General features: G+C 38.2%; 3 protein-coding genes across 6 annotated transcripts in view; 1 reads left to right on the forward strand and 2 right to left on the reverse strand.

The window, feature by feature from the left end:
- Window positions 1-28,689: 28,689 nt before the first annotated feature.
- On the reverse strand, window positions 28,690-45,214 carry LOC149146601 (putative carbohydrate esterase At4g34215). Of its 4 annotated transcripts, none has more exons than XM_089446675.1 (4): window positions 44,445-45,214; window positions 44,006-44,340; window positions 29,438-29,698; window positions 28,690-29,194 (listed from the first exon to the last, which is right to left on the reverse strand). In XM_089446675.1, exons 1-4 carry the CDS (start codon window positions 44,620-44,622, stop codon window positions 29,189-29,191), a joined length of 780 nt encoding a protein of 259 aa, XP_089302801.1. In that variant the 5' UTR covers window positions 44,623-45,214; the 3' UTR covers window positions 28,690-29,188. The 4 variants fall into 4 exon arrangements, with proteins under 4 accessions (XP_089302801.1, XP_089302802.1, XP_089302800.1 ...); XM_089446676.1 differs by having other exon boundaries at window positions 29,488-29,698; window positions 44,445-45,213; XM_089446674.1 differs by having other exon boundaries at window positions 28,690-29,698; window positions 44,445-44,693; window positions 44,825-45,204.
- A 5,711-nt stretch (window positions 45,215-50,925) lies between these two features.
- Window positions 50,926-51,839, forward strand: LOC149146602 (uncharacterized). Its single transcript, XM_089449988.1, has one exon. The coding sequence runs from the start codon at window positions 50,935-50,937 to the stop codon at window positions 51,292-51,294; it is 360 nt and encodes a 119-aa protein (XP_089306114.1). The 5' UTR covers window positions 50,926-50,934; the 3' UTR covers window positions 51,295-51,839.
- A 20,063-nt stretch (window positions 51,840-71,902) lies between these two features.
- Window positions 71,903-72,089, reverse strand: part of LOC149146603 (uncharacterized) — a 3,553-nt gene continuing 3,366 nt past the window's right edge. Inside the window, exon 2 of the mRNA XM_089447334.1 lies at window positions 71,903-72,089. This exon is cut by the window's right edge and continues 775 nt beyond it. The gene's annotated coding sequence lies outside the window, so the exon portion shown is untranslated.

Here is a 72,089-nt window from a genome sequence, read left to right on the forward strand (position 1 = left end):
ACTTTGATAGTACAAGAGGAAACCTTTAGTGTTACAGTGAAGGTGAAGGAAACGTAAAGGCATAAGCGGAAGTTAAGACTAGTGAGAAGACAGTTTGGAGAACTCCTAAACCACAGAAGGATAGAGCGAAGTCAAATACACAGGAAGGAAGCTAAAGTGTGAGTACACGAGAAGAAACCCGAGAAACAATGAAGAAATAGCATAAAACCGACGTAAAAATGAAGTAAAGAGAAGAACGACAAAGTGAGGTGTCAATGCATAGGAGCCGTTAGATCAAATAGATCAATGAATGAGATTGTTTGTGATAAGTGGCCAGGATTAAGTCGCGTAGAATGGAGTAAAAGAAATGAACGACGAAGATTAACTTAAAATTTAGTGAAAGAGGAATCCAGAGGAGCCATCGCAATCGTCGATGGTAGAAGATCTATGGTTATCGGGCGCTAATAAGCTTGGGCGTTAATCAAAGAAGAAATGCAGGTTTATAAGTGAAAACGGGTTATCAGACAGAGAAAAAGTGGTAAGTGGTAATAGGAGGGAGTCACCCGATTCCATTAAGCAATTGACACATAGCACATCAAATGAGAGAGGAAACCGCTTTATCGGGCGAGTAATCCTCATGCACGTGGGCTGGCCGGTATCGTTGTCAAGCGTTGGATCAAATGAGTTTTTGATCAATGGTGGAGTATCAACGATAAGTTTCATTGATCGGGTGTAATGTCAACCGTCGGATTAAATGGTAAGATCTACAGTGGAGGTTGAAGCCAATAAGGCTTGGGGAAATAGCTGACCCAAAATTTGATCAACACGAGTTAAAGTTATTTGAGTTCCAGAGGATGAGTGGAGATCACGCGACAGCCGTTGATTTGATGGAATGAAATCAACGGTGGAGAGTGAACCTAATAAAGGTAAACATCAAAAAATGTGCAAAGGACGAGGAAAGGTAAAAAGGTAAGTTTTACCTGTGTTTGTGGTGTATTTCTATTATATAGGAATTATAATAGAAATAAAGCGGATAAAGGTATTTTGGGTCTAAGTCGGGTTTTAACCAAATTCGGAGACCATGGTATGGGCTTGGTTATCATGCGTGGGATTAATGAATTAAAAAGTTAAAGAGCGAGGTATACATTAATCAAAGTTTAATGAGGGTAGAGTTATAAAGTCTCGATGGAAAGCTTATTGAAGGTTTAAACTTTGGGTTAGTCAAATGAAATGTTTCCGCATGAGATGAAACGAAGGGGCCTTAAAACTTAGTTAAGAACCTTAAACCTTTATTTGTTAAGGTTTTCACCATGGATCAGGTGATTAAGGCTTGGGACCAGTGACATGCAATGATAATTTTCATAATGTGGGTATTGTCGGCTTAGGCTGGCATCATTTTGGTATCATAGCAGAATTGTGGTTGAAACATTTGGTAGAAAAGCAGCACAAAGAAATTTTGTGTACAGAGTTATGTTTTAGCATGTGTATGTAGGCAAGAGGAGATCAGATTCTAGTCTGACAACAGTAGGCACACAGAGATAATGTGTAGCAGAATATTGAAAGAATTTCTAGATGCAAAAGAAACAGAGGACAATCCATTCAAAGTGCAGGTGAATGGTAGAACAATATCATGCAGAGGTCTTGAAGGTGAGATGATATGTTTTGTTATAATTTGATTTGAAGATTGGAGAGTTTGTGGTCTGTATATTGAAGCACAGGTAGCAGCATAAGAAGGTGATAAGGTTGCAGCAATCTAGAGCAAGGATTGTTCAATTAGTTCCAGAGGAAAGAACCAGAGAAATGCTCAAAGACTGAGCTCAGAGGAGAGAAGCTTAGTGAGGCATATGTAGCAAGAAGGAGACTTGTTACTACAGGGGTATTGTTGCAGCGCACAAAGGCAATTACACTGAGGATGTGGGTAGAATTGCTAAGTGATGAAAGAAGTTGGTAAGAGTTTCTAAGTGAAAGAAGAGGTGGTCAGAACCTAGTATTTCATTAGTGATTGACATACAAGAGGACAGTTTTGTTCTTAGAAGATGTAGATGAGTTGAATCCTAGAAGGACCAGAGAGAAGTGCTCAAAAGAGGTTCCTTTGTACTTTGTCTGCTTGCCAAAAGACAAAGTACAAAGGAAAGCTTGTTGAGGTAAGTGGTAGCAGGGAGGACTTGTTGTTGCAGAGGCTTTAATGCAGCTCATAGTAAGTGAGTGAGGAGTTCATGAAGATATAGAAGGAGAAAATGACTACTGATAGTCATAGCAGAGGTTTTGAGGAAAACCACAGTAGAAGGAAAGTGAAAAAAGAGGACGCCAAGGCAAATGGAAAGAGAATGAGTCAAGAGGAGCTTGACAAGGAAATTGCAGAGTTAAAAGAACAACTCGATGCATTAAGGAGGATACTTGAGGAAAACCAAAGACTAGGTTGGGTATTAAAGAAGAAGCCAGTGAAGTGGTCTAAGTTACAGAGAAGGCTACAACAGAGGCAAGTAAAGTGGTTGATGGAAAAACTCAGAGAAGATGAATTGGAAATGGAAGTGTCTATTTGTGAACCAGAGTAGGGTGAAGTTCTGGGTGAAGAAGAAGGAATTATTGATGATTTATTGAATTGTTGGACAAATGTAAATTAGCAAGAGAATGTAAAACCTTATATTGTTGAATCTAATAATTTTGATTTGATTACAGGTTTTTCAGAGGATGAGAAGTATTTTGAAGCTGTCAAAGGTATGGAAGTGTATATTTCAGAAGATAAAAACTCTTAAGTAAAGAATGATGGAGAATGTCTCTTGAATGAGAAAAGCAGTGAATTATTGCAGCAGAAAGAATTTAGTAATGCATTGAGGTTAGAAGCTGTGACAACACAGGAAAAGTTTCTTGTGAAAGGAGATGTAATTCAGTCTGAAGAACTGATATGTGAAGTAACAGTTGAGACTATTGAACCTTGTTTTCAAACTGATAATTTGTGTATAAATGCAGGAATCATAAGTAATGATGAAGTACTTATGAATTGTCATAGATAAATTGAATTTCTAGAGTATTTGCTGGGAAATTCAGAGTATGACAATGTGATTGTAGAGGAAGGAGTTCATTACAGTGGATAAGAGCAGAAGACATCATTAGAAGAGATGATATGGAGGGGAGACTAACTGATAGTCTTGAGAGTACATTAGAGGATTCATTAGAGAATTATTTAAAGAGGTTGAATCAACATATTGATGCGTTGATAGAAGAGGAGAAATCATAGCAACATACTGAAGTGTTGCCAAAGGAAAAAGAGGCACTGAGGCCTTATGTTTTTTATTTTAATAATTTTTTTGAGAGTACAGGCTTAGTTGCAGATGTTGGAGGAAATTTGGCACAGATGAGCAGTCAAATAAAGACGGTAGAAAAGGATTATGTGGAAGAATTTAATCTAGGGAACAAAGATGTTCAATTGCTAGAGAGAATGCTGGAAAGTCAGGATTCAATGCAAAAAAATAAAAACATGAAAGAAGGTAAGGATGAAAGAGAAGCAGAAAAAGTGAGAGTAAGAGTAAGAATTTGAAAACTTCAAAGAGAAGAACAACAATTTGAAGAGTCGGTGGACAACAGCAACAACCTGAGACAAAGAGAAAGAGGTAAAAGTAAGTGGAAGAGTATGGACCAGTCCAAGGATGTGCTAGAAACAGAGATTGAAGAATTATGGGAGTTCATGATAAAACAGTCCATATGGAGGCGAATGATAGCATAAAGGATGATAAATCAGAACTTGAACCTGATTGACAAGGAGAGGAAGATGAAACAAAAGACAAGAGACATACATCAACAACAAAGGTGCAGAGCTTTCAGACAACTACAAACTAAAGTTTGGGACCCTGGAGGTTTTCTATCAACATATGAAGACACATGATCAGGAGATCATGAATATTTTCTACTTTGGGAGTCAGATGTAGGAGCATTCAGCTCAAAAGAATCATTGTATTTTAGTAGACATAGGGGGTCTTGTGTTTTGAGAAAGTTGATTTCCTAAGTGTTAAAATTAATGAAATTATTAAGGTTTTGAGCGATTTTAATGAGAGAAGCTAGAATAGGGATTTAATTAAGTATTGTGAGGCATATTTGTAAATGTTATCGAATGTTGGAGAACATGAGAGATTTAGGATAGTTGAAAGATTTGATAATTAATTGTAAAACTTAGATTAGGAGTTAGTTCATGATTTTGTGGATTAGAGAGGATCCTAAGAGATAAGGAAGAGATTTTAGGATTTTGTTGAGAAGGTTATGGATCTAAACCAGGAATTGGTTATAGAATCCTTTTTCTATAAATGTAAGCCAAAAAGACAGAGAAAGAGTTAGTCAAGTTAGTCAAGTCAAGTCAAGTTAGTAGTTAGAGGTGTGGGTTAGAGGTTTGATTGTAAGCCTATGGGCAGGTAGGAAAATAGAGGCCACTGATACAGAAGATCATGCTACAGAGAGAGACTCTTATGTAAATATTTGTTTATTAATACAAACAACTCAATTTTAAGTTCATGTGTGTGTATTGAGTAATTGAGATATAGATTGTGTGTGATTTTGATTTATTCTACGTAACATAGGTTGCAGGTGCAGAATCAAAAGGTGAAATACAGAGAAGAGTAACAGAAAGGTGTTATGGCTTTACACACATTGATAGTATAGGAGGAATCCTTTAATGTTACAGTGAAGCTAAAGGAAACTTAAAGGCGCAAGTGGAATTTGAGATCAGTGAGAAGACATTTTGGAGAACTCCTAAATCACAGAAGGATAGAGCGAAGTCAAACACACAGGCAGGAAGCTAAAGTGTGAGTACATGAGAAGAAACCTGAAACCATAGAAACACTGAAGAAATAACATAAAACTGATGTAAAAACAAAGTAAAGGGAAGAACGACGAAGTGAGGTGTCGATGCATAGGAGTCGTTGGATCAATTAGATCAACAAACGAGATTGTTTGTGATAAGCGGCTAGTATTAAGTCGCGTTGAATGGAGTAAAAGAAATGAACGACGGAGATTAACTTAAGAGTTAGCAGAAGAGAAATCCAGAGGAGACGTCGCAGCCGTCGATGGTAGAAGATCTACGGTCATCGAGTGCTAATAAGCTCGTGCATTAATCAAAGAAGAAAGGCGGGTTTATAAGTGAAAGCAGGTTATCGGAAGGAGAAAAAGTGGTATGTGGTGATAGGAGGGAGTCACCCGATTCCATTAAGTAATTGACACGTAGCACGTCGGAGGAGAGAGGAAACCGCTTTATCAGGAGGGTAATCCTCATGCATGTGGTCCGACCAATATCATTGTCAAGTGTTGGATCAAATGAGTTTTTGATCAATGGTGGAGGATCAGTGATTAGTTTCATTGATTTGGTGTAATGTCACTCGTCGGATTAAACAGTAAGATATATGGCAAATGTTGAAGCCGATAAAGCTTGGGGAAAGAGCGGACCTGAAAGTTTATCAACACGAGTTAAAGTTATTTTAGTTACAGAGGATGAGTGGAGATCACACGACAACTGTTGATCTGATGGAATGAAATCAATGGTGGAGAGTGAACTCGATAAAGGTAAACATCGGAAAATGTACAAAGGCCGAGGAGAGGTGAAAAGGTAAGGTTTACATGTGTTTGTGGTGTATTTCTATTATATAGGAATTATAATAGAAATAAAGCGGATAAAGGTATTTTGGGTTTAAGTTGGGCTTTAACCAAATTTGGAGACCATGGTATGGGTTTGGTTATCATGCATGGGATTAATGAATTAAAAAGTTAAAGAGCGGGGTATATATTAATCAAAGTTTAATGAAGGTGGAGTTATAAAGTCCCGATGGAAAGGTTATTGAAGGTTTAAACTTTGGGTTAGTCAAATGAAATGTTTCTGCATGAGATGAAATGAAGGGGCCTTAAAACTTAGTTAAGAACCTTAAACCTTTATTTGTTAAGGTTTTCACCATGGATCAGGTGATTAAGGCTTGGGACCAGTGACATGCAATGATAATTTGCATAATGTGGGTATTGTTGGCTTAGGCTGGCATCATTGGGTATGACTTGGTTGCTATTTATTTTGACATGCAAGACTCACATTTTAGTCTTTGTCCCTGCTTTCCCATATTGACCTTACTTCCTGATTTCTTGTTGAAGAGTTTGTTTCCTCTTCTTTATTACCATATTGCTACTCTACCTTGGAAGGAGGTCCAAATCGCGTTATCACAACTTTACCTTTATAAATCCATGCTCTCTTGCCTTCGTCTCTTTCTTCCCTAACCTTTAACATTTTCTCCCTCCTTTCTTCTTGTTGTCTTACAGTTAAATATTCTTCAAGAAAAAATTGAGAACCCCTCAAGAGATGCTTCTCGCTTAGAATGATATATTTATCACACAAGCTATGCATGATGACTTTTATGGGCCTAGCTCTCTCACTATTAAACTTACCCACCCTCCATGCTTGGCATCGTTTTCCTTTCCATAACAACTTGTCTTTCAAGAAGTCTCTTGCAAGGTCAAGAGTACATTCATTTTTCTCATAGTCTTTCACCCCTTTAATAGTGATGTTTGCTGCTCTATTTTGTCTTTCCTTGCCTTCTCTATCTTACATGTTGTCAACCGAATGCTTGTTTCTCCTTCCTTATTAACAGAATTGATAATAACTTGAGCCCAAGTTTTGGAAAATTTGGTGGAATCCCTTTTCCTTTCTTCTCTCGCTTTCTCTTCATGGTTATCTATTTGGGCAATCGTTTTCCCTTTATCCTGGGATGATTTCGCATTCACCACCTTTGTATTTTCCACTACAGATTTCTTTATGTTTTTCACATCTGCCTTCATGCATTGCCATTTTGTCTTCCCTATCAAGAGAGCTTCCTGTAGCGATGGCACTTTTTCTTTCAAAAGTTTATTTCTTTCTTCTTAAGCCTTGTTCTCAATTGTTATTATATAAATTTTATGATCTCTTTCCTGCTCTTTAGCTTCTAAAACCTCAAACCTTTGTTTTGCATTTAACAATTCTTTCACATAAAGATCAGATGACCAGGTGAGAGGTGTGGATGTGGGACTATAGAAGGCAGAATATCAATGACTTTTCTTCTGTACTTCTTGTTGCCACATTCTTGTAGAGGAGACTTGTCGGAGTGCTTATTGTGAAGGGCCCGAGCACTTTTCCTTTGAGACCATTTTTTCCTTATCTTCTCCCATTTTAGACGAGCTAGTATTCATTTTAAAATGCCCTGATATTGTTTGGCATTGACCCAAACCCACTTCCCATCTTTGGCAAATGAGGAAATTTTCACTTGCCCTAATCATTTGTCTCCACAGGTTCTGAAACTTGTCTTGTTGTCATGTTTGAATGCATTTTCTGTCCCAAAATTCTCATACCTCATATCCTTTCCATCTTTTTCCCGTTCTACACTCAAAGTAAAAATTACAACTCAATCTTAAAATTCGGCACCTAACCGCTATTGGTAGAAACCAAACCAATATTACAGAACTTGCTTGCCATTTTACTGTCCTTCGAGCTACATATCAGTTCCAAAAATGTCGAAAGTTCAATGCTTGCCTGCTAAATTACGAAACCGTCGGTTCTCCCTTCCCGTTAGTGAATGTCCTTTGTTATTTTTCAAATGAGAGAGGGAACGTTGTAACCATGGTACACTGAATGTTCCCATCATAAAATTTGTTCACGGTTTTTCGGATACTTTTCTATCGAACAAGGGACCTTCAGCTCTGGGACATTAAGTTCTCTCAGATGATAGTGTTTGTGTCAGTCAGTTCAACCTGTCACCAGTGATCAAATATGCTCTTACAAGGTGTTGTTAGGGTGTCAATTCAAATTTTTGTCATTTCAGTGAATCTTCAAATTAAAATTTGGTCACTGGTTGTTGTGTCTAGGTCACTGCTACTCCCTTCACCTACTCATGGTCTTTATCACTCATCATGGCCATTGTCTTTTTTGAGGTATCATATCTTCATTTAAGTGTCTTGGGTCATGAAATGGTTAAATTCTTCATTTTAGGTCATGGTCTAGGGTTTCACTCCATGTGTCATCGTGATACCATATGTTGCCAAAAACATGTCCATAATGTGATTAAGTGGGTAAAGGGAGTTAGCAGCTTAGGGAGAGAAAAATAAAGGTAAAGGTAATGTTTTATTTCAAATAAGACAATCTTGCAGTACACTACCTCGCCTCACCATTTCTTATAGGGACATGTTTGCTTAAAAATATGTTTCCGACCAAATGGAGAATAATTTTACAAAAGTGAAAGAGGTTTGTGTCCAATATAGTCCAAGGAAAATAAACCTCCTTCATTTTATGCACAGGGTTTGTGATTGAAAAGAAAATCACAAAATGCATTTGCTACAGGAGACTTGTTGCACTTATGGACAGCTTGATTCCAAGGCTGATTTTCAAGGATGTGGAGCGGGTGTTGGAAGTTCTTAAGGACTCTATTGTGTAGCAGACATCCTAATCTTTCCAGTGGTACCTTCAGATCATGATTTGGATTAGTGGAAGTCATCAAAAAGTTCTTTGCAATTTGGAGATGCTCTTTTGTCAGAGACACCCTAGGTTTTGCAGTGACCTTGGGAAAATCAATGTTTCTCCCCGATGGACTGTCCAAATTGCATGTTTGAGTAGTCTATCTTATAGCAGACTTCAACAACTTTCCAACGCGCTATAAAGCTCTCAATTTGGAGTAGTTTAAGGCCTCCAAAAGCGGTTTGGAAGACTGATGATGCGCTGAGGAAGACTGTGTTGCGCTTGGAGGCCTAGCGCTGCGCTCAGGCACACTGCATTGTGCTTGGGCCAGAGTAACTAAAATTACCTGAAAATCACCCAAATTCTATTTTTAATCTTGCTCACTTGTTTTATTGAAATCCTAAGATTATCTACAAGTAATTACACCACCTCACTTACCTTTTTAATTTGCAAAATCAATTCATGCCAAATCTTTCTTCAATTAGGGGTTTTCTGTGAATTTCTCATGTAAAAATGATAGGGTTGACAATGACCATTTTCCTTGATTTTTAACATGTAAAATCTTACCCTACACCTTTATACATGTTTGATATGCCATGTAAACCACTCAATCAACCTTAGAACATAAATTTACCTCACTAAGATTGAAACCCTAGTTCATTCCTAGGGGTTTTGGGCACTTTCCCTAAAAACTCTGTTTTTTCCCTTTTACAAGCACATTGTTCCTTCATTTCTCTTCCACTCATTTTCATCAGCTCTCCAAATTTCATTTCCACCTCTTTCAAACCTCCTTTACCATTTTGTCAAACTCCACCTTCACATCACTTCATTTTCCACTCATACCTCACTGTTTTTTCTCTTTTCCTATCATCTAGGCTTTCAAAAATGAAATGAGATTGCTTCACTAAGCCATCACCAAGACACATCAGCACAGGCTATGGAAGTAGGGTTATCAAAAAATCAGAGGAGGTTCCCAAGGCACCTAGACCTGAGGTTACCAAAACATACGAGAGATCAAAAGGACTTGTGTTTGCTTCTCATGGTGAGAAAGGGACCAAGCCTTCTTCATCAACAAAACAGGGATCGAAAGCAAAGGATAAAAAGATAGTTGAGCATGAGTTTGAGCTTATTGATTTAGAGGCAGAAGATCATACTTCAATCAGGCAACAGACAATCAGAGATAATGACTATCATATCAAGGAGCTTACAGTAAACATATCGAGAGCTAGATACATTATATCATTCCTTCAACAGAAGAACAATCACCTCAAAGGAAAGGAATTGATCATGGAAAAACAACAAGCCAAGTTATTACAGCAGGTTTGCAAGGGTAAAGAGATCATGTAATCAAGTGAGCCTGAAGCATCAAAGGGGAAAGGAAAGAGGAAAAGACCAAGAACAAAGGGCCAAAAGAAGGCATTGCAAGAAGAGGAAGAACACATTCTCTTAAATGAATACCTAGACCTAGAGGATAGAATTGCTCTTAAGGTCAATGAAGGCAAGGAGTATTGGCTCAACAAGGTGAATCAACACTTGGAGAAGCTGCTTGAGAAGGAAAATAGGGATAATCAATTGCTCAAACATATGGCGCACCACTACCAAGCTCAAAACATGATCGCCAATGTCAAAGTAAAGCAACTTGAAAATAAGCTCAAGGAGGCCAAAAAAGACCCAAAGGATGAGGGGAACTTAGAGATGCTTTCTGAAGCATCAACGAAGCTATAAAAAACATGTTTTTACACCTTCCCTCCAATTTTGAGCAAATTTTATCGTTTTGAGTTTTTTGAGAAATTTTGCTCCAAATTCAGAAATTCTACTGCTCCAGAAGCGCAGTGCCTTGGCATTGTGCTTTTTCCTTAGGCCTCCATTTGAGGAAATGTCTACATTTTTAGAAAGCTCTTTCCATCCTCTAAAAACCCATTTGCTCATATTTTGTAGAGGTGGCTCAGTTTTGAAGAAAAAGGCAAAAAAGTGGCAAAAAACTAGCATTCTGGACCATTTTTTGATAGGCGTTATGCTTCTGGAGCGACCTTGGGAGAATGGATATTTGAAGGTTTTCCCTTGGTCCCAATTCAAAAATTCAAACTGTTATGGAAACTAGACTTGAAGGGCTAGTTGACCATTCTCTCATTTTTGCATTTTGACCCCTGGAAGGCACCTAAAAATCAGCTCAAAGTCAGTGTTACGCTTTTGCACTTTTTTGTGTTTCAAATTGTAAATTACACTGTGTAAATTTCTAGTTTTTATTTTGACTTGGTCAAAGTCAAGATTCTCTATGTAATGGCACTAATTTTGAGGTTAGGTGATGTACGCATGAATAAATGTACATCATAGGTTGTTTTTTTATGTTTATTAGGCCTCATAAAAGAAGCAAACTCCTAAACAAACTCTCCATGAAGTGTTTGAGTTTCACCTTCTCACTCTCACTTATTGGTTGAAAAAATCTTGGAGTCAATTCCTCCACCAAGGAATTCAACTCCTAAAGGTGGGCATGTGGTCTAGGAGAGTCTATATGTATTATTTCTCTTGAGGAGAAGGGGGTGGAACTTTTTGTGAAGGACGCTGGCATGTAATCATCTTTTAGCTAATACAGAGACAGGTTGCAGCTATTTTCAAGGAACTCTAGCCCAGTGAGTTCATGGTGCTTGTACTTCATTCTTTTTGTTTTCTAATGGTATAAACATATTTATCTACATTATATCTCTTCTTTCTATGGATACCTTACAGTAAAATACACATAATTCTTGTTTTTCAATCTCTGTTATATGGTTTTCATAGTTATGTGTATGTCTTCCTAAGCTAATGAAATCATGTTTATTTATGCTCATTAGTTTCTTCCATACTATATCCTCTATACTACACTGAAAATACTCAAATTACACCATGGCTTATGATATCTAGCTCCTTCTCATATGTTCTCCTGCACTCCTATAGCCTAGACCTATTTGTGGCTCCAAACCCTATGTTCAGCAAACCCTAAAACTTAAATTTTCACCAACAAACAAAAAATACACATATCTAGCCTAAAATTCATTTTATTTAAAGTCATATCACTAATAAGAGACTTAGATAGATCCCTTTCAAGCTTAGTAGAGCTAGCTACTGAGCTGAAGTGGTTTGAGGTTACCCTTCTTGATTTCCTTTTCAGCCTAGGAGATTGTAAGGACTAACATTTTTGGAGCTGCTGCCGCGGAACGAAAGATCATATCTTCCCTAGGAAGGAACGACAATGATTAGATCTGATTGTTGATCGTGAACAGTGATCAGACACAAGAAAGGTTGTGCATCTTTCACCTAGTGACTCCAATGTCGAAGAATCCAAAGGTTCAAAAATTTCATGGCGACTCCACTGATAAAAAATCGGTAGTTTGAAGAACTTCTTAGTGTCTTAATTGTTTTCAGGATGGATTCAACTTCTTGAAGGTATGCTCCTATGAATCGAGCTCATATTCCTGGTTTTCTGAATCGAATGCCTTGTATAGATTGGCAAACAAATTACTAGTGTAGGGGCCTAACATTTACAGCCAACACTCAGGTGGCAAAAAGTCAAATTTCCCTATGCCTTCGTGTGGATCAACAACAAAGTATTCTTTTAGATCAAAATAAAAGGAGTACTTGTATTTTTGTTGGATTTCAAAAAAGGTAACATTTCAAATTTTTAAGGATCCTTACACTAATTTGTGGCAGCCATCTGGGAAAATGAATTTTCTTGTATTTATGGAACATGAGTACATATTCAGTGGACAGTCGGAGTTGCCTAGCTTTTGTTTGTTCTACCTGCTCAAGGACAGTACAAGCAAAATTCAAGTAAGTAGCCATTTGCTGGATTGGTTACACTGGAGGGATCATTACACATGATTTTATATAAATCTTCAACAAAAGGGCGCTTATCATCAGGATTTGAAGCCTGAGGTAAAAGCCCTAAGATCCCGATGGTCTGCTCCCATAAGTAAGTTCATTCAATATGTTTTTTATAGTCAAGTCAGTTAGTAAGTAAGTTAGTTTTCAGTTTGAGTTCAGTCTTTGCATTCCGACTCCATGCCCAATGAATAAGGCTACCTAGTATACGGTGTTCTTGACACCTCCAAGGAGCTGCCATCTCCAATTGGAGCCAATGTTAGTGCGAGCCAGTTCAGCCTATCACCCACGATCAAATATGCTCTTACAAGGTGTTTTTAGGGTGTCAAGTCAAATTTTTGTCATTTCAATGAATCTTCAAATAAAAAATTAAATTCCTCATTTTAGGTCATGGTCTAGGGTTTCATTCCATGTGTCATCATGATACCATATGTTGCCAAAAACATGTCCATCATGTGATTAAGTAGGTAAAGGGAGTTAGCAGCTTAGGGAAAGCAAAATAAATGTAAATTTAATGTTTTATTTCAAATAAGACAATGTTGCAGTACACTACCTCGCCTCATCATTTCTCATAGGGACATGTTTGCTTCAAAATATGTTTTTGACCAAATGGAGAATAATTTTACAAAAGTGAAAGAGGTTTGTGTCCAATATAGTCCAAGGAACAAAAACATCCTTCATTTTATGCACAGGTGTTATGATTTGAAAGAAATTCCCAAAATACACTTGCTACACGAGATTTTCTATAACGAACATGTTTTTACAGCATCCCATCAATTTTGAGCAAATTTTGATCATTTTGAGTTTTTTGAGAAATTTTGGTCCAAATTCATAAATTCAGCTGCTCTAGAAGCGCATCACCTTAACACTACACTCTTTCGTGAGGCTTCCATTTGAGGAAAGATCTACAATTTTAGAAAGCTCTTGCCATCCTATAAAAACCCATTTGCTTAGATTTTGCAGAGGTGGCTTAGTTTTGAAGAAAAAGGCAAAAAAGTGGCAAAAAACTAGCATTCTTGACCATTTTTTGATAAGTGACGCGCTTCTGGAGCGACCTTAGGAGAATGGATTTTTGAAGGTCTTTCCATGGTCCAAATTCAAAAATTCAAACTGTTCGGGAAACTAGACTTGAAGGGCTAGTTGACTGTTCTCTCAGTTTTGCATTTTGACCCCTCGAATGCACCTAAAACTCAACTCAAATTCGGCACTGCGCTTCTGCACTTTTTGTGTTTCAAATTGTAAATTACACTGTGTAAATTTCTAGTTTCTAGTTTGACTTAGTCAAAGTCAAGATTCTCTATGTAAAGGCACTAGTTTCAAGGCTAGGTGATGTAGGCATGAATAAATTTACATCATAGGTTTCATTTTGATGTTTATTAGGCCTCATAAAAGAAGCAAACTCCTAAACAAACTCTCCATGAAGTGTTTGAGTTTCACCTTCTCACTCTCACCTGTTGGTTGAGAGAATCTTGGAGTCAGTTCCTCCACCAAGGAATTTGACTCCTGAAGGTGGGAAAGTGGTCTAGGAGATTCTATATGTATCATTTCTCTTGAGGAGAAGGGGGTTGAACCTTTCGTGAAGGAAGCTTACATATAATCATCTTTTCAGCGAATACAGAGACAGGTTGCAGCTATTTTCAAGGAACTCTAGCCCAGTGAGTTCATGGTGCTTGTACTTCATTCTTTTTGTCTTCTAATGGTCTAAACATATTTATCTACATTATATCTCTTCTTTCTATGGATGCCTTACAATAAAATACACATAATTCTTGTTTCTTAAGCTATGTTATCTGGTTTTCATAGTTATGTGTATGTCTTCCTAAGCTAATGAGATCATGTTTATTTATGCTCATTAGTTTCTTCCATACTATATCCTATATACTACACTAACAATACTCAAAATACACCATGGCTTCTGATATCTGTCTCCTTCTCATATTTGCTCCTGCACTCCTATCTAGTCTAGACCTATTTGTGGCTCCAAACCCTAAAACTTAAATTTTCTCCAACAAACAAAAAAATACACATTTCTAGTCTAAAATTCATTGAATTTAAAGTCATATAACTAATAAGAGACTCAGAGAGATCCTTCTCAAGCTTAGTAGGGCTAGCTACTAAGCTAAAGTGGTTTGAGGTTACCCTTCTCTGTTTTCTTTTTTTCCTAGGAGATTGTAAGGACTAATAGATAGCATGTTTTGATTGGTTTTATTCAAATATAAAACAATTTATTTAATTTTCCTCTTTTATATTAAAGCACTTCAAAATCAACCCAACATCGCGTCAATCCATTTTGCCTTGGTAAACTACAAACCAAACCAAGCCAATACTTCCTCGGAAAGATCTGCTATGAAACAATTTATTTAGTATTAAAATCGTTTAAACCCTTCAAAGTTTAGAGAAGGGAATAATGTGTATTTTTTTGCCCATAACCAATCATTGTGTTTAAACCCTTGAAAGTTGAGAAAGAAGAATAATGTGTATTTGTTTACCCATAACCAATAGCCGAGAAAAAGAAGTTAATTAACTTTGTCTTTATTTAATACTAAATTTATTTTGAACTCTTAAAAGCTAAGAAAATGGAGTAATGTGTACTAGTTTTCTTAGCAGTGATCGCTTGAGGACATGAGCCATGTTGTCTTTCATGTCTCTTGTCTCTGCTTGTCCCCATACACCAGAGTTGAGATGGCACACACAAGAGTTGACCATCCCAACTCGCCCTTTGAATGAATAATGGTCCATTTGGGGCAAGTAATAGGTGATAATTTCCTATTAAATGCACAAACAACCTTTAATCTACAAAATATGCAAGGATAGAATATAATAATAAATAGATTCATACAACGAGGGAAAATAATATTAATAAATGTACAAAAATAAAGAGACGATGGTTTGAGGCACGAGTCTAAGGAATATGGAAATATTTAGTGGAAATTTGACTATAAATTCGGATACCTCAAATGGAATCCACGAAGAATCGACATTTAGCAAATATGAGGAGTTAAATCACAACGAGGAACGGTGACTTAAATCACCTTTTCCACGCCAGGGGCTTAATAGTTTTTTCCACTGGTTCTTCGATTCTAACTGTTGTAACAAAACTTAAATATAAAAAGATTACAATTGCTTACAAACTCCAAGATAATAAAAATATTTAAAATGACATTTTTTTTACGAGTTATCACAATTTACAATTTCTTCCATTGGTTATTCGATTCCAACTATTGTAACAATATTTAAAAATAAAAAGATCACAAATTTTTACAAACTCCAAAATAATAAAAATATTTAAAATGACAGTTTTTCACAAGTTATCACAATTTACCTGTGTTAGGATTCATGTAGCTCGTGTTTTTTGTGCACACCAAGGTCTTGTGCAATTTGAGGTACGTTTGTGTTAAGTTTTTTTGAAATTTATGCGACACTTCTTTGTTCACAATGGTTCAGAAAAACTTGCCATTGGTAAAACTACCTTAAGATATTTTATTTTACAGGCCTAATTGATAAACAGGTTATAGCTGCAAGAAAAATCCAACATGAAAAATACCGTGTAGATATTTGGATAGGACAAGGAGGCTCCAACATAATTTTAGCTTGCACATACACAATTTTATTTAAAAACAGATGCACATGGTTATCTTAAAAACATATGGTTTCTAGTTTGAGTAGTCACCCAAAAAAATTTGAAGTGTCAATTTGAGGGCAACAAACAATAGAGGCTTCAACTATCGAAACCATTGCTTCCTTAATTGGATCCTCCATCCCTTACTTTAATTCAGGGCACTCGTTTATTCTTTTAACATGTTGGAATCCACGAGGAATCGACATTTAGCTAAGCTCCTAGAGTGAGTTGATTTCACTCCTTCTCAGCTCAATTTCTTCAATTATGCTACAAACTCTAGAAGATTCAAATCTAATTCATCCATATTCTTACTAAACTCATCTATTTGAAGTTCAAATACTCTCCAATGCTGATGAAAATATTGCAACTTGCAAGCTTCCTTTACATTATATTGATCATGTTTCAGTTCAATTCGACAAGCAAGTATTATTCGTACATCTGGTGACATATTCATTTTTCTGGCATGCTTTGACAACTCTAGCTTATCAAAAATGAAGACTCACAAAGAGAGATGATTTATTTCATTACTAAAGGTTGCAGTTTATACACTAGTTGAGCCACAGATTCAATAGTGAATCCTCTGACTAGAAACTACTTTGGTCATCATCATAAAATGCTTGTACTTTGCCAAAATATGAATAGCGTCATGATTATTTCTAACATCTCCCCTTCATAATGACCTAAATATTCACTTTCCTGTTGGTCTCAGTGTCAGCTAGGTTTACAACAGTACATAAAAAAACTTGATAACAAAGCTTTCATTTTTTCCTTCTTTCTAAAGGGTCCATGCTTGTTCATTTTCTGGTGCAGTTTCATCTTCACCTTTCTTGCCATAAGATAACTTGGTGGAGCTTCTCCTCTCTTTTTTTCTATGTTTATTGCGCCAAAAGTGGAACACTTGAACTCTTAATCTTCTCTTTATTGATCTTGATTGCAGGCTAACATTCTTTTGTATTCAACATTGTTGCAGGTTCTTGGGACTTATACTTGTCCTTAATGCTCGTAATTTCTTCAAGTTTTATTGTTTCTTCCTGATTGTCAATATTTTCACACTTAAGCAATGTTAGATTTATATAAAAGATCATAAAAAGAACCATGTTGATTCTTGTCATCCTACTCTTTTAAGAGAAATTTCATTTCTTCATCTTTATTTGCTATCATAGTTGGTAGTTTCATGTCTTCAAACTCTTTAATCAACTCTATTGTTGTAAACATGTTGTCCTGCATTTGATTTGTGTATGTAGGTAGGAATATCTTCTCATCAAACAAAAACTCATCAATAAAATGTTTTTCATGCCTCAGATTGAACCACTCTTAATGAGATACACAATTCTCATCAAATTTGACTTCATACATCTGTGCATCAAAGAAAATTTCTTCACAAAAATATTCAGATTCTACATCAATGGATGTTTCTTCATCATCACATGTTTCAATGTCAATTACAGGCACCCATTTATCATTCATCATTGCAGCCTCAATGTTTCCATCTTCAGTTTCACAATCAATTATGAGACTGAATGCACAATCATCATTTTCAAGAACAATACTTTCATCATATTCAGCCTCATTAAAACTGTACTTCATTTCTAAAATATCCCACAATACTTTCATCATATTCAGCCTCATTAAAACTGTACTTCATTTCTAAAATATCGCACAATACTTTTTCATTTTGAATCTCACCATATTCATGTAGTATACTAAATAAGATGTTTTCATCTAATGCAAATGTTACAAGATGTAATGTTGATGCATCTCTACTCATATTATGGTTTGAATTAACAAAATCATTTTCAACATAATTTAATAAATCTACCTTCCATAGTATTGTTTTTATTTCAATTGCCCATATTTCATAATTTATACCTAAGAAAGCATAGAGGTCTGGCATTAACCTTTTCAAAATTTCATCTATGTCATCAAATTATTCATTGTGTTTATCCACATTTGCATTTTGATCAGCATTTGATCCTTCAGCTTCCACTGGAAACACTCCATATTCAACTGAAAAATATACTGGTTCTTCCCTTTGCCTCTTCCTCATGTTCTATTTCAGTTCTCTCCGGACTTTTTGAAAAATATACCGGTTTTCCCTTTGCCTCTTCCTCATGTTCTATTTCAGTTCTCTCCGGACCTTTTTGAGTCTCCATTGTTTACCCATCACTTCTCTTGCATGCTCCTCACAAATTTCCTTGCATGTTGCTGAACAAATCTCGCCTCTACACCTTAGATGCACTGGCACTCCTTCTACTCATTGGTCGACTATGAAACATAGATTAAAATATAATTTTCTAAGACAGATCTCACCTAAGAAAATTACCACACTTATGTGTTGTCATCATCGTTTCTTGTCTGCTTAGCACGGGCTTCAACACATAGGCTTGGCAGCCAATGTTTAGACACAAATCACCAACGCTACCTCTTTTTGTTTATGCAACACCACACTCACCACTTCCACAATGGCACAGGTCCAAAATGCGAACTTGCGGTCTTAGCGATCTAACACTACTAGAACTTCCAAGCTCACAGCGAGAAACTGTACTCTTTCACACTATTAAATTTGCAGCTCCACAACACCTTCGACCTCCAACCCGGATCGGTCCTTCTACCACTTGCCTAAATGCATGACGACCATGACCACTGGATCTGCACTGCACGATGCTCAAACTGATGACCTAGAGATAACAATACACTGAGATGGAAAGTAAGTGCCCTTAGGCTCTATCTATCACAAAAGTAGCAGTTGCAACATCCTCCAAACACGCAAATTTATTGCAAAACTTGTAATGACTATGGTGAACTGAGAAATTTATTTAGAATTCATAAAAGTCACAGCTGGAAAGGATTGTTTCAATCCAAAATCGGACGTCATTTTGATGGGTTCTTGATCAATATTTTATATAATTTAAAAAACAAAATGTTTTTTTTAAGGAAAATATTCATATTATATATAATTTAACAAATTATTAAAAAAAATGAAAATAGGTAAAGTTTTTCTGAAGAAAAAAAAGAGGTTTCTTGACAAAATTTAGTCCCTAAAGTTTTCTTTGATCTTTAAGATCATGGATTGGCTGGTCAATCTAAAATTTGAAATCACACCCCTTTCTCATCTAATAATCTGAAAAGATGAAATAATCTTAGACTAGAGTGCAAATTTCTTAATAAATGATATTAGTCAACATATTATACCTGGAAGACCTTTAAGATTCTTTATCTTTTTGAAGTTGAGCCTAGAAAGTTTTGGAGGAAAATCCATGTTCGTAAGATGAAAGAAAAGAATTTGATCCCTTTAAAGAATTAGGATATCTACCTTAAGAATCTTTATGATTCCCCTCATGCCATGTGCACCAAATTGACTGTTCCTTTAGAGGAGGATATCTTCTCTTTAGAAGACGTTGAGTTTGGGATTAAGCAACTCCCTAATGGGAAAGCTAGGGGTATTGAAGGCTACCAAGATGAAATCATCAAAATGGGAAAGTTTGTCCTCATCCCTCATATACACAAACTCCTCAATCTAACAGTGAAACAAAGCTTCCCTAAGCCTTGGACACAAAGCCTTATTGTTCCTATCTTTAAAAGCGGGATAAATACATTCCCTCTAACTACAGGACCATTATGATTAGCCATATCTCAGCCAAGTTGTACGGACTCATTTTGGAAAAGAAGATTAGCCTTTGCTTTAAAATCCATGTTAAAAGAGCTAAAGGGAAAGATGGATAAATGATCTTTAAAGAGAAAGGAGGTCAGAATTGTCAGTAAAATTCTTGTGATTGTTTTCTTCCTTGCTTGGGCTTGTCCTCACCTTAGCTCTAATATCATGTTAATTTGAGTTAACATGTTCTGTGCTTAAGACAGTTACTTCATTAGCCCATAATTAACTTCATTAATCCATTAGTAATCACATTCACCATTAAGATATGACAGTAACTGATGAAAGAACATTAATGCTAAATGCAGAACACAAGCCAAGAACACAAGGATATGGCACACGCCAGGGGAAAACCCCATAATGGGGAAAACTTTTGAACAATTCTTCTTATTATTAATATCAAATGTCCAGCAGAGAGAGAGAGAGAGAGAGTACAATAATATAGGATAAGTTTGACTTTCCAAATCAGTGATCAAGGCATCCATAGAAATCTGTAATTTTGACTGATATAGGTGCTTCTTGAAAGGGCTCCTAATAGTCATTGTCAAACTTTCCAAACTGATCCTTTGGAAATAATTGTGACTCTTTACGCAAGGCATTATACCTTAAATTTCATGTGATCTGGATGAGCTTCTTTAATGGTGACCTGATTAGGGCTAAGTGTCAGCGCTTCAACCCTCTTCCTCTGCTCCAAGGAACTTATGATAACTGTGGCTAACTTCCAATCAGGGTTTGCTTTTTGTACAGGGCTAACACTAGCCCTTACTTTTGTCCCGCGGTTCCTCCATATCTGAAGAATGGAGCTCGGTCCACAAGTTACCTTAAACATAGGCCAGTGATTCTTGATTCAAATATTTGTCCACACAATGCTTCAATTACAACCCATGATTACCCTAGGGCCCTGCGGCCTACTCAACAGAAGATCACGGCTCACAATTTAGCAAGGTAAGGTTTGCGGCCTGGATGAGGAGGTCTCCTTGTAGTTGCAGCTTACTCAAAAGAACTACGGCCTACTTAAAGGAGATTTTTCACACCATAAAATGCACCAACCCGTCAACTATGCCTATGGTCAGCCTTAGAGGAAACTTGGACCCAAAACTAGAGAGATATATGTTCATATTCTTCCATGCCTTGCCCCAATCTACTTCACTGTCATAGAGATATGTTATCACAAGGACGAGTGCACAAGGATGTGTTCCAAATGAGGTTGGAGGTTGCCTATATATATACACATAGACATGATGATTTGTCCTTATGGATGGAAGCTGACCTTGATACTTCTGGATGAAAATTCAAATTTCGAATTTTCAATTTTTCCTTCCTTGATAAGGTCATGCTTTGAAGAATTTATTTTACATAAATAAATACTTTTTCTTATCCAAATTTGGTGATCTTTAGGTCGATTTTAATGCTACCGAAAAGAGGAATTTAATGCAATGATTATCTTCATCAGATGAGCTGTCCAAAATGGAATTTGGCCCTAGTTTCCAATTTTAACAAGAGTCCCTTCCCTAAACAAGAAATTTTCCATCTCTAAAGGTAATTCTATCTCCTTTATCTTCTAGACAAAAAATAGAAAGTAAATTCTTTTTCAAACCTAGGACATAGAGAATGTTGTTGATAGGCTCCAAGCCAAGGCAAAACCTCTCATCTTGAGAGGAAAACCCTTCAATCTCTTCTTATAGATTCTTTATTGATGAATACCAAGACCTTTGACCAACACTGAAGCCCTTCCAAGACCAAGATCAACTTCTCAATAATGTGATTGCTTTACTACTTTCCAAACCCAACAAAATCTCTTCCGGCAACACTTCTTCGACCTCCAGCCACAGATTTTCGGCCCTGACTGCAAATCTGCAACTTCGCCCCCCCCCCCGACAACAGTTGCTACTTTGCATGTGTGGATAAGAACTGCTTCTTCTTTGCCTCTAGCTACCTCGCTTGACCTAAATTGACTTTTGGATCTAGAAGGGGACTTTGTTGGCCCTTCTTTTAGCGCTTTTTCATCAGATCAAACCCTCACAAGGAAACCTTAGATTGACTATGGAAACCCTAGCTAAAAGCTGCAAAATTTCAGCCTCCTTCACACGTGTGGAGAGAAAGAAAGAGAGAGACCCAAAACACTTCTTCTTCTTCTTCTTCTGCCTTCTTTACTATCCTTTTCTGCTTCTTCATTTGCTTGAGAGAGAGAGAATTGATTATGTCCAAATGAGGTCGAATTGCTTCCTATATATAGGCTTCCTAGGGTACGAGTTCTAGCTTCTAAGCCAATTTGACAGGTTGGCAGGCCAACTGGGTCTTGGAGGGCTCAGTAAAATACAAAAATAATTCTTTTTACAATTTACAAGATGCCCGATGGGGTATTCATATTATGACAATGTCCCTATTTGATTTCTTGACCTAGGACAATCCTAGAAGCACTTTCAATTAGTGCTTGACCTATAAAACAAATTTCTTGGGCAAGAAACCCAAGCTCAATAATAATAATAATAATCATTTTTCTTTCTTTTACAAAATACAAGAATCAAAAGTACATTTCATATTTATGAAGACCGAACCTAGTTATACTTTCTTCAACACTCCCTCTTAACTAGGGAGGTATTCATAAATGGTACATGGCTATTCTCAATACTGAAGAGATCTCATAAGAAGAGTTAGATTAGTAATCCATTTGTATAGCATCATTATAACCAACATTGTCACATAGCAAGGCCTTGACTAGCAACTCTATCTCTTAATAGATCAAAGCACAATGTTGGTGTAACCAATGATTATAGACACCTTCATCATTGTCTCTCAAGGTACATACCCACCCGGGTGTTCACCGAGTATGATCTTCTAGGACTATTCTTATCTTGGGTCCCCAACCCTCAAAGAATAGCAGTCCTCTTGCCTACTCTTATCTTGGATGCCCTACCACATCCTCAAAGAGTATCGGATGCTAGATGATTACTCAATCCTCCATTCTTTATTCCAAAATGAAGACAAGAATGATGTGTCTATCTCTCCCTCTCAACTAGAGAAGATATGTCAACCAATCCAAGCTTGTTTCTAAAATACACAAGCTTCTTGTTAGGAAGAGATTTTGTCAAAATATCAGCAATTTGATCATCAGTGGGGATATACTCTAGCCTCAACACACCATCTTGTACCAACTTTCGAATGTAGTGGTACTTGTTGTTTATGTGCTTCGTCTTTCCATGAAATATCGGGTCCTTAGATAGTTTAATACATCTGGTATTATCACAATGTATTATGGTAGGGTCCAACGGTCCTGCAAACAGATCAGATAACATCTTCCTTAACCATATCGCTTCCCTGCTCACTTCATAGACTGTAATGTACTCGGCCTCAGTACTACTCAAAGCCACTGTCTCTTGATTTCTGCTCATTCAAGAGACCATGGAGGATTCCAGGCTAAAACATTCTCCTGCAGTGCTTCTTCCATCCTTCTCGTTGCCTCCCCAATCGGAGTCAACAAATCCTTCTAGATGAACATCTTTTCCTTTTTCGTACTTCAGGTAGTAGTGGATGGTTCCCTGCAGATATCTCAGTATATGCTTGGCATTTATCCAATGATCATGTCTAGGCTCTATTTGAAACTCACTGAGAACATTCACTGCAAAACATGTCTAGCCGAGTATTCACCAGATACATCAGGAAGCCAATCATTTGTCTATACTTAGTAGGATCCATTGGATTGGATTCAGAATTCCTTAACATTTTCAAGTTTGTGATCATCGAAGTTGTCATGGGTTTGCATTCCATCATATCAAACCTTTTCAATAGCTCGATCACATACTTTCCTTGTCCCAAGTAGATTTCATTCGGTTCCTGCCAGACTTCCAGTCCCAGATAATAATGCATAAGTCCTAGATCCTTCATATCAAATTCGGCTGCCAACAATTTCTTACATTCTTGAATTCTTTCTTCAATACCAGTTATTAGAAGATCATCTACATATAGAAGAATGATGACAGGTTCATCATTCTCTACTTTGATGTAGAGATTGGGATTTGTCGTGCTTTTCCTAAAACCCAACCTTTGCAAGTATGCATCCATTCTAGCATACCATGCCCTAGGAGCTTGCTTGAGGCCATAAAGTGCCTTCTTCAATTTGTAAACATGAGTTCCTCTATTCTTTACTTCGAATCCCAATGGTTTTTCTATGTAGACTTATTCATCTATGGTACCATTCAAGAATGTTGTTTTGACATCCATTTGATGTACCTTCCATCCCATTGATGCTACTAGAGATATCAGAGATCAGATCGTGATATACCTTGTTGTGGGAGCAAAGGTCTCTTCATAGTCAATGCCTTCTTCCTGAGAGAAACCTCGAGCCACGAATCTAGCCTTGAATTTATCTATGCTTCCATCTGCAGCATGCTTGATCTTATACAACCACTTAGGGGTTACTATTAATTTGTTTTCTAGTCTTTGGAAAATTTCCCAGACTCCATTCTTCATTGCATTCTTCCATTCTTGGTGTTTGGCTGCTTCTTCGAAAGTGGAAGGTTCATCTTCAATGAGCTTCGACATATATGTTGCATATCTTGAGTATCTTTTTAGTTTCTTGCTCTACCTGAATCTTCCTCTTGCGATGTGACCTTCTGCTTCTTGAAGCAATTAGGTCTCTTTCCTCTTTCAGGGAGAGAGATCGGTTCACTGGGACCTTCTTCTTCATGATGAGAGACTTGTTTAGTAATGTTTTCCTCAAACATAGGAAGATCCTCCTCATCAGAATCAGATGAGAGACCTTTCGATTTCTTGAAGACAATTCTCTCATCAAAAATTACATCTCTACTTACTTCTATGCGATGTCCTTCCTTTATGTAGATCTTGTACGCCTTGAAAGAGTTGCTATATCCAACAAATATTCCTTTCTTGCTTGCAGGATCTAGCTTCTTTCTTTTGTCCTTGGGAATGTGAATATATATAGGACACTCAAATATCCGGAGATGAACAATATCTGGTTTCTTCCCAGTGAAGGCTTCTTCTGGAGTTATATTGCCAAGTGACCTGTGAGGACTTCTATTTTGGATGTATACTACAGTGTTCATTGCTTCTCCCCACAAAAACTTCGGTAGATCTTGATCATGGAGCATAGCCTTGACACTTTCTTCTATACCTCTATTCTTTCATTCAGCTACTCCATTCTGCTCAGGATTATATGGAACTATAAGCTCCCTCTTAATCCCTGCCTCCTTACAGCAAGCAATGAGTTCTTTGGATGTATACTCACCTCCATTATCTGACCTTAGAATCTTTATCTTTCTTTCAGTAAGATTTTCTACCTCTACCTTGAATTCTTGAAATTTTATGAATACTTTGTCCTTGGATTTAAGGACATAAAACCATGTTTTCCTTGAATGGTCATCGATGAAAGTAACATAATATAGATGACCTCCAAGTGATATGGACATGGGACCACTTACATCGGAGTGGATGAGATCTAGAATCTCTTAAGCTCTAGATGTACTATGTGCAAATGGTTTATTTGCATTCTTTCCTAGGGCACAAGCTTTAAAGACTCCTTCATGGTCTTCTTTGAGATTTGGTATTCCATTTACAATGGAGTTTAGAGTTAGCAAGATCTTGTAATGAAGATGGGCCAATCTTCTATGCGGAAGTTCACACGGACTTATCTCCATGTGGACAAGTGCTTGACTTAGAGGAGATGAGAGTCTGTAGAGTCTTACTTCTCAAACTCCAATGGTTCTAGCTTTTTCAATGCTTGAATCTTTAGCCCAAACCACTACTTTACCATTTATAAAAGCAACTCTATCTCCTTTTTCTTCTAATGATGAAATAGAAATAAGATTTTTGCACAAACCTAGAACATATATAATGTTGTTGAGATGAATGTTACCTCCTCCTTCCAACTCAATTGATGTAGATCCAATGCATTTTACCGAATAGCTCTTATTGTCACCAAACTCCATAGAGTATGAAGACTTCCCTTTAGATAGGGTTTTGAGTTGCTTGTGATATCCAGTCATGTGTCTTGAAGCTCCACTATCTATCACCCATATACTTTCATCTTGAAATGTTCCGGTGAGGGCTGAGAACAATCCTTCATTCTTTAAAGATTTGAGATCTTTGGAAGAGAGGAGACTATTCCATATTGCCTTGAAACTTTGCTTGATGAGACTTGCTAATGATGAACACTTCTTTTCAAGCCTTTTCATAATAGAATTGACCTTCTTCATGCCCTGTATGAACCATAGCTCTGATACCATGTTGAAGAATCTAGGGTAAGATAACATTAATGATTCTTCTAACTATGATAATTGCTTGTGATGTCTTTTTACTTATTAGAATTAACTTCTTCTTCTTATTATTATCATGTGTTCTTCAATCATCAAACAACTACCAAAACAAGAAGATCAACAAGATACAAGTACACAGGATGTAGGCTCCAAGCCAGGGCAAAACCTCTCCTCTTGAGAGGAAAACCCTTCAATCTCTTCTTATAGATTCTTTATTGATGAATACCAAGATCTTTGACCTACACGGAAGCACTTCCAAGACCAAGATCAACTTCTCAATAATGTGCTTGCTTTACTTCTTTCCAAACCCAGAAAAATCTCTTCCGGCAACACTTCTTCAACCTCCAACCACAGATTTTGGGCCCTAACTATAGATCTACAACTTTGCCCCCCCCGCAACAGCTGCTACTTCACATGTGTGGACAAGAGTTGCTTCTTCTTTGCCTCCAGCTACCTCGCTTGACCTAATTTGACTTTTGGATCTAGAAGGGGACTTTGTTGGCCCTTCTTTCAGCCCTTTTTCATCAGATCAAACCCTCACAAGGAAACCCTAGCTTGACTGCAAAAACCCTAGCGAAAAGCTATAGAATTTCAACCTCCTTCGCATGTGTGGAGAGAAAGAAAGGGAGAGAGACCCAAAGCACTTCTTCTTCTTCTTCTACCTTCTTTGCTATCCTTTTCTGCTTCTTCCTTTGCTTGAGAGAGAGGATTGATTGTGTCCAAATGAAGTCGAACTCCCTCCTATATATAGGCTTCCCAGGGTACAAGTTCCAGCTTCTATGCTGACTTGACAAACTGGCGGGCCGACTTGGTCGTGGAGGGCTTAGTAAAATACAAAAATAATTATTCTTACAATTTACAAGATGCCCGATGGAGTCTTCATATTATGACAATGTTCCTATTTGATTTCTTGACCTAGGACAATCCTAGAAGCACTTTCGATTAGTGCTTGACCTATAAAACAAATTTCTTGGGCAAGAAACCCAAGCTCAATAATAATAATAATCATTTTTCTTTCTTTTACAAAATACAAGAATCAAAAGTACATTTCATATTTATGAAGATTGAACCTACTTATTCTTTCCTCAACAGTTTTGAGGAGTTTTTCTGGGATCCGATGGCATTTGCTTGGCATATTCCATCATCTGCATAGTATTTCTTTCGTTCCATTGCATTCTGATAACTTTCATAATACAGGGTTATTATTAGGCATAACTTAATTACTTACACTCAACGTTGTATTCCGACAGGAATATTTCACAGAACACCTTAATGTAATAGCTCGTTGGAACCAGAATGAGAAGATCTACAAGATGAGATGGTGGGAAGTAAATTTCAGTGGCCTGAGGAGAAATGGTGGCTGATTCACCATTTTCCCAAATTAAAATGGTATTTTAATTAAAATATAAGGAGGGAAAAGGTGCTAAGTGATTAAAATAATAATAAAATAAAGGCTTCTAGAAGGGTCCATTGATCTGTAAAAGAGGAGGAGGAGACCATTTGAGGACATCCTTGAGTTGAGTATTTTTTTGTGGAGGGTTGGAGAACCAAAAGTTCTCAGCTTCCGCAATAGCCTCGGGACAGAAACCCTCGGGTGATTTAGCGACAATGGGTGAACACCCATCTCTTCCCTTGGTGAGTTCATCCAAAATTCACAAGAGAGCTTAGTAGTTGCAGTGTCAGTTTTGAGAGGACCAATGAAGCATTGGCGCAGATGGCAATCAGTTGCAGTGTCAATTTTGAGAGGACCAATGAAGCATTGGAGCAGATGGCAATCTTCTGTGAAATGAATGGAAATTTTTATTTAACGTATTTGCTGAGTTAAATTTCAAGAAATCTCCAAATTTTCCCATTTGAAACATTACATAAATGCACATACAACTTATAAAACAATTAGCTAATTATAACTTCTACATGCGCAATTATTACTATCAATTATTCTAATTAGACGTTCCTGCATCACATACACCACAGACATGGGCACCCAGGGCACCACAACCTTTTCTACCATGCTGCCTGCATTCTACACCTAACTCAATCAATACGAGATTTTATGCAAAATACTGTAAATTTCAATCTGGTTTATATTGACTAGTCACAGTCCCAACAACCCTTTGTCAAAGGTAAGTGATCAATCTTTATCTGGCAAACAGGTGGCATTTCTTTGGATAGATTGGAGTAGGTACCACATCAATGATGATCACAGTGAGAATTTTGGGTGGATGATTGCCTTCTGCAAGATGGCAGCAACACAAACAGACCATTGAAAATCGCAACTGTAGAGAACTTGTAGATACAAGGCTCCAAGTGTTAGAAGGAGATAGGTATCATATTTGTCCCCAAACTGCATTTGCCTATGAATCTAAAAATAATATTTCGGTTCAATGTTCCTACAGAATAAGGGTAACTTACATGGAATAATATATCAGAAGAAAAAAAGCCTATGAAAAATAGCACTGAATTTAATTTGTTTTAACATTACCGGTCAGCTGATGCACTCGGGAATCTTTGACCAGTATTTTTATTAGGTGCAGCAAAGATTGCATAATAAGTAAATCATCTAATATCAATCAACTGCTCATAAAAAATCATTCAGAAAAAGGTTTGTGAGGACCACTTTGCCTCCTTTCATGTAAGAGCAGTTAAGTTTTGATCTTATGAAGATGCAGCTTTGCACTGGACTCTTAAACAAGGCACGATGTAAAGTGGACTTAAATCAGCTGTTTTCCCATTTTACACTAGAGTAAAATACGTAATAAGATTCACTTGGTGGATACCAAACATCTTTATGTATCTCAAGTTGCTTCGCAAGCCTCGTCAAAGTAAGCTTAATTATTAGACAACATAGAAGAACAAGATAGCATTACATGAAATTTTAAGCAAAATATTATTGGAAAAACATTGAACGAAGTTTGATATTCCTGCTATAGTAACACTAATATTAATATTTCGGCTATCAGGAAGTAATCCTAATATTATCAAATGATTCAAATTCCAAATTTAATTCAGATCACAGAAGCAACGGAAATTGTTGTTGCTTCACTTCGTATTCAGCAAAAGGCTATAAACCCAAGAACATTCAGTATTATAAATAAGGCCATCCTGATCGAAACACTACTTCCTTTTCATATCAAGAGTATGAACTAGCACCAGGTAACTTTTTTCAAAAATCCTGTGGTTTTCAGACATCTACCAGTCTTTTGCCCAGCTGCACCTGTGCCTCTGTTGTCAAGTGAAGTTTTTCCTTCTTGAGGCAAAGACCTTAGGCATCCGCACGGTAAGCATTTGGATTTATAACCCCTTGGTGTGCTTTACAAGATCCAGTCTACTCTACTGTCAGATGCCAAGCGGCTTTAAGTGTCTCAACACTGTAAACATAGACAAACAAAACAAAACAAGAAAGCATTGCATGAAGTTTTAACGAAAATAATATGTAGAAATCATTGAACAAATTATTCCTGCTAGCAGGAAGCAGGTCTAATATTAACAGATGCTTCAAACAAGAACTTTTATTCCAATCACAGCAGTGGCAGAAATTCTCGTTGCTTCCAATCACATTCAGCAGAAAGCTCTAAAGCCTGGGAACATTCAGTACAATCAACAGGGCCAACCTGAGCAAAATCAGCCTTCTTTTTTTCATCCAAAACTGCCACTGGATTACCTTTGTCAGAAATCCTGTGGCATTCATAGACATCTGCCAGCATTTTTCCCAGCTGCACCTGTGATTCCGTTGTCAAGTGCAATTTGTCCTCCTTGTGGGGAAGTCCTTTGGCATCAACACAGTAAACATTAGGGATGCTAACACCCAGCTGTGCTTCCCTCACCTTCTGCACAAATTCACTATAGGGAGGATCACCCACAGTTATTGCCACCTGCAACAGACCACATTCAGAATTACACATTAAACAAATGTATATCCAAGACATTTATGCTTTGTTGATCTTGTGGCTCCGGTGTTGAAAAATCAGAAAGACAGAAAGATTTTCTTATGTTGATAATTACTTGTGATATTCTTATGTTCTTATTAACTTTCTTGTGTTCTTATTTTATCTTAGTTCATCAAGCAAATACCAAAACATTAGGGATGCTAACCCAGTCAAGAACTCTTCCTTTAGTAGATTCATATGACAGTGAGATAATCAAGACTCTAGACCAACAGACCTTCCTCCTCCACCAAGTCAGCCTTTTATGATGCAGAGACCTTCAATCTTCTCTTCTTGTTCAGCAGCTTTAGCCCAGCAATATTCCAGAAACTTTGATCCCAGTTACTGAAACTACTGCAGAAATTTCGATCTCCCAGCTACTGTAGATCCCCAGCTTCAGAACTTCTGCAACAGAGATAGAATTTTGGTCCCAGCTTCAGCTCAATAACTTCGCACATATGAGAGAAAGGTAACCCAAAAACTCGATTTCCTTCTTCCAACTTCTCTCCTTCTTCACCAGCAACTTCGCACTTTTTACTGCAACTAGTTTACAGCACTTTTACTGCAAATTGAACTTGTTGAGAGAGTGTGACAAATGAGGTCAAGCTGCTCCAATATATAGGCTTTTGGTGAGGTTGAATTACCATGTTTGAGGCCGACTTGATTTCCTTGAGGCCAACTTGGTGGAGGAGGCCTAAATGACCTATTTTACAATAAAATATTTTTTTTCTTTGACAAATAATTTCCAAGAAGGGTACTTTACAATATGACATGGGCAAGGACACTTGACATAAACCTTAAAGGTCTACAGTGGAGACTTTGACCTAAAAAAAATTGACCCAAGCATGAAACCCATGCTTTAATAAGTCAATTTAATTAATAATAAAATTTCTTTTTCTTTCTTTTGATAAATATATTTCATAATGACTCAAATACAATTATGAAGACCAAACCTAGTTACATTCTTCAACACTCCCTCTTTACTAGGGAGGTATTCATAATTACACATATATACAAATTCTTGGAAGATCTCAAACCACGAAGAGTTTAGGTCCAAGTTGCAGGAAACGTTGGAGAAGGGTCCGTTTCCGGCCGGAAACGAAACGGAAATGAGGAAACTTGTACCGTACGGCTTGGAAACTCGTTTCCGGCCGTAGTGGCCCGTTTCTCGAGGAGAAAACGTGGCTAGCACGGCCGGAAACACGTTTTCAGGCTATACGGTGGAGTTTCCTCTTCTAAGTTGACTTTTTCTTGTATTTTCTTTAAATTTTTTTCGCTTCTAATTTTTTATTGGGCGACTAAAATATCTTCTGGATGCTTCTAGATGCCTCTCAAGTTATAAAAAAGAGTATTTTTTTAGTGGGGTAGCCTAATGTTCAAGCCTATAGCCCTAGTGTTGATATGCAGTTCATGGTAATGTTAAATTTTTTAAGTAAAAGTGACATTCTCCTTTATTTTTCATTTTCATCCTTTTACTTAAATTTTTAACATTACCATGAAATGACTCAGGATGTTTGAGAGTGGTTTCGCCCTCATTGGATTTCATATGGAGAAAGTAGAATTTTAAATTTCACTCAAAATCCAGTAGACTTATCTATTTTTCAGGATTTCAGGATTGGGGGGATTGCAATGTTTCCATTGGATTTTGTTATGTACTAGGGTATGGAACTTGTATTTAATCAAGAGAACCAAGCCCTCTATGTAGGAGAGACTCCCAATAATCAAGAGCATGTAGGGTACTAGGGTATGTAACTTGTATTTAATCAAGAGCACTAAGGTCGTTCGACTATGTAGGAGAAGGCTCCAAATCAAGCACGAGACAAGAAATTAGAAATTTCTCGTGGCTGATTTTGGATATTGCTATTTTCATTATGTGATCATTCATGAGTAAATGTGATGTAAATTTAAAAACTTAAAGTTTATGCATTGACAATTGACAATTTAATCATAATGTGATAAATTAGAATGTATCATATATGCTTTATGATTGCACATATTTCTTAAATGTCCTAATATATATATATATATATATTACGTTTCCCTGTTTCCAAAATTTGGGGGGGTCACGTTTCGTACCCGTCCCTGTTTCAGAAACTCGTACCCGTTTCCCGTTTCATGCAACTTAGGTTTAGGTACACACGGTGCCACGGACTAGATTCCTGACCAGAGCAATCTATCCATGTGGGACTAAGATGGACTAAAGCTTTCAACCTCTATGTTATGAATAAAATATATATAAATAATATAATATAAATAATGATGGTAATTGTATAATGATTAATTAATTAGTAATTATTACTGAAGAGGCAATGTCTAAATGGGACATGAGCTTCCATGAAGAGGCACCTACCTAGGGTATATAAGCATGCCCTCACTCTCATTTGTATCATTCTCATTCATACATTTTAATATATATTCTTATATCTCAATGGAGATCTACATATTCCAAGTCTTTTGGAGTATTTATCTTGAAGAATGAACTTTGTTCGTTCCACTCTATAGGTACCATCAGGCTTACTAACCATCTACCCAGGGATCTAGGTGTGTAAAGCAAGGTCAGAGCTTTATGACCAACGCCACTATCCCTACTTCGGGAACTAGACATCAACACACAAGTCGACCAAATGTCCTCCCAAGCATTTTGTATTACACACGATGCCTCAACACTCCCGATTATTCAAATCGGTAACAAAAAATCTCTCCCGATCAAACAGATCGGTAACATCAAATAAATTAAGCATGCAAAACATGATTTCCAAAACTTCGAGAGATTTACCTGTACAAACACAACCCCAATCAGTAACAAACTTTCAAATACACATAAGTAAACACAAACCTTCGGGGTCTTCAATCATCTTGATGCCACTTATATCAAGTTATTCATATGCAACTAGTCGAAAACCTTAATTTCTTCAGCAATACCCAGACATCCTCAATATACATTCTCCAATTTTTTCTTCAAGGTATCCATCATAAGATGCCCTCCCTCTCAACTTGGGAGATATATCCTTTCTTTTATCCAGGCTCCCTCTTAACTTAGGGAGATCAACTACTTTCTATAACATTGGAGAGTCTATCATGGCTTCGTTCCTTCTTATCAAAGTTATCTTGATCATCATTCATATAACTTCCTTCATCATGCTCACCAATCAAGTCAACTTTACCCATGAATATCTTCAACATCTTGAAGATTATGTACCTGCATAACTTAAACAACAAGTACAACCAAATACATATATAGAAGCATGAAGTTAACTATATCAGAATCATGGAAGCATTATACTTTAGACATCAAATACCTAAACTTAATTAGGTTCATAATTAGCAAGAGACACATACTTCTAAACCTCAACTTCTTACTAGGGTTTTGGTATACCCTAGATTACATCATTTAAAGTAAATCAAGATATCAATCTCATTATATCTAGGGCCTCAATATTACTTTCAGAGATATGATAAACTCTACTATGATATATTTCAAACCCTAGAATCCATTTTTGAGACAATAATGCCTTAGATATCAATAGTCAAAACCAATTATAGCACAATTTTGATCAGGCTATAGTTTCCAGGCTAATGAGGTTGTCATTTATTCCATCCAATTTAATTTAATCAAATAGCCTACAGATGAATAAGTCAATTTAATTAATAATTGAATTATTTTCCTTTCTTTTGATAAATATATTTCATTATGACTCAGATAGAATTATGAAGACCAAACCTAGTTACATTCTTCAACATTCAGAGAGTCTTCTGCATAGGCTTGTCTCTAAGCATGTAGAAGAAGAAGTCATCTTCAGGTGGTGTTTGAGAGGAGCAACTAATAGACCTCTTTCTTAATTTTAATTTAGAAAAAGCACATTAATTAATTTAATTCATTAATGTTGGTTAATTGAGCAAATTTCTAGGGATAAATAATTATTTATTTAAGTGACTTAAATCTAATCTCGACCACTGATCTAAGTGGGTTAGGATTTAATCCTAGCCGTCTATCACTTTGGAGATTGAGGTTTAGGGATTTTGCTCAATTTGAAATTACAAAGAAAACCTAAGGTAGAGGATGAAGTCGCACACATTTGCTTGTTTAAAAAGTGATGTTCCCGTGAGTGGGGGACTCAAGTGACTGAGGAGAAAGAGGAAAGTCTGCAACTATTTTTTGAAAGGAGAATATGTGAGGGCCAACATTTTTGAAGGGGGAAGAAAATTAGAGGAGAGAGCGTAAAATATCTTGAGCAAACCGAGACTGTGAGAAAGGGCCAAAACTTCCAGCAGTTGGGCCGAAACTTGGAGGCCAAGTTTTCCTTGGACAGGCTAAAAATTCCAGTGTGCAGGTTGTATGGCTAGAAGGTCCGAAATTTGTAAGTAAAGGGATGAGATTTGCTAGGGCCAATTCATCTTCCAGAGCAACTATTTTCATGAGGCCAAATTCTTCCTTGGTCCAAATTTTTCTTGAAGCTTGAGGTAGCTTTGGAATGCCTTGTACATAGGCTTGGTGTCTTAAGCATGTAGGAGATTATTTATTGCTCATTCAGGTGCTTGTTTGATAGAGTAAGTGATTTATGTCTTCTTTCTTAAGTCTAACTTAGGAAACGTACAATAGTTAAAGTCAAATAATTATTGTGGACTATTAATTCAATTTCTAAGGAAAAATAATAAAATTATTTGACTTAGAAATAATCTCAATTGTTAATCTCCTAGAAAGGATATTAGGGTTAAGAATTTGGGTTTGATGAATATTATAAAATAAGCCTAAGGGAGAGGTGAAGACACACAAGTGGAGAAAGTGATTTTCTCAAGAGTAAGAGGCACATCTAGACTGTAGCGCAGAGGAGGAAGGGAGCAACTGGATTCAAGAGCATTTCAAGGCTAAATTATTGGAGATTACAGGGCCAAAATTACCAAAGCGAGGAGGAGGTTGAATTGTTGGAGAGACCTATTTGATAAGGCCAAATTTCCTGAGGCAGAAATTGTTCACGGGGAAGGCGCGGGGTCGAGTTGCTAGTGAGAGGTGGGCTGAAATTCTCCAAGCCAAATTGCTTCAGATGCTAAGTTCCAGTGGGTCAAAATTCATAGGGCTAAATTCTTCCAGTGGGGTCAAGTTGCAGGGTCCAGTCCATGCATATTTCCTTGTAATTTCTTTGTGGGTTGAAACCCTGATTTTCCTTATATTAATTAATGACGGGGAATTGTTGTGAGTGTTTATCTATTGTTATGATGATTATCTCTCTTTGTTTCATCTCCATTGCCTATAAATTTTTAGAAGTTAAACTACTATTAATTTTATTTTCAAAAAATTAAAATTTATTTGGATAATAGAATAAATTTCAAGGAATAAATAATTGTTGCAATAAAATAAATATGGGCTAGTAGCCTAGTACTAGGAGATTTAACATGAAATCAAAGCTTCCAGTAGTGAGAATTTTTTGAGTACAATCTATGGATGCCCAACTAGCTATCCAATCAATAAAATCTGACAAAAATAGTTTGAGAGAAAATTTCTCTCACTCCACAAGCAATCTTAGAACATGGCTCCCTCTGAAAGTTGGTCTTCCAACCCTTGATAGGCAATTTTATGCTACCTCTACACAGACCCTCACACGTGTGGCTAGAAACCCTATCTAATCAAGCCGTCTTGCCTGTTTCTATCTGTTAATTTTAGGTATGTTCTATGCTTAGAGCAATTTATTTCAATTTTCACAGTTAGCTCCATATCTTTTCCAGATTAGCAATCACATCAGCATTAAAGTAAACTACAGATAGAACATAAACATAAATCGCAGAATACAAGCCAAGACAAGAGGACACAAGATGTGGCGCTAGCCAGGGACAAACCCCAATGTGGGGAAACCCTTGATCAATTCTTCTTATATGTTCTTCAATAGTTCAGCAGAGAGAGAGAGAGAGAGAGAGAGAGTACATTTACAACAGAAGTCAACACTTTGACTTATCTAGATAAGAGCATAGATCATCTCTAAGAAGATGATACATGAGATCAGTTGAAGACATGCTACTTCAACTAATTCTCTAAGGCGACTCCTTCACCTATCGTTGTGTTGCATTTCGTCATCATGCTGCACCTCACCGCGCTACACCATGCTGCACCCATCATCACTATGTTGCATCTCATCACGCTTCATTAATCATGACTATACCCATCACTGTACTGCATTATGTGCCATTGTTGCACCATGTTGTCATCCTGTCCTATGTGTTGGTTGCACCTTGCTTGCTTGTTGTCCCTTGCTTGCTTGTTGTCCTTAGCATGCTTGTTGGCCTTAGCATGCTTGTTGTTGCATGCTAGTTGTCCCTCGCATGCTAGTTGTATCATTGCATGCTTAGTGTATTTGCCGCTAAGTACCATACAATTGTCCCAATGTTAGTTAGTTGTCCCTTGCATGTTGCTCTCCTTCAGAGATAGATGCTCCAGCTGTTTCGGCAGTTCCCGGCAGTTCTGGTAGTTTCGGTTGTTCCCGGCAGTTCCGGTTGTTCCCGGCAGTTCCAGCAGTCCCAACAGTTCCGGCTTTTCCGACAGTTCCGGTATTTCCGGCATTTTCGGCTTTTTCGGCATTTCCAGCTTTTCCGGCAGTTCCGGCGTTTCCGACGTTTCTGGTAGTTCCAACTTTTCCGGCATTTCCAGCTTTTCTGACTTTTCCGACTTTTCCAACAGTTCTGTCTTTTCTGGCAGTTCCGGCTTTCTCGGCAGTTCCAGCTTTTCCGACATTTTCGGCTTTTCCAGCAATTCCTGGCTTTTCCGGCAGTTCCGGCTTTTCTGGCAATTCCAACTTTTCCGGCAGTTCCGACTTTTCCGGCAATTCTGACTTTTCCCACAGTTTCGGCTTTTCCGCCTTCTGGATCAGGGCAACGTTATTCCTTAGGATCTCTACTCGTACTAAAACCCAAAGACAATTAGAGAGAGGAAGAGATCCAAAGTGTGTTGAAATGACTTGAAGGCCACCTCTATTTATACTAAAACGTTGAGCACATGTGGGGTTTATTTGGTTGCTAGCCGACCTTGACGAATTGTCTTATAACGCAAATAAATTCATAACTCCATGAATACTTATCGGAATCGGACGATATTTGGATCAATCCTACACCTCTCGATGAGAGGGATCCAAGAAAAATATCAATTGCCATAAATAAAATGACCCACATGGAGTTTGGCCCTAGTTGCCAATTTTAACACTCCCTCTCAACTAGGGAGAACTCCATCCGTTGATCCATATGTCCGACTGTACTATCTCTGCCATCAGTGCCCTGCACTGCTCTGCTCTACTGAGCTTTGCTCTGCTTTGATCTGCTGAGCTTTGCTCTGCTCTGCTCTGCTTTGTCGAACCATGAAGAAGAAGAATTGATCGAGAATGTCTCATACCATTCTCTACTGACCCGAAGTCAGTTTCATCTGAAGAGAGTGTCACATCACTCTTACCGACCCAAAGTCAGTTTTATTGATCCCAAATCAATATCACAAGAGAGTGTCTCAAACCACTCGTACTGATCCCAGATCAATGTCACAAGAGAATGTCTCAAACCACTTATACTGATCCCAGAACAGTTTCATTGATCCCAGATCAATGGAGGTCATCCTAGCATAGGGAGTACGGTAGATACAGCGATGCGTCCATCGATAGTACTACTATGGTCCTTATCCTCATTTCTCTGCTCATTGATCAGATGAGAGGTACTTCCCATGAGACCCAGACTGCATGGGTAGGATGCCTCGACAGGAGAACTAATCATTCTGTCCACAGGAGAACAAATCATCCTATCAGTGGATGCCACAAAGAACTAATCATCTTAGCCCACAGGAGAACTAATCATCTTGTTCCACAGTTGCCATGGAAAACAAATCATCCTAGCCCACAGGAGAACTAATCATCATGTTCCATAGTCGCCACGGAGAACAAATCATCCTGGCCCACAGGAGAACTAATCATCTTGTTCCACAGTTGCCACGGGAGAACTAATCATCCTGTTCCACAGTTGCCACGAGAGAACTAATCATCCCAGCCCACAGAAGAACTAATCATCCTGTTCATAGCGCACCACCAGGGGAGGCTGAGTCGCCTTGTGGTTGTATGTTGCTCCAGTAACTACCCCAAGCCCCCCAGAGCTTCCAGAGCTCAATGCATGCAACATGCAGGACCCTTATAAGAAGGTCTCTCAACGACTCCAAGTCGTTCAGGAAAGTCACAGATTTGACCTTTCCCCGGGGCTTTGACAAAACGTCTGCGACCTGTACATAAGTCTGAATGCGATGGAGCCTCCTCACTCATCGACTTACCATATCGCAGATAAGGCAGTATCTGATGTCTATCTGCTGGAGAAATCATCGAATACGGGATTCCTCAATAATCGAATCCCCCCTCTGGTTGTCACAAAGAATCACAGTGGTATTCATCATGTGTACAAACAGCTCATTTAAGAGCTTCTGCAACCATGCAGCTTCACACGAGATCATATTTGTAGCTATGTATTCGGTCTCGGCGGTGCTTATAGCAACCGACTTCTGCTTCCTGCTCATACATGATATCGAAGCAGAACCCAAAGAGAACCAGCACTGAGAAGTGCTCTAGTGATCCTCCACACTACCTGCCCAGTTAGCATTCGAATAATCATGCAGTTTCATATTTCCAGCAGTGTATCTCAATCCATGAGAGATTGTGCCCCGAAGACATCTCAGAATATTCTTGGCACCAATCTCGTGAGGCTCAACCAAATATGAGCTCACCATGCTAACTGTAAAACATATGTCCGAACGAAAGTTCACCAAGAACATTAACGCGAATGAGTTTATGAAACTCAGAGGCATTTCCCAAATCTGGTCCGACATCACTACCATATAACTTCTGAAAGTTAAGATCCTCAAGGTAGTCATAGGCTTGCAGTTTATCATTCCACATCCGGAATCCAACTCCCTCTTACTTCTGCAAATGAGAGGGTCTGCACCTATCAGAAATAGGTCGTCCTCATAAGGTTCCAGTATGAGAGGTCTATCATCCACAACCTTCGGGTAATGGTTTGGATCAGTTTCACTCCTAGTGAATCTCAGCTTCATCAGACAGCTATCAATCCTCTCATACTACGCCCGGGGTGTTTTGCTTCAAGCCATAGAGGGCTTTCTTCCACATGTATACATGAGATTCCCGATCATGAATCTCAAACTCCTTGGGTTGTTCCAAAACCGTGGACCTGCTGCATGAGAGGAATGGTCCCCTTATAAGATTTTCCTTCGGTACATCTCAGACATGTACTTTCATGCTCTACTTGAATTCAGACATCCCTATCACCATTTGACTCACATCAGGTAGGGCCCCATAGGTAGACCTCCAGTGTTATAGATGAGGTATGTCAATTGACATGATCCCCAATGGACCATCCTGCAACTTGATACAAATTGCCAACCCTGAACCCATGAGAAAAAGCATCTTTGAACATGTACCTTTCCATCGATGAATGCCACCCTGAAACCTTTGACTTCCATTTCCGAGATGGACACTAGGTTCTTCTTGCGATCAGGTACGTAAAAGAGATTCTATAAATGAATCGAGTTACCCTTATTCAATTGAGAGTTAACATTCCCTACACCCTTTCCGGGATAGGTGGCATCGGCTCCAAGTATAATCCCACGATTGTTTGCATCTCTACCAAATTAGAGGGTGCACCCATCTATCCGATGAAGTGCCTTGAAGCACTACAATCTATAAGCCAAATTCCCAAAGAATTTGAAAGAAAGGGCCAATACAAGATAACGCTTCTTTATCTTATCAAAAACAACATTTGACTCTTCATACCTGGGGTTCCTTGCTTTCTATGAAGATTCGGCCATTTCCTTGATGACCTGCATTACTTGTCATTCCTTTGATCATTGAAGATGTCCCTAGAATGATTGTTATCATCATCAAGTGATGTGCCCCTGCCATTCGGACACTCCTTCACATAATGGCTGAACTAGTTCTCTGCCTTTCCTTCCACCCTGAGATCAGGTCTTCCAATGAAGTGATCTTTAGGTAGGCCATATTCCGCTGCACCATTCTGATAATATTCTCTGCTTTGACTTCACCCTTGGTGAATTTGAAGAGGGATGAGGAATCCACTGACCCTTTTGTCCTTTCCCAACTATCTTCGGTGATTGCTCTTTCATTCTTGCTTGGGCATTGTCTTCACCTCAACTCTGATACCATGTTAATTTTAGGTATGTTCTATGCTTAGAGAAATTTATTTCAATTTTCACAGTTAGCTCCATATCTTTTCCAGATTAGCAATCACATCAGCATTAAAGTAAACTACAGATAGAACATAAACATAAATTGCAGAAAACAAGCCAAGACAAGAGGACACAAGATGTGGCGCTAGCCAGGGACAAATCCCAATCTGGGGAAACCCTTGATCAATTCTTCTTATATGCTCTTCAATAGTTCAGCAGAGAGAGAGAGAGAGACAGTACGTTTACAACAGAAGTCAACACTTTGACTTATCTAGATAAGAGCATAGATCATCTCTAAGAAGATGATACATGAGATCAGTTGAAGACATGTTGCTTCAACTAATTCTCCAAGGTGACTCCTTCACCTATCGTTATGTTTCATTTCGTCACCATGCTGCACCCATCATCACTATGTTGCATCTCATCACGCTTCATTAATCATGACTGTACCCATCACTGTACTGCATTATGTGCCATTGCTGCACCATGTTGCCATCTTGACCTATGTGTTGGCTGCACCTTGCTTGTTTGTTGTCTCTTGCTTGCTTGTTGTCCCTAGCATGCTTGTTGTCCTTCGCATGCTTGTTGTCCCTTGCATGCTAGCTGTAACATTGCATGCTTGGTGTATTTGCTGCTAAGTACCATACAACTGTCCCAATGTTAGTTAGTTGTCCCTTGCATGCTGCTCTCCTTCGGAGACAGATGCTCCAGCTGTTTCAGCAGTTCTGGTAGTTCCGACTGTTCCCGGCAATTCCGATTGTTCCCGGCAGTTCCGACAGTCTAGACAGGCTTTTCCGGTAGTTCCGGCTATTCCGGCATTTTCGGCAATTCCGGCAGTTCCGACTGTTTCGGCATTTCCGGCTTTTCTAGCAATTCCAGCTTTTACGGCATTTCCAGCTTTTCTAGCTTTTCTGGCAGTTCCGGCTTTTCCAGCTTTTCCGGCATTTCCAGCTTTTCTAGCAGTTCTAGCTTTTTCAGCTTTTCCGGCAATTTCGTCTTTTTTGGCAGTTCCGGCTTTTCCGGCATTTCCGGCTTTTCCGGCAGTTCTAGCTTTTCTGGCAGTTCCAACTTTTCCAGCTTTTCTAGCAGTTCCGACTTTTCCGGCATTTCCGGCTTTTCCAGCAGTTCCGACTTTTCCCGCAGTTCTGGCTTTTCCGGCTTCTAGATCAAGGCAACGTTATTCCTTAGGATCTCTCTTCCTACTAAAACCCAAAGACAAGTAGAGAGAGGAAGAGATCCCAAGTGTGTTGAAATGACTTGAAGGCCACCTCTATTTATACTAAAACGTTGAGCACATGTGGGGTTTATTTGGTCGCTGGCCGACCTTGACGAATTGTCTTATAACGCAAATAAATTCATAACTCCATGAATACTTATCGGAATCGGATGATCTTGAGATCAATCCTACACCTCTCGATGAGAGGGATCCAAGAAAAATATCAATTGCCATATAAAAGATGACCCGCATGGAGTTTGGCCCTAGTTGCCAATTTTAACACTATCACTGGAATTGACTCTCCAAACCTTTGGAAAACTTTCCCGACCTCTGGAAGCTAAATCGACCTCCTCTATAGCTAAATCGAACTGCTCTGTTGAAGCTTATGTGCATCCTCACTATCGAATAATCCTGTCACTTGTTGTTGCCTCTTCGGAACTAGAAATCCTCCTCCGGACTCACTATCTCTGCCCCTCACTATCTTTGTGTCCCCTCTTTGGCTTGAACTCTCCTCTGCTGAATCACTGCAACTGGGAAACTCGATCACTGCCAACAAACTCGACCTCAAGTGTGTTCTCTATCAACCCCATCGATCTCCTCTTATAATCTCTAGTTGGATCACCAACGACCACGATTAAATCCTTATCGATGGCTAAGATCATTTCTGAGTTGATCTGTGTGATTTTCTAGAGAAATCTCACCTTTCTCAATTAATTATTGTTAATTAATCATTTTTCCTAAGTTTGACTTATTAAAAATTTAATTATCAATTAATTAACTTAATTGAGTTGCTTCTAGGTGGATTTTCCAGAAACAGTTTCTGGGTTTGGAGTCCTAGTGTTTCTTAGCCCCTCTGATCAAAGTCGAGACTAGAACACCATCCGATGCTACAAAAACTAATAACAATATCTCACTTATCAGAGTTGGGGCATGTAAGAGTTCCTTTATTTTAGATGAAGCATTAAATGCTTGAGGAATAGGGTGATGGCTAATGAGGGGGGTGAGCTCATGCTAGGCTTTTTCCCATGTGCTAAATAAGTGCCATCAACCTTTTTCATTTTACATTTTCTTTTTCTTGTGGCTTTCTATGCTTTTATCGTTCTTTCAATTGCGTCAACCTTTGGGACCAAGTTTCTAGGCCCTGAGACAAGGATCTGGATATAGGGTGCCAATCCCAATGATCGATGACAATCAATCCAAGGATTGGACATGAATAATGAGGAAGGATGAAAAGTGGTAAAGTATTGATTATGCGGAAACGTTATAATATTGTATCAATTTGTGCCTCCCCAGTAATGCCCTTCTTAAACCAAAAGGCCTTAAAGGAGGTCCCACTAGAGTAGAGTCAAAGACTAACCTCCTGAGTCAAGTGTGGGAACAACGATACAATCCAGAGTGGTCAACCATCTAGTTTGTCCCATGATTCATGCTGATATGCCCATAACATTAAACAAAAGTGCATGATTCCTAAGGTCATTAGAGTAGCTACTAATAGATGACCCACTTTTCTTCAAAAAGAATGCCAAATGGGTGAGAGCACTAACAAGAGCAATAAGTCGAAAACTCTACCATAATGCTATCTGATGACCATCATAGGGTTGTTGGAACAAAGGAAGGAAGATAGCGCTGATCTTGAAGGAGAGTTTAAACCCTAGGAAAGCCATAGAAAAAATGTCCTATTCTTGAAGGTGACTTTAAACCATAGAAGACCCTAAGAAAGAGATGATCCAAAACCTCTAGTTCCGTAGTCACAAAGAGGCTTTATGTGATGCCACTAGCCAAAATCTTTGGATCCACAAATGGAGTGATCCCTTGATTCACGGGTTTATACCCTAGGGAACCATAAAAGGAAATGATCCAAAAGTTGTAGTTCTGTAGCAATAAAGTGATGCCACTAGCAGAAAATCTTTGGATAAATTGCTGAATTGAGTGAAGTTCACACCTGCTCTAATAACATGTTGAGATTTACAAGAAATAGTGCAAGAATTGAATGGAAACAACATAAACCCTAACTCAACAATAATGATAAAATAAATCAGCACCAGGGCAGACCAACTCTTGAAAAGAAAACAGCCAGGGGTGCAACCCTAGCGAGAATAATAACCCAAGAACAAGTGTATTAGAGAGACAAAAAACCCATGAACAAAAAAGAGCGTTACACTTGCTAGGTGTGCCTAGGCAAAACACTCTATTAAGAATGAATGAAGGAACACAATGATAAATTACAAATAAGAGATGAGCATATATACACAGCTCAAGGGATAGCGCACTTACATATTTTCAACGACTTGCAGATTATACATATATCTGTTTCGGCTTCTTAACGCTTGGTGTGAAGTGGAATGAACCGCAGGCCTTTAGCAATAAGTTCAGAGGTTACTCAAGAATAGCATGGTAGCACTCTCTGATTTGTTTGATCTGTATGTGGCTTTGAGGCGTTGCTTACACTAGAGGGGAATATTCAGGTCACAAGTATTCAAGATAGAGGCTAGAGTGAGGGAAGGAGAAACAGTGGGGATGGATTGCCGAAATGTTGGGGGGCTAATTATATTATGACTCTTTGACGTCTTGTATTGTTCTTGTGAAAGTAAAATCGAGTTTCTAATCATTTTCCCTGTCGAGACAATTTTATCCTCCCAGGAAGATCGAACATTAGTTTTCTTTTAGTACAAAGCACATAATTTACAGAGCAGGTCAGGCCCCAAATCTTTATTCAAAGCAAGAAAAACTTTAGGCCGAGGCACCCCTTTAGAGCAGAGAATACGCCGTACAAAACCGATATCGAAAATACCCAACTGAATAAACAGAATGAGAAAAGTTGAAAACGCATTACCTGTATGAAAAGGAGATCGGGATGTTGCAGATCAGAGCGGAAATCATGGATAAGTCTCTCGAGATTATGCTTATAACTATTAGCATTCTTCTCAGATTCTGTATCACTTTCGCCTTGATACCACAGAATTGCTCTTAGAACGCCTCCATGATTGAGAGCTGCCTTGGTTCTAGTTATCATATTCTTGTAGAGTGTGCTGCCCTTTTCCCATTCTTTGATGGCGGTACCTCCAATGGCACAGGGAACTAAACCAATACGAGCTTTTTCGGGATCTTTATAATGCTTCAGTATAGTGTTTGCAAATATCATTCCAGGACCTACTCCACACACTTTGTCTGCATTCAACGTTCAGCAAGAAGCAGTAATACCAAATTGTTATGCATAGTTTCAACTCTGATTTATATACATACACAGAGAGAGAAAGGGCACACGTACTTACGTTTATCTATATCGGCATGCAAAGGAACATGAGCTTGCTCCCAATGAAGATGTGAGTTGAGCCTGAGAATTGAAGGGTGTGCTTTGCATTCTGGAGGAAGGAAATGATCCCAATGAGAACCATGAACTCCTCCCCTGCCCGACATGTTGCTCTGTCCTGAGAGAACGAAAATATCCATTTTCACTGCCTTAACAGTAGTAACTGTTCTTAGGCATTATATATAGAGCCAAATACGATCAACATTACATCCTGTCACATATCACGCACAGAGATTCAGAACTTTTTTGACAGCGAGCTAACAGTCAAAGGCATCTGGGTCAACAATGGGCTGAGCCGGAACCCCATCCGTTGGGCTAACATTATCCACTCTGTCAGCATACCTGTCGCTGCAAATTCTGGGTAGGAAGTCCGTAAACAGTAAGAATTGCCTGAGTTGATTAATGCCCTCAACTTTGTCCGAATCCGGCAAATTATAGATCTGAGTGATCCGCTGTTAGGTTTGTATTTCTGATCATCCAGATGGATTCAAAGATATTTAAAATCCCAAAAATGGTATTCATAGATATTTAAAATCCCAAAAATGGTATTTATGAATAGATGAGATTACATCTTTGTCATAGCAAAACTGCAGTTTCGAAGTTGAAATGCCACAGAAAGAGAAGTGGAGACGTTTAAATTACGCGTACCATAATTCCTCGTAGCTTAGTCTACACAAATTAGCCGGAAAATAATGGAAATTCCGTTGATATTATGATAAATTAGGCAGAAATTTTTGAAGATTTGGTTATTGCTGTCAAAACTTTAAGATTTTGAGTGAGCTTTAAGATTTTAAGTAAGTTTTTAATGCTGTAAAACACTTCAACATTTAAGATTAGGCAGAAAATTTTGAAATTTTGGTTATTGCCGTCAAAACTTTCAGATTTTGGGCGAGTTTTAAGATTTTGAGTAAATTTTTAATGCTGTAAACACTTTAACATTTAAGATTTTGAGTGAATTTTTAATACTGTTGAATCTATTTCGACTTAAAAAAAATCCCATTCAAACACAACATTTTGAGTAAAATTATTATTATCGGATTCTGACAAAAATTCTACCGTTCAGGCCAATTTTCTTCGATGTCATAAATGCCTTTGATAAGGAGCCATGCTGATTGTAAATGCCTTTGACAAGGGACCATGCTATAGCAAAATTATCTGTAATTTTGATTAATCCTACTCGATTACATTTTTAATTTTTAAGGTTGGTTTGAAGATTTTAGAAATCCCTTATCGCAGTTTTCAAGTAACGATATCGTATTTTTTTTGGGCAAGTTTCACATGTAAAAATGTACATATATCCCAATAAATATAAAAGGGCCTGGTTTAACCGTTGTATGTTTTGTTTTTTTAGATTGTTATTTTTTAGGATTTAACTAATATTTTTATAAAATGTATAAACCACCCATTGTCTTTAGATGTAAAGGTACATTTAAGGAATGCAATATTTAAAATAAAAATGTACATATATCCCAATAAATATAAAAGGGCCTGGTTTAACCTTTGTATGTTTTGTTTTTTTAGATTGTTATTTTTTTAGGATTTAACTAATATTTTTGTAAAATGTATAAACCACCCATTACAATGATGTAAAGGTACATTGAAGGAATGTAATATTTAAAAGATTATTTAGGCAAAAACAGAACCCACCATTATTAAATGTATATGTTTAATATTTTTTGAAATCTCAATTGTAAGTAGCTAAATTTATATGTGTGAATACATGATTCAAATATTTTCACTAATATTTTTAAATTATTGTTTGATAAATTATATACAACAATGAATTTATAACAAGTTCAATATTTATTATATATAGATACAAATGCAAACTATTATACAAAATGATAGGCACATTTATGTTTCTTCAATCATTCCCTCTTATTTTTCGACTAAGAATAACAAATCATAATGCCAAGTATGCAATAAATTATAAACATCAGACTCCAATATTTATATATTCTCAATTTTTTCAACAAATAAATGAACATTTTAATATTAATCTCAACTTTTTTTCTTGTTGAACAAATCAAAAGCAAGTTATCCAGGACAATTACCTCCAATATATTCAGAAGTTGAAGAGGCTTTCCTCCCACCTCAAAGAAGACCCGCATTCTGAGGATGTGATTCATGTGGAGGCTTAAGTCAAAGCGCTACACCACCATTTCGAATCCCACTACGACACCCTTGACCTTGCAGCAAGGCAAGATGTGCTACAAGTAATGACGCTCACGTGGAGAACAATTGTTCATCTTCATTCGATCATTATCTGAATGTGTATATAATGATTTGTAAATGTAGGGTTATATTTTTCATTCAGAAGTTGAAGAGGCTTTCCTCCCACCTCAAAGAAGACCCGCAATCTAAGGATGTGATTCGTGTGGAGGCTCAAGTCAAAGCGCTACACCACCATTTCAAATCCCACTACGACACCCTTGACCTTGCTGCAAGGCAAGATGTGCCACAACTAATGACGCTCGCGTGGAGAACAATTGTTCATCTTCATTCGATCATTATCTGAATGTGTATATAATGATTTGTAAATGTAGGGTTATATTTTTCATGTCTCCTGGTAGTCTCTCAGTCCCTATACCCACATCTATAACCTCTGTGGAATTCCCTCCTTTATCGCAACTAACTCTTTCCATTTTCAGAAGCATATTGTGGTGTGAAATTTTGTCATCCCAAATGGAGAAGAAATCGGCTTCACTACTCATATAATCATTCACAGTAGAGATGGTGTGGATTCCCATATGGTTCTGCACATTTACAAAGTAGTTGTTGTCGAATGTATTCAGAGTCACAGGATCAAGTGACGTTAACGTATGCACGTTTCCGTTCTACGGGCACGTGCTTTGCAAGGTGGACAAATAGGAAGAATTTAGTGATGGATGTGGACTGCACGTTCCGCTAAAATATTAAAATGAAATGAAATGATATTTTAACATCCACGAAACTAAAAATAGTCTATGGGACCATCACTTCCCTACTTTTCGCCTTTTGCAATTCAATCATTTTCTCATTCAAATTGATGATGAGTTAGCCCAACCTTTCAATAATCCCCTCGCTGAAAAAACAGAAACCAATGCTAACATATTCCCATAACTTTCTCTGATGTGTTTGAACACATCACATTCCAAAATGAAATGTTTTTCCGATTCCATTGCCCAGATGTGCAAGTACACATTCATTCTTCCCAAGCTTCTTTAGGCCTTTTCCACAGTCATGTTTCACACCGAAGTTGATGTGAGTTGGTTCTTAATTGAGCAATAAGAACCTTTTCCCTTCACATAATGCTAGCTCCAGTGTACTCTTTTTGTTGGAGATCACACGTAGGGTTGAATTCCTCAATGTAGTACTTCTTCTTTCTACCCAATCTTTTTCTCCATACTGTTTAAAAAAACTTCTCCACAACAAAATTCTTTAGCTCTTTCCTATTTATGATACAAGCAGTGAAATAAATATTCCATTTAACTTTTTAAAAATAAACCAATTTCAACTTTACTATTAATTTATTTATTTCTTTTTATTTCTTTTCATTGTGATATATGCTCATCAGCTCTTTGAAATTCTAAACAAAAGTGGTCCTTTTAGAATGATACTTGAACCAATGTCACCCGATTCTTGTTTGGATTAGAGTTTGAGTTCAGCAGCAATAATGTTTGATTCAAATTCGAATGTAGCAATGAAGTTCGAATAAGGTTCGACTATATATAATATATATTTCAATTTTTTAAAATTTATAAAAAGAAATTATATCTAGTATAGACAACATAGAAGACCTCTATCATAATTTTACTACAACCCTCTCATATTCTATTAACAAGTTCTCAATTGAAGTTTCAAATAATAAAAGAAATAGCAAAACCAATCCATGGTATGACAAAGATTGTAAAAGTGCGAGGAGAGCAATTATGGAAGCTGTTGATGAATCTCTTAAAATGGACAAGATAAAAATATACAAAGCCCTAACTAAAAGGAAAAAGAGGCAGTACATTCGTCAAAGACAGGAGAATCTCTTACACCTCTCTAAGGTAGCTCCTAAGAAATTTTGGAGGCAGATTCTAACTAGAAAGACTAAGGATAATAATAAAATTGCTCTTCACGATTGGAATTCCTATCTTAAAAAGTTTTATGAATCTCCAAATGTCATGGATAATTTGGAAACCCTTCTCACAACAAAAGAAGTTCTCTTTAGAAGACATTAAGTTTGGGGTTAATCGCCTCGCTAATGGGAAAGCTAAGGACATTGAAGGTTACCAAGCAGAAATCTTAAAAATTGGAGGTCATGTCCTCATCCCCCACATCCACAAGCTTTTCAATCAAGCAGTCAAGCAAGGGTTCCCTAAACCTTGGACTGAGAGCCTCATTATCCCTATTTTTAAAAGTGGGGATACAAATAACCCCTCTAATTATCGAACAATTATGATCAGCCCTCTCTTAGCCAAGTTATATGGTAGTATTTTGGAAAAGAAGTTAAGCATATGGCTTGAAAGTGAAGGTAAGCGGGCTAAAGGCCAAGCAGGTTTCAGAAGGTATCACTCAACAACAGACCACCTCGTTACGCTTAAGATCATTGCGGAGGAATGCCGTAATGATAAATCCAATTTATTTTGTTGCTTTGTGGACTTTAGAAAGGCTTTCGATACAGTTCCTAGATACAACCTTTGGAATAGATTAGAAGAGCTAAAGGTTCCTCTCGAGTTGAGAGCTGCCGCTATAAGGTTATACGAGAATGTAATTGCCAAGCTAAAGAGCAATGAGGGGTGGTCGAAAGATATTAAGTGTAACATCGGAGTTAAACAAGGTTGCCCCCTCTCCCCTACCCTATTTGCATTTACATCGATAAGCTCGGAGGCTATTTAGAGGAAGCAGGATGTGATGGCACGATCTTAGCTAGGATAGTCGTCATCCTTCTTCTTTATGCTGATGATATTGTTCTTTTGGCAAGGTGCCCATCTGATCTTGATAAGCAACTCAAGTTTCTTAAGGATTTCTGCTCTACCATGGGTATGACTGTTAACAGTGACAAAACAAAAGTTATGATTATCAAATCCAAGAAGGACACTTACGCTAATTTTATGTATGACAATAATAACTTGGAGGAAGTGTATTCTTACAAGTACCTAGGAATTGATATTCATCACAAGCTCAACTGGAACCATAGCATTGAGAAAAGGATTAATGGGGGGTGGAAAGCTTATTTTGGTCTTGAAAATAATCTTAAAATAGCAAACCTCGTAATGTGGGATAAAAAGAAGTTCCTCTTTGAAACTTTAGTCACTCCTGTTATCTTATATGGCTATGAGGTTTGGGGTTGCAGCATCTCCAGAGAATCATGGAGAAAGATTGAGCAAATCCAGAAGCGTTTTATAACTTATAACATGAAAATTAAAAGTAATACACCCTATCCTATTCTCCTTATAGAAGCAGGTCTTTCCCCTATTGAGAGCCTAGTTATGCTTAGGTTTCTGTTGTACAAGCACAAAATCAATAACATAGACGATTATAGACTTTCTAAGCTAGCTTTGAATTCTAGCCAAAACCATCTAAGGCTCAATCGAGGGTGGCATAAAGACACAAGGGCCTGGTTAAACTATTGGGAGATCAACGAAAATGATGCATTGCAAACATAAATAACATTAAAGATATTGTTACTTCTAAGTTCAAAGAAAAAATGTGGTGTGAGAAAGATTTAGCAGCTAAAAGAAAATTAAGTTATTATAAGAAGGTCATCAACCCCATCCTAGAAGATCAAAAGTATCTCTCTATTTTAGCTAGCTCAAAGAAGAAAATTAATATAGCAAAGATTAAAACGAATTCTCATGAGCTTCATAGTGAAACAGGTCGTTGGGCAGTTCCTAAAACGCCATGGATGGAAAGGATCTGCCATATATGTGAGAATAGGAACATCGAGGATGAAAACCACTTCCTCTTAGAGTGCCCCACGTACAACCACATTAGATCTCAGTTTCACAATCTTTGTAACAATACTGACCTTCCTAGCCTTTTACAATGTCAAAATTATAGTGAGCTCGGGAGGCTTCTCTCCAAGCTTTTTGAGCATAGGAATAAAATCTTAAATCAAAATAAATAATTTATTTTTTTAGGTCCGATAGACCATTGTTTGGTCTCAACGGAGGTTAACCACTACCACCATCATCATCATTAACTTTTATTTTATATATAATTAGACTATATTATATTAATATTTTTGTAATTTTTAATAAATATAAATTATATTAATTCATATAAAATATATTGTATATGACATATAATAATTTATTATATTATTCTCTGTTATAAATAGAAATTAGTAAATTTTATTAATATTATGAATTGGATTAAAATAATTTCAGTCATATGACCTATAGTAATTTATAATATTATTCTTTGTGATAGATATAAATTAATTCCTCCAGATTCCAGTGGTGGTTGCAGTTTGTGGGAATTCAATGGCTGATGCTTACTGGAGAGATGGTCGTTCATTAGGGATTCCTGCTCCGCCCAAGCGTGCTCGTGGGATTTCTGGCTGTCGTGATGTTCCTGGATATTTACTTGATGTGGCGGGTCGATCATCTCTACGGGAATCCAACGCCCCTGGAGCTCTGGATTCTCATGTTCGAAATGGGCTTCCATATTCTGGTGGGGGATTAACATATGGTGATATTGGTGGTTTGGGAGGCTCCCTCGGGGCAAGGTTGGGAGGCAGTGGAGGTTATGGAGGATTGTCAGGTTCGTCCCTTCCTGACTCTGTTTTAAAGGGTCAGAGGCCAGGCACTGGAAGTGCAGATCTTGGACTTGGGGGGAAATGAGGGAGCCTAGGTTTGGGCTATCAAAGGTCAGGGCCGCAGGGACTGAGATAACCTTTGATAAGGCCTGATGAGCACCTTCAATCTGCCGCATCGATTACCCTCTTTATTGAGGGTCTTCCTGTTGATTGTACTCGCAGGGAAGCTGCACACATTTTCTGTCCATTCCTTGGTTTCAAAGAAGTTCCATTGGTACAAAAGGAGCCTAGACCTCCTGGTGGAGATCCTCTTGTGTTATGTTTTGTTGATTTTTCTGATGCAAGATGTGTTGCAACTGCCTTAGAAGCGTTACAAGGGTATAAGTTTGATCAAACTGACAGTGAGTCATCTGGTTTAAAATTGCAATTTGCACGTTTCCCTGGTCCACGTGGGCCATCTGGTTCTTCTCGAGATGAACCTTATCGTGGAAATCGTAATCATGACGACTCTCGTGGTCGCTTTCGACGTTGATTTTACGACTGTCAAATAGGTACATGCGCTTTTACAGAAAGATTTGTTGGTTGATCGAGCTAGTTTTGAAGGAGCGAATGTGGCAATCAAGTATCAGTATGTGGTGTTGTCGGTGTTAGTTTAATGCGGGATGTATTTTGGCCCAATTAGAACCAAAGTGGCTAGTGTGTAACGCTGGATCTGTTTAGGTTAAGGATTCCAGTATTATATGGAACATTGTTTAGTCTTTTCGACGATATAAATTAATATACTTAACTCAATGAATTGAATTAAAACAATTTCAATCCATACCGTGACCCCCCGGCACAGCTAGCATCGACACCCGTAATCTATCTCGCGTAATTTGCCTGACTCTCTGTCGTTCCAAACGCGCCCCGCATAATTCGCTTTGATTCTCTGTTGACTCGTGCACAGATCAAAGCAATCATATGGCTTATCAGTTTAGTTAATGGCCAGGCCATTCTCATGGTAACGCAGTGAAAAAGGTCGACGGCCATTATTCGTTTTTGAACTCATGTGATTGCCCTCTCCATTGATAGTCCTTTGAATTAGACTTTGCATACCTATTCGAATTTGGGTCGAATCAATATTAAAGTTCGTGGAACCTGAACCAAAATTTTCAAATTCGCATACGAGCTTGGATAGTGGAACCTGAACCAAAATTTTCAAATTCGCATACGAGCTTGGATATGTTAGTTTGACAACGAATTAGTAACTTTAGGTAAATGTAAATAGACAGTTGTATACCGAATAATTAGTTATGTAACGATAGTTGGTGATATAAAACTATCAAATGCCCTTGAAATAAAAACACGGAGAATCATTGTTAATAAAGTCCAATCCAAATTCAGTTCAGTTTTCTTCGTCATTCTGTTGTGCTTTCTTCTCCTATTTTTCCTGCTATTCTTTCAACAAGTGGTATCGGAGCCTACATCAATTAAAAATGCCCAAAAGCTTTCGTGGGGCAGGCGGTTGGAGCAGTTGAGCATTTCAACTTGCGTGGAGAGCTCTGCCTGTGGAGTTTTTTGTTTGCTGGCATGAGGAGCGTAATGGTGGCTGCATGTTTGCGTGAGGGGGCAGAGATCTGAAGTCTGCGTGAACTGTTCAGTCAAACCCCTGCGTGTGAAGACCAGAACGTGTTCTTTCAGCCTGCGTATTTGCCAGAGCGTGAATCTACCTGCGGTTGAAGCTGCGTGTTTTTCTGTGTGAGAAGAAGATCTGAAGCCTGCGTGAGAGGGAAGATCTGAAGTGTTCTTTCAGCCTGCGTGAGAGGGAAGATCTGAAGTGTTCTTTCAGCCTGCGTATTTGCCACAGCGTGAATCTACCTGTGGTTGAAGCTGCGTGTTTTTCTGTGTGAGATGAAGATCTGAAGCCTGCGTGAGAGGGAAGATCTGAAGTCGTTGTTGCGTGCTGCCAGAGAGCCGCTGCCTAGTCTAGCAGGAGCAGAATACGAGCTGCTGTCCAGCGGAAGAGGAAAAACCTCTGTTCTGCGTGTTGGCTGCCAGAACTTGTTCGGCAAATCTTCTGCAAATCCGGGTATTTTTTTTAAGAAATTTTGTTTCAGAAATTTTTTGAATAAAGGGGAGAATGTGAGAAATTGAAGAAAAAGAAGACAGTTTCTTTTTAAGGAAAGGAGAAAAGAAGTTTTTTTTAAAAAGGGGTTTTTCTTTGAATCGAAGAAAAAATAAACAAAGGTTTTTCCCTGAAAAATATTCAGCAATTTTTTTTAAAGATTGACGTAGGGAGAGTTAAAACTTGGAAATCCTTTGTTGGCATTGGAAATTTTTTTTTTTTTTGGAAGAAGAAAATTGAAATATTTTTTTTAAAAACCCTAGACTGAAGGTTGAAAGTCTTAGAAAATGGCCAAGATGTCGAATGCAAAATTCAAGGTGGAGAAATTCACCGGAAAGAGCAATTTTGCTCTTTGGAAACTGAAGGTTAAGGATCTGCTTGTGCAACAAGGGTTGCACAAGGCATTGGATGGGGCAACTAAGAAACCTGCAACCATGACTATTTCAGACTGGGAGGACTTGGATGCCCAAGCTCTCAGTACCATCCGGTTATGCCTAGCGGATGAAGTTCTCTTCAACATTGTTGAAGAGACTACGGCGTCAGGATTGTGGGAAAAACTTGAAAACCTCTATATGACAAAATCATTAACCAACAGAATTTATCTGAAACGACAGTTATACAGTCTTCGAATGAAAGAAGGTTCAAGCGTTGCAGAACATTTGAATGTTTTTAATACACTAATTTGTCAATTAACAGATATGGAAGTCAAAATACAGGAAGAAGATAAAGCCATAACCTTGTTGTGTTCTCTGCCTGAATCATGGGATCACTTCGTAACTTCAATCAGCTTCAGCTCTGCTGATTCTTTGAAGTTTGAATCAGTCGTGGGAGCTCTTCTGTCTGAAGAAGTACGAAGGAAATCCAGCACTGAAACAGCTGCATCAGAAGCCATGGTCGCTAGAGGACGCTCAAAGGAAAGAGGAGAAAAACCAAGGGGGTCTTCCAGGTCGAAATCGAAAGGCAAGAAGTGTAAGGCAAAATGTTGGAACTGCGGTAAAGTTGGACACTTGAAGGACTGTTGGAAACGAAAGGAATCCGAAAACCCAAAGAACGAAGCGAATCAGGTCGATTCAGGTATGATAGACGAAGTTTTATCTGCTGAAGAATTATGTATGATAGATGAAACTTCACCTGAATGCAATGTCTCTCAGAGTTTTGATAGCTGGCTGTTAGACTCTGGTGCTTCGTATCACATGTGCCCACATAGAAATTGGTTTACCTCGTATGAAAATGTAAATTGTAGTTCTGTGTTTATGGGTAACAATGTGTCATGTCAGACTGTTGGGATGGGAGATATCAGGATTAAGATGTATGATAACACAGTTAGGACATTAACTAGTGTTAGACATGTACCTGATTTGAAGAAAAATTTAATCTCTTTGGGAGTGTTGGATTCAGATGGTTATAAGTTTACAGGTCAGGATGGCGTCTTGAAAGTCTTTAAAGGAGCCTTTGTGGTTATGAAGGCAGAAAAGGTCGGAAATCTTTACAGGTTAAAAGGAAGTACTCAGGTTGCGTCAGAAAAGGAAGAAGCAGGTACTCGTCTGTGGCATCAGCGTTTGGGTCATATGAGCGAGAAAGGTCTTCATACTCTGATGAAACGTAAATCTCTTCTAGGTCTGAAATCCTTGAATTTAGATTTCTGTAAACATTGTGTGTATGGAAAACAGTGTAAACAGAGATTTAAAGTTGGAAACCATAATAGTAAAGATGTTTTAGACTACATTCATTCTGATATGTGGGGGCCTTCCCCTGTTGTGTCATATGGAGGTGCATTGTATTTTTTAACGTTCATTGATGATTACTCCCGTAGAGTTTGGGTCTATATGCTAAAAAGAAAAGTTGATGTATTAAATGTCTTTAAACAATTTAAAGTAATGGTAGAGAAAAGAACAGGCAAATCTATTAAATGTCTAAGAACTGAAATGGTGGTGAGTTCACTTCTGTTGAATTTGAACAATACTGTAAGGATGAGGGCATTGTTAGACACAAAACTGTTGTTTATATTCCTCAGCAAAATGGTGTTGCTGAGCGTATGAATCGGACTCTTATGGAAAGAGCCAGAAGCATGATCAGCAATGCTAACTTGCAAAAAGAGTTGTGGGCAGAAGCAGTATCTACTGCTTGTTATTTAGTTAACAGGTCACCTTCAGTAGCAATTGATTGTAAAATTCCTGAAGAAGTTTGGATAGGTCAGTCTTGTGACTATTCACATTTGAGGATATTTGGCTGTGATGCTTATTCTCTTATTCTGAAAAATCAACATTCAAAATTAGATCCAAAGTCGAAATGTTATGTTTTTGTTGGGTATGACTATGCAGTGAAAGGATATAGGTTGTGGGATCCTACATTGTGAAAGATAGTCATTAGTAGAGATGTAACATTTGATGAATCCTCTTTGTTAAAATCAAATGTTGAAAGAATTGAACAGGAACAGGTATCGCCGAGTCAACGAGTTCAGTTGGAGGCTAGACCTTTCGGTGACAGTCGAAAGGAAGGAGAGACTTCTGGAGAAAAAGGTGTTGAAGACACAAAGGAAGCCGTTGAAGCTTCTGAACCAGTGCAAGTTTCTGAACCAGTTTAGCAACCAGTTGCTCTGAGAAAGTCTACAAGGGAAAGGAAAACTCCCAAAAGGTATGAAGATTATGCTTCATCTTTTGCTTTGATCACTGAAGATGGGGAACCTTCTTGTTATCAGGAAGCAGTAGATGATAAGATAGCGAGAAATGGAAAATGGCTATGGAAGAAGAAATGGACTCCTTAGCCAAGAACAATACCTGGGATCTTGTAGAGCTTCCTGAAGGGAGAAGTGTTGTTGAATGTAAATGGGTCTTCAAGCTGAAACGAAAAGTTGATGGTAGTATTGAAAGGTATAAGGCGCGACTGGTAGCGAAAGGGTATTCTCAGGTTGAAGGTATAGACTTTCATGAGATTTTTTCTCCAGTTGTAAAACTTGTTTTTATACGTACTGTGTTGGCACTAACTGCGTTGCTTAATCTTGAGTTAGAACAGTTAGATGTTAAAACAACTTTTCTACATGGTGATTTGAACGAAGAGATATATATGGAACAACCAGAAGGTTTTGTACGAGGTCGCAGCAAAAGATTAGTTTGCAAGCTTAGGAAATCATTGTATGGTCTGAGGCAGTCTCCCAGACAATGGTACAAGAAGTTTGATTCCTTTATGGTGAGCCAGAACTTTATAAGAAGTGAGTATGATCATTGTGTGTACTTCAAAAGTTTTAATGACATATTCATTATCTTAGCTTTGTATGTTGACGATATGCTTATTGCAAGCAAAAGCATGGAAGAGATCAACAGGTTAAAGACTCAACTCTCTAGGACGTTTGATATGAAGGATCTTGGAGCAGCGAAACATATCTTGGGCATGGAGATACACAGAGACAGGAAAAATGGTAAGCTTTGGTTGTCACAACAGAAGTATGTGGAGAAGGTACTTGAAAAGTTCTCTATGAATAATGTGAAACCTGTTAATGTTCCTTTAGCTTCCCATTTTAAGCTTTCTTCGGTTTTGAGTCCTAGAGCTGATGAAGAAAAGCAGTATATGTCTCATGTACCATATGCAAACGCTGTAGGCAACTTAATATATGTGATGGTATCTACAAGACCTGACATTTCACATGCAGTTGGAGTTGTCAGCAGGTTCATGGCAAATCCAGGTAAAGAACATTGGCAAGCAGTGAAATGGGTGCTTCGATATCTAAGAGGCACAAGTGACCATTGCATCATCTTTAACGGTAGTGAAGGATTAGTCTGCGGATATGTAGATGCTGACTATGCAGGTGATTTGGACAAAAGAAGATCTACTACAGGTTATGTCTTTACTCTTGCAGGTGGAGCAATTAGTTGGATGTCAAAGCTTCAAGAAACAGTTGCATTGTCCACTACTGAAGCCGAATATATTGCTGCTTCAGATGCTAGTAAAGAAGCAATTTGGTTAAAGGGTCTGCTCGATGAAATTGGAAGAACGCAGGAGAAAGTGAATGTACTTTGTGACAGTCAAAGTGCTATTCACTTGGCTACAAACCCTGCCTATCACAGCAGAACCAAGCACATTGATGTAAGGTATCATTTTCTGATACATGTGATCGATGGCGGAAAAGTAGCTCTTAAAAAGGTCCATACACGAGAAAATTGTGCAGACATATTCACAAAGCCGGTTACAGTAGAGAAGATGCGGTGGTGTTTAGCTTCTCTTGGCTTGCAGGAAAGATGATGAATGGGAAAATTGTTGTCAAGGTGGAGTTTGTTAGTTTGACAACGAATTAGTAACTTTAGGTAAATGTAAATAGACAGTTGTATACCGAATAATTAGTTATGTAATGATAGTTGGTGATATAAAACTATCGAATGCCCATGAAATAAAAACACGGAGAATCATTGTTTAATAAAGTCCAATCCAAATTCAGTTCAGTTTTCTTGGTCATTCTGTTGTGCTTTCTTCTCCTATTTTTCCTGCTATTCTTTCAACAGGATACACCGTTTATCCGATCGAATGTGATTCCTGCAATCTTTGAAAGAATTCATCAAAATCCGTTGATTGTTTTCGTCGAGAAAGACATGATTGTTAGTTTTTCTAGTATTAGATGTGTTTTAGCCATGAAATTTTGTGAAGAGGTTAGAATACATGAGAGCTCCAAAACCCAGAAATTGTTTCTAGAAATTCCACCTAAAAATGATTTAATTAGATTAATAGTTATCTTTTAAATATTTCGTAAATCAAACTTAGAGAATATGACTAATTAATCAAAATTAATTAAGTTATGGTGTGAATGTTCTAGAAACTCACACAGATCGGCTTCAAGTTAATCCTAGCCATCGATTAAGATATAATCTTGACCGTTGAAGTCTCAACATAGGATTATAAGAAGTCAATGGGCTTGGAGAAATCACTTGTGCAGCTCGACTTCATGAGCAGATCGATTTCCTGAGTTTTAGCATTCAGTGGCCAAAGGGAGAGCCAGAGAGATCAAAGCAGTAAGAGAGGAACATGGACAGTGAAGCCGGAGGAAGGATTCCAGTTCTGGTGAGTGCATTTGTAGAGAGGTAGAGGAGCCACAATGAGGCTGATGCGGAGCAGCGCAGTAGCCTCTAGAGGCAATTTCGAAATTGCTGGGGAGAAGCTGAGTTTCAGTGCCAGAAGCTGGGTAGAGGTTCCAGAGGCAAGAAGAGACGTTTCCCAGACAACTTGAGGAGAAGTTGTTCCAAGCTGAGCAACAACGACTGCGTTAGGGTGACGCAGTGACTACATAGGGGTAGTTTGGACGGCTCAATTTGAGCTGAGGTCAGCGTCGGGATTTGCCTGTGGAGTGAGGAATTTCTTGTAATGACCCTTTAATAAAATCTTAAACTTTAAAACTTATAATATATATATATATATATATTAAATTTTATAAAGTATTTAATTAAACCTTATAAAATGAATTTATAAAATATCACTTAAACTTTATAGTTTATATAATATAAATGTTACAAAATATGTTATTTAAACTTATAACTTTTATAATGAATTTATAAAAATATCATTTAAACTTTATAAAACTTTATAATGAAAATTTATAAAGGATATCACTTAAATTTTATAACGTATATACAAACAATTATTATAAAATCATAAAGGGAAATGGTGAGCGTAAAACCCAACTGTCCTAAAAGATCTATATATCTACCAGCCCATTAATAAAGGGGATCCTACCTACTGAACACTTATTACAGAGCGCTGGGGACAGTATGAAATATCGGGGAGCCATCAATGCGTGGGAGGCGGTGGCTGCAAGTGGGAGGGTGGCCACCGCCAGGCCAGTGAATAAATAGCAGAGGCCTGAACCGGGAGAATGGGGGAAAAAAAAACCAGAGAAGCATAGATTCGTCAGCAGGAAACCAGGAGAAGGGACTTATCAGTGGAAGAGCTTTAAGTGATCTGAGTTCTGGGCACGGAGGGACAGAGAGCCTCTGTGGAGAGCTTTCTGGATTGAGCAACCAGGTTGCTCTGTCTGGTTGGGTGGTATTGGCTATCTCGAAATTGGGTCAAAACAGCCACGGCATCACCAGCAGCGGGATTGCCAGTTCAGTAGCAGAACCGGAAATCAGCTAGCAGTTCAGGTATGGGCAGATTACAGTTTTATGCATTATTGTTTTCCAATTTTATGAATATTTTTATGTTTGCTGTAATTCGAAATCTGGGAAGGGTGGAGGTGTTACCCACCGTTTATACTTCGAACCTTGGAGTCATGGGAGGACTGTGCGAGTCACGCTCCCCTAGACGTGTGATGATGACTGTCGGATGCCTATTGAGAATCAGGTCGGTATAACCGACGCTGTCACCTTAGAGTTATGAATGGTTAGGTCAGTGAAACTGACGCCACGGCATACTCCAGTAGAGGACGGATAGGATGGGAGCGGAAGAGATTAGGAAGGATAGGATGATTTTGATTAGCTTGGGAACCTGGATAGAAAAGGTCATGTCCATTAAAACCTTGATCCTAAAACGCTAACTTCGGGACGAAGTTTTCAGAAGGGGGGATGTATGTAATGACCCTTTAATAAAATCTTAAACTTTAAAACTTATAATATATATATATATATATATCTTAAATTTTATAAAGTATTTAATTAGACCTTATAAAATGAATTTATAAAATATCACTTAAACTTTATAGTTTATATAATATAAATGTTACAAAATATGTTATTTAAACTTATAACTTTTATAATGAATTTATAAAATATCATTTAAACTTTATAATGAAAATTTATAAAGGATATCACTTAAATTTTATAACGTATATACAAACAATTATTATAAAATCATAAAGGGAAATGGTGAGCGTAAAACCCAACTGTCCTAAAAGATCTATATATCTACCAGCCATTAATAAAGGGGATCCTACCTACTGAACACTTATTACAGAGCGCTGGGGACAGTATGAAATATCGGGGAGCCATCAATGCGTGGGAGGCGGTGGCTGCAAGTGGGAGGGCGGCCACCGCCAGGCCAGTGAATAAATAGCAGAGCCCTGAACCGGGAGAAGGGGGGAAAAAAAACCAGAGAAGCATAGATTCGTCAGCAGGAAACCAGGAGAAGGGACTTATCAGTGGAAGAGCTTTAAGTGATCTGAGTTCTGGGTACGGAGGGACAGAGAGCCTCTGTGGAGAGCTTTCTGGATTGAGCAACCAGGTTGCTCTGTCTGGTTGGGTGGTATTGGCTATCTCGAAATTGGGTCAAAACAGCCACGGCATCACCAGCAGCGGGATTGCCAGTTCAGTAGCAGAACCGGAAATCAGCTAGCAGTTCAGGTATGGGCAGATTACAGTTTTATGCATTATTGTTTTCCAATTTTATGAATATTTTTATGTTTGCTGTAATTCGAAATCTGGGCACTACACAGCCAGAGCCTTTCATACACTAATCCAGGGAAGTAAAACGGTGGAAGAGTACGAAATAAGTTTTATGGAGCTGGTAAAATACATTCCCTACTTAGACTCTGATGAACGTCAAGCTGAACGCTTCATATTTGGGTTAAACCCTCGCATCAGAGCCTTGGTAAGTATGTGGAAACCATCATCCGTAGCCGAGGCAGTCGAATGTAGCCGTTATGCAGAAGAGCACCTTGGAATCAAAAAGGATATGGGGCCAGCAGGGCCTTTTCAATCAGGGTTTCCAGGGAAAGCTCCCCGGAACGTTTTCAGAGGAGGTAGCTCGAGGCCACCTTACGGTAGCAGATTTACCCCAAGTGTGGGGACAAGAGTTCCCATGGCAGTAAACACTATAGCCGCAGAATCGTCCAACACCAGACCTTGGGCATCGCGAGAGACTACTGGCAGAGGAAGGAGCGCGAGAGGAATCAACATGGGAGGACGCGGCTCGTTCTCTAGAAATTCACACCATGACTCAAGAGGATCAGCGCAGCTCAATTGTTGGGGATGCGGGGGGCCGCATTTCCAGCGTAACTGCCCAGAAGCATCATCGGATATATTGCAAAGGACTGGGAAGGAGCCGGTATCAGCCAACCGAAGTAATCATAGAATTCATGCAGTAGCCAACCACGACCAAGCAGCCCATCAATCCACTGTAGTGGAATCTTCAGGTATTATCAATGGTGTAAAACTCAAAATCTTATTTGATACTGGTGCCACAGATAGTTTCATTTCGTCATATGCATTAAACAAGTGTGGGTTGGTAGCTCGTAGACAAAATGATTTCCACCAAGTGGAAATGGCCTCAGGAGAACTCCAAACCGTGGGCTTGAGTGTGGATCAATGCGAAATTGACCTAGGGGTCTGTTCGAATAAACTAAGAGTCTATGTCACAGCCTTAGGGACGTATGACCTTATCATCGGTATGGATTGGCTGGAAGCTCACCAAGCTTGGGTGGATTGTTATGGAAAAAGGATTTTAGGCGTAAATGATGAGGGAGAAGTAATCCAAATTCAAGGAATCAAGAGGGAAGTTTCCTTACGCTACATTTCGGCAATGCAAGTGAAGCGTTGTTTAAGAAAGGGTTGTCAGGCTTATGCAATTCACGAAGTAAGCCAGGAAAAGGGGCCATCCTTAGAACAATATCCGGTGTTAGCCGAGTTCCCGGATGTATTCCCAAAGGAACTGCCTGGATTACCCCCAGTAAGAGAATTGGATCTCACTATTGAATTAAAGCCAGGTACCCAACCAATCTCAAAAACGCCATATAGAATGACAGCTCCAGAACTTCAGGAATTGCAAATCCAGTTGAAGGAACTACTCGATATAGGGCTTATCCGGCCCAGTACCTCACCTTGGGGCGCTCCGGTAATTTTTGTGAAGAAGAAAGATGGATCCTTAAGATTATGCATAGACTATCGAGACTTGAATCGAGCTACAGTAAAGAATCAATACCCTATGCCGCGGATCGATGATCTTTTCGATCAAATGAAAGGGGCTTCTGTCTTTTCAAAAATTGATCTTCGATCAGGGTATCATCAGCTAAGGATTTCTGAAAATGATATCTCCAAGACAGCATTCCGAACACGTTTTGGGCATTATGAATTTACTGTGGTACCATTTGGGTTAACAAATGCGCCAGCCGTATTTATGAATCTTATGAACAGTGTTTTCCGTCAGTATCTTGATAAATTTGTACAAGTCTTTTTAGATGATATTCTCATCTATTCCAAGAATGAAGAAGAGCATAAAGAGCATTTACAGCTAGTATTGTCCTGCCTTAGAGAACGTCAGTTATATGGAAAACTGTCCAAGTGTTCTTTCTTTCAGGAAAAGATTCATTATTTGGGTCTCATCATATCAGGTGAAGGGATTTCAGTAGATCCTGAGAAGGTAAAGGCGATCATGGAATGGCCAATACCGAAAAATGCACATGAGATACAAAGCTTTATAGGCTTAGCTGGTTATTACCGGAGATTTGTGGAGGGATTCTCCAAAATCGCAAAGCCAATCACAACCCTCCAGCGTAAAGGTGTTAAGTATGAGTGGACCGAGGAATGTAATAGTGCATTCTCTGAACTCAAAAGACGACTCACCAGTGCACCAATCCTAAGAGTCCCTGATATGGACAAAGACTTTACGGTATGTACTGATGCATCCAAGCAAGGGCTGGGTGCAGTGTTGATGCAGGATAAGGGAGTGATAGCTTATGCTTCCAGAAAGCTAAAACCTCATGAAGAACTCTATGCTACTCATGATTTAGAATTGGCCGTTGTAATGCTAGCTTTAAAGATCTGGAGACACTATCTGGTGGGACGAAATTTTACACTTAAAAGCGACCATCAAAGTCCACAATATTTGTTCACCCAAAGAGACTTAAATGCCAGGCAAAGGCGATGGAGTGAATTCCTAAGTGAATATGACTTCGGAATATCATATATTAAGGGAAAGGAAAATGTGGTAGCCGATGCCTTAAGCAGGAGACCCCGGATATTTTCTCTCATACCCATTAAAGTGGACTTAAGACAGCGAGTACTGGATTGTCTTATAAAAGACAGCTGGTATTTAAAAGTGAAGGCGAGTCTTGAAGGAATTAAGGCAAAAGACTCAAAATTTGCGGGTTATGAATTAGAAAACGATGGGATCCTGCGATTCCATGGAAGGATGTACATCCCTGATGATAAAGACCTCCGAGATACCATCCTTAGGGAAGCTCACAAAGCAGTATATTGTGCTCATCCTGGAGTAGGGAAAATGTATGCGGATACCAAGAAACTCTTCTTTTGGGCAAGCATGAAGTGTGATATCACTCAATTTGTTGCAAAATGTTTGGAATGTCAGCAAGTAAAGGCAGATCATTGTCACCCAGCGGGTCTCTTACAACCCCACGACATCCCTATGTCTAAATGGGAGACCATTTCTATGGATTTCATCACTGGACTACCTCTTACTCCTCAAAGACACAATGCCATTCTGGTAGTGGTGGATAAATTAACAAAAAGCGCCCATTTTATTCCGGTAAGAGATACTTATGATGTTGCTGACGTGGCTCGAGTATTCATAAATGAAATTATCAGATTTCATGGAGTACCTAAGAAGATTATATCCGATAGAGATTCGCGATTCACTTCCAGATTCTGGACTTGCATGCAGACAGCTTTAGGTACTCAGCTAAATTTAAGCACTGCTTACCATCCTGAGACTGATGGGCAGACTGAAAGAGTAAATCAGGTACTTGAAGACATGTTGCGAATGTATGTAATGGATCAGCAATCACACTGGGAAAAGTATTTACCCTTGGTTGAATTCGCATACAACAACAGTTACCACAGTTCAATTGAGATGCCTCCATTTAAAGCTTTATATGGCAGACCTTGCAGAACACCGTTAAGTTGGGACATGTTAGAAGATCGAGTGATAATAGGACCAGAATTAATCCATGAAATGGAAGCGCAGGTCAGACAGATTAGACAGCGATTAAAGGAAGCACAGGATAGACAAAAGAGTTATGCTGATGCTCACCAAACTGATAGGAGGTATGAAGTAGGGGACCAGGTCTTCGTCCGCATCAAACCAAATAAAAGTACTATTCGATTCGGAAAAGGGACAAAGTTGTCACCCCGATTTATAGGACCGTTTAAAGTCGTGGAAAGAGTTGGACCTGTTGCCTATCGTCTTGCCCTGCCACCTCACCTGCATAGAATTCATAATGTATTTCATGTTTCTGTGTTACGACATTATGTAGCTGATCTATCTCATAACATCCAGTGGAAAGAATTGCAGGTATCGGACGAGGGAGTCATAACGGTCGAACCGTTACGTATACTGGAACGTAGAGTTCGACAGCTGAGGAACCGCCTGGTGGACCAAGTTAAGGTCCAGTGGGACAAGTATAGTCCTGGATCAGCAACTTGGGAGAATACAGAAGACATATGTCAGAGATACCCTAGTTTATGTCCATTTTGAAGAACTTTACACTATGTTTAGTATATATTTACTTCACCACTGTCAGAGACCCAAAAACATTTGAATGATTAGTGATAAACATGAAACTTTGTGGAATAATATGTGTTTAAATTCCTGCTGGTACATGGATACCAAAATAATATGTGTTTAATTCCTGCTGGTACATGGATACCAAAACAATATATGTGATTATTTTACTAAATTATAAATGTTGAAGTAAAGTTAAGGCCGTTAAATGATTTTACTTCGGGTAGAAATTGAAACAATATAAATCTGTTTTATTTTATGCATGTCAAAGATGAGCAACTGAAATAGAAGACAGGAAGTGAATACATCCTAAAGAAAAGTCAGAATACATGCATAGAAAATGACAGAATTCTGTTATGCTGTAGTATCATATGTAGATAATACATGAGTTATTTCGAATATGCTGATGCACATTTTACAAATGCTGGGTAAGTGTAAGATTGCAGATAAACTTGCAGATAAACTATGATTGCAGATAATTGATCCAATTTTCGAGATGACCACGTGATGACAGAACCTCAGATCAGTTAAAGCTCAAAGTGATTCTATGATAAGGTGATTAGCCCAAATTTTACTGGGAAGGGTGGAGGTGTTACCCACCGTTTATACTTCGAACCCTGGAGTCATGGGAGGACAGTGCGAGTCACGCTCCCCTAGATGTGTGATGATGACTGTCGGATGCCTACTGAGAATCAGGTCGGTATAACCGACGCTGTCACCTTAGAGTTATGAATGGTTAGGTCAGTGAAACTGACGCCACGGCATACTCCAGTAGAGGACGGATAGGGTGGGAGCGGAAGAGATTAGGAAGGATAGGATGATTTTGATTAGCTTGGAGACCTGGATAGAAAAGGTCATGTCCATTAAAACCTTGATCCTAAAACGCTAACTTCGGGACGAAGTTTTCAGAAGGGGGGATGTATGTAATGACCCTTTAATAAAATCTTAAACTTTAAAACTTATAATATATATATATATATATTAAATTTTATAAAGTATTTAATTAGACTTTATAAAATGAATTTATAAAATATCACTTAAACTTTATAGTTTATATAATATAAATGTTACAAAATATGTTATTTAAACTTATAACTTTTATAATGAATTTATAAAAATATCATTTAAACTTTATAAAACTTTATAATGAAAATTTATAAAGGATATCACTTAAATTTTATAACGTATATACAAACAATTATTATAAAATCATAAAGGGAAATGGTGAGCGTAAAACCCAACTGTCCTAAAAGATCTATATATCTACCAGCTCATTAATAAAGGGGATCCTACCTACTGAACATTTATTACAGAGCGCTGGGGACAGTATGAAATATCGGGGAGCCATCAATGCGTGGGAGGCGGTGGCTGCAAGTGGGAGGGCGGCCACCGCCAAGCCAGTGAATAAATAGCAGAGGCCTGAACCGGGAGAATGGGGGAAAAAAAACCCAGAGAAGCATAGATTCGTCAGCAGGAAACCAGGAGAAGGGACTTATCAGTGGAAGAGCTTTAAGTGATCTGAGTTCTGGGCACGGAGGGACAGAGAGCCTCTGTGGAGAGCTTTCTGGATTGAGCAACCAGGTTGCTCTGTCTGGTTGGGTGGTATTGGCTATCTCGAAATTGGGTCAAAACAGCCACGGCATCACCAGCAGCGGGATTGCCAGTTCAGTAGCAGAACCGGAAATCAGCTAGCAGTTCAGGTATGGGCAGATTACAGTTTTATGCATTATTGTTTTCCAATTTTATGAATATTTTTATGTTCGCTGTAATTCGAAATCTGGGCACTACATTTCTCGTCACTAGATTTAATTGCCAGTATTTCTCTATAGGATTGCCAATTTTGGCATCCAATTGTACTTAGATTATTTCACTGTTGCTTAATATTAAAACCCTCAATCGCTGCACTGGTTTTCTCGAGTTTGGTTTTTCGGGGGACATTAGTCCAAAATCACTGTCATTTTATGTTTGTGTGCTAGTATTTCTTCTAGTGTTTATTTCTTCCGCGGCTTTATTTGTGTAAGTTGCAATGTGAGTTATTCAATATTTGTTGTAGGAAATAGTAAATAAATTGTTAATTTAAAATAACAATTAGGAGAATAGTTTCTGGTTGCTACAGTAGGAATCAAGGCTTCCAATTTTTCACAAGGATTGTACCCCTGGGATATCCTCTGCATTCTTGAAGGTCGTAGGTTCATCTAGTAGCACAACAACTCGTTGTCATAAGCAATCAACGTCCAGGGTTGGCCAAAAAAGCCAGACTCCCAGAGGGCGCGTGAGGCTTGTAGGTAGAAGGGTGTGTGAGTGGGGCGGTTTTTCAGCAGAACGAGGAAGAAATAAGACGAAAATGAAACTTTACATACCGTCCAACCACGAGATTCAGATTGCCACTTGCTAAAAAATTAAGATGTATTAGTGGGAGGAGGACGAAAATGAAAAGATCTTATTAGTCGAACTACCCAGCGAAACTCATCATAGGAACACCTTTGGTGTAAGGGCGTGTGAGTGGGGTGGTTTCTCAGCAGAATAGGGAGGAAGTAAGACGAAAATGAAACTTTACCTACCATCCAACCGCATGATGCAGATTGCCACATGCTAAAAATGTATTAGTAGGAGGAAGACGAAAATGAAAAGATCTTATTGGTCGAATCTTCCCAGCCAAACTCATTATAGGAACACCTTGGATGTAATAAATATTTGAAAAAATTTATGAACATTTTAATGATACAAATTACATGATTCATAAGCCCTTACTAAATTTCAAACAACTTAATATTAAAAATAAACCAAAACATAAAAAGTTAGGCTGAACCATAAATAAACACCAGAAATCTCTATTTTAAATTGATCCGTTGGCACTTGTGAAAAGACGTCCACTTCAATGTAAAGTTCTATGATAACGAGAATCTTTTCTAAAGTTCCCATGTGTTATTTGATAATAAATTATCAATAGCCTAAACAGTTTGATTTCAAGCTGCAAGTTCTTTGCAATTTTTCAGGTTATGATCATTTGAGTTTGCAAAGGTTTATATTGGGCCGAATCTGTATAAGATGCACCCAACGAAAAAGGGGTCCTGAACATCATGCACAAATTACTGTCGTAAGTTTTCATTTTTTCTATGCAATTCTTCTTTTTTCCCGTCGATCTGCATTTTCCATTTAATAAAAGATTCCATTTTTTCTGACAGACTGGTTGCTACAGAGTGAGTGGGCTCTTTTCTTTTTAAATTTGCCGAGTTGGCAGACCAATTGCACCAACGTCATTCCCATTCCATTTTTACACATAATACCTTTTGGCAAAAATACAAATGTAGAGATCATAAAGTATGAAGACTACGATGATGGGATGCAGATTCACAAAAGACTGATTCTAGATACTCCTTGCACCACATTTAATCCTCAACAGTCATGGTCAATTTTGTTGTTGAATATCATTTTATGTGAATAATCGATGATCAATTGTAGACTGCTCCCCACCTCCTGAGAAACCCGTGTGACTTGAGATGAGGTATGGTATCATATTTGGTTTATTCAAAGATAGACTCCATTAGTTTAAAGATAAAGTGCACCACCAATTTTCCACCTTTGTTCAGAATGCAGAGAACATTTCATATACCACATCACCAGTTTTTGAGTCTTGTAGCAAGTGCATCTAAAAGTTTTTGGGTTTTTTTGTGGCATTTTGAGTGTGTTAGGATTATGAAACAAGAGAAGTGGTGGTGTCTAAAGACAGCATTGCTTGGGATCCCAATTTGTCATCAAGACAAATTTATCTGGAGTTTTTCCACCTTTAAATAGGTTATATTCCACAGGAATATTATCTGTCAATACCATGGGTTCTCATAAACCTGGAGCTCAGAAACCACTGATAAATTAACTGAGTCAAGTTTCCCTGAACTGCCATCACAGAGTGCAGAACGTAGTCCGATTTTCTAAGATCAGACTGAGTAGACCAAATATGTCCACTTCATCTGTGCAATTCAGTGTGCACCAAATCAGTTTATACTTTCCTAGTAAAACAAATAGATCCTCCTATTCCTCCAATTTTACTTATCTTCTGCTTCCCTGCAACATTCAACGGCCACCAAATAAACACTCTATTATCCTGGTGCTCCAAAAAGGTCCTTTAGTCTCGACTCTCTATACATTACATGTGAAGTAAATACATTCCCTACTTTTCCAGAGCATAAATCAAGCCTTCTTTTTCTCCACAGCAGTCTGTATTTTACTGAAAAGATCCTTGATGCAGAAGCATCCTTGGATAATTGGCAATCCCACATCACCGAAAAGACTTGGGTTCAGTTTTACCATTTTGTTGAATTCCAGTAGAAGTTTCTAGTATTTAACAAGGGGAAAAGGGGCCAAAATGCAGAGACTGAGGTATAAATCTAGGAGTCTGTCAGATTGCACATGGTGGCCAATCATTAGAGATGATAAGAACCCAGTTGACACAGTCAAGTATGATTTGCTAGAGAAGATATGGACCCATTAACTGTGATCAGCAAACCCCAAGTGTTTGAAAAGCCTATAAAGGGGCCATTGAAATTCATTTTAAGGCAGTTGGAAGTAGCTCAGCAGCTCATGAGCTTTGAGTATCTCAATAGCATGGAAGTGCGTGCCAGCTCAGGAAAGCAGATCACAAATCTGAAATAAACAGGCCTAATAACAGGGTGATAGTAGAACTCTATACCTGCATTTTGATATGTTGATTAATACTTGACATTGACCAACGTTTGACTGTAGTCCTGATGTACTGTTATGGAATTTGCTTCTGTCAAGTTTGGCAATATATTGTTTGTTGGGCATTTTCCCTGGGTTATTTCTGCTGTAAGAATTTGTAGCTGGACAGAACAGCTTCAGGCCGATGACTGTGTTGATGTTGGCTCTGGTATTTATTAACTCAAAGGTATTGTTATTGGCAGCATTGTTTGGCTATGCAGTATGCACTGAGTTTATGAGCTTGGTTAAGTGAATGAGCTTTTCTGAGTTGCTAGCAATTAAATAAATTTAGAAAGAAATTCAATTGTGCCGCAGATGCCATATTTATGTTGTTAATTTTGATAGCTCAGGTAGGTACTTCTACACAGGCCTAAGTGTCTAGGTGTGCAGAAGTTGCCTACAGTCTCCCCCCTTAGATACTTGTAGTGTGAGCAAGTTGTTTTTGTAACTTAGACTAACTTAGGAAAAGCACATAAGTATTATGTTGGCTTATTGAGCTAAAGTAAACTTACAAAAAGTAAAGTAAATTAATTGAGAAATTAAGTTTTAGTCTCAGCCCTTGATCTCAAGTGAGGCGAGATCTAATCTCAGCCGTCAATCACTTTGGAGATTAGGGTTAGGGATTTAGCTCAATGTGAAGTTATAAAGTAAGGCTAGGGAGAAGGAGAAGATACCATACAGCAGCACAAGATTGAGAGAGGCTCCTCAATGAGTGTGTTGGGTCCAAGGAAGGGGCAGCAAGGAGATCTATATCAGCCAAGGAGGGGTTGATCAGCTGGATCAGATCTAGTGTTGTATGCATTTTCTCAGTTGGGCCATTTTCCCAGGAAAGGAACTCAAGTAAATTCATAACTTAATGAATAATTCGAGTTGAGCAGAATCTGTTGTGTCATTTTTGTGATTGAGATTGGTACTATTTGCTTTTGATGCAGAAGCATCCTGCTCAGAAAAACCATTGCATTTTAGTAAGCATAGGGTCTTGTGTTTCAAGGGACTTGATTCCCTAAAGAGTGATTAATTATTTATTTTCCTATGTTTTTATGAGGGTTGTATAATAGTGAGGATATTGTAATGAAATCTTCTCGTTAAGAGAGATTTCAAGAATAGTGTGTGAGTTAGAGGAACTAGGAGTTAGTTTCATGATTTTAGGGATTAGATTAGGATATTTAGGATTCAGGTGAAATTATTCAGGATCTAAACCAAAATTGGTTAACAGAATCCTTTTGTGTATAATTTGTAAGCCTTGAAGGCTTAAAGGGAGAGTTAGTGAGAGAGTTAGTAGATAGGAGGGTTGGATTGTGAGCCTACGGGCATTGAAACGAGAAAGGGCCACTGATACAGACCATGTAAAGGTAGATCAAGCCAAAGCTAGATTGTAAACAAGTTTTTATTTGTATCTGTACATTTGTTTAATGAATGAGGAAATTGAATTCATTGTGACTGTGTGTGTCATTCCTTTTATGTGCTGAGTGATCCGTAATTGGGAATTTATGGTTTCTATGTGATAAACCATGATGAATGAATTCAAGTTGAATTTCTGAAAGTCTTTCTGAGTGACAAAAGACTTACCGTCTGGGTAGAATCCATGTGATTCTAGTTGAATTCAATAGATGTATGTATAGGTAAAGTAAAGAATGAATTACGAAATCTGGAAGAAGGAAAATAATACAGAGAGTATTATGTATTCCAGTTCGAAGTGGTGTTAAAGAAACAGAGTTATAGTTGAAGGCAGAGTAAAGAAATCAGAGAAGTCTCGGGCCTCGGCACACTGTTTCTAAGTACAGAAAGGAGTTGGCAGAGTTGAACTTGGTTTCAAGTCGATCTGGAGGTGAGAAGTAAATTTAGTGGAAGCGCCAAGTTTGGTGGAAAAGTGAAACAAGCCAAAGTGAAATGCGCAACTGCAGAGGTTAGGAGTCTACGAGTGTCTTGATCGGGATTGAAGCGTCGTACTAAATCCTAGCCATCGATCGCATTTTCAACTGCTTATGTCATAGTCAACTACGGGGATTGAGCTGTTTGTTATCCCGCATGTTAGTTGAAGGGCCGCAGACCATTGGATCACTACTGATGTTGATCTTTGGATAAATATCGCATCGCATCATTCATGAGTGAATGAACCTTGGCCGAGAGAAGTTGCGATATGTGATATGCGATGATTGGGTGGATCAATGACCATCGGATTAATGGTAAGATCTACGGCATAAATTGAAGCGCCTGCGCAAAAAGGGAAAGTCAGCATGGAAAGTCAACGTGGGAGGATCGTTGTTCAATTGTTGTTCAATCGCTGACCGGACCCGAGAAGTATATGGACACGAGTTTATTTTATTTGAGGTCCAGTCTTATGCATTCAGGTGGGACCGGTGTTCGTTGGCGGATTATATGTTAAAGCATTGTTTGGTGATTAGTCGGGTTTGTGTTAAAACCAGTGTTTTTAAAACCGGAACCGGTGACCGAACCGGTCCACCTAGCTAACCGGTTTACCGACCGGAACCGGTCTAACCGGGACTGGTTTGGTCTAAACGAACCGGTTTTTAAAAAATACATTAAATAATTAATTTTTAATGAAACAAAACTATTTTTAAGATGTAAAACCATGATTCCAAGCCAATAGAGACAAAATATGCAAAGTT

The sequence above is a fragment of the Pinus tabuliformis genome, chromosome X (assembly GCF_031772625.1).
Source record: "Pinus tabuliformis cultivar Carrire ecotype Pingquan chromosome X, CPIR1, whole genome shotgun sequence".
Lineage (NCBI taxonomy): Eukaryota > Viridiplantae > Streptophyta > Pinopsida > Pinales > Pinaceae > Pinus > Pinus tabuliformis.

Coding starts and splice junctions, on each gene's coding strand:
- LOC149146602 (XM_089449988.1), top strand. CDS start 50,935: ATGGCTGATGCTTACTGGAGAGATGGTCGTTCATTAGGGATTCCTGCT.
- LOC149146601 (XM_089446674.1), bottom strand. CDS start 44,622: ATGGATATTTTCGTTCTCTCAGGACAGAGCAACATGTCGGGCAGGGGA. Junction 44,341..44,444: donor GCATGCCGATATAGATAAAC/GTAAGTACGTGT, acceptor CGTTGAATGCAG/ACAAAGTGTGTGGAGTAGGT. Junction 29,699..44,005: donor CCGATCTCCTTTTCATACAG/GTAATGCGTTTT, acceptor GGTCTGTTGCAG/GTGGCAATAACTGTGGGTGA.